At 32.4% G+C, this 72,089-nt stretch overlaps 3 protein-coding genes, 4 long non-coding RNA genes and 2 other non-coding genes across 9 annotated transcripts; 7 read left to right on the forward strand and 2 right to left on the reverse strand.

Annotated features, from left to right (window-relative positions):
- Nucleotides 1-293: 293 nt before the first annotated feature.
- LOC121232188 (uncharacterized) lies at nt 294-1,545 on the reverse strand. Its single transcript, XR_005930459.1, has 2 exons — nt 1,151-1,545; nt 294-802 (listed from the first exon to the last, which is right to left on the reverse strand). It is a non-coding gene; the product is annotated as an uncharacterized lncRNA (long non-coding RNA).
- A 7,486-nt stretch (nt 1,546-9,031) lies between these two features.
- Nucleotides 9,032-10,305, forward strand: LOC107912985 (zinc finger protein ZAT5). Its single transcript, XM_016841379.2, has one exon. The coding sequence runs from the start codon at nt 9,177-9,179 to the stop codon at nt 10,047-10,049; it is 873 nt and encodes a 290-aa protein (XP_016696868.2). The 5' UTR covers nt 9,032-9,176; the 3' UTR covers nt 10,050-10,305.
- Nucleotides 10,306-14,962: 4,657 nt separating this feature from the next.
- Nucleotides 14,963-15,035, forward strand: TRNAV-UAC (transfer RNA valine (anticodon UAC)). The gene has a single exon. It is a non-coding gene; the product is annotated as a tRNA-Val (tRNA).
- Nucleotides 15,036-29,909: 14,874 nt separating this feature from the next.
- Nucleotides 29,910-29,982, forward strand: TRNAV-UAC (transfer RNA valine (anticodon UAC)). The gene has a single exon. It is a non-coding gene; the product is annotated as a tRNA-Val (tRNA).
- Nucleotides 29,983-32,644: 2,662 nt separating this feature from the next.
- Nucleotides 32,645-33,323, forward strand: LOC121232189 (uncharacterized). Its single transcript, XR_005930460.1, has 2 exons — nt 32,645-32,821; nt 33,097-33,323. It is a non-coding gene; the product is annotated as an uncharacterized lncRNA (long non-coding RNA).
- Nucleotides 33,324-44,399: 11,076 nt separating this feature from the next.
- LOC121232190 (uncharacterized) lies at nt 44,400-45,652 on the forward strand. The gene is made up of 2 exons (XR_005930461.1): nt 44,400-45,268; nt 45,363-45,652. It is a non-coding gene; the product is annotated as an uncharacterized lncRNA (long non-coding RNA).
- Nucleotides 45,653-57,461: 11,809 nt separating this feature from the next.
- Nucleotides 57,462-58,433, forward strand: LOC107912984 (uncharacterized). The gene is made up of 2 exons (XR_001688381.2): nt 57,462-57,820; nt 58,083-58,433. It is a non-coding gene; the product is annotated as an uncharacterized lncRNA (long non-coding RNA).
- Nucleotides 58,434-58,713: 280 nt separating this feature from the next.
- LOC107912983 (pheophorbide a oxygenase, chloroplastic) lies at nt 58,714-62,079 on the reverse strand. Its single transcript, XM_016841378.2, has 7 exons — nt 61,446-62,079; nt 60,970-61,205; nt 60,727-60,853; nt 60,329-60,465; nt 59,784-59,943; nt 59,170-59,448; nt 58,714-59,079 (listed from the first exon to the last, which is right to left on the reverse strand). Exons 1-7 carry the CDS (start codon nt 61,866-61,868, stop codon nt 58,825-58,827), a joined length of 1,617 nt encoding a protein of 538 aa, XP_016696867.1. The 5' UTR covers nt 61,869-62,079; the 3' UTR covers nt 58,714-58,824.
- Nucleotides 62,080-68,996: 6,917 nt separating this feature from the next.
- LOC107912982 (probable transcription factor At2g01370) lies at nt 68,997-69,611 on the forward strand. Its single transcript, XM_016841377.2, has one exon. It carries the CDS (start codon nt 68,997-68,999, stop codon nt 69,609-69,611), a length of 615 nt encoding a protein of 204 aa, XP_016696866.1.
- Nucleotides 69,612-72,089: the final 2,478 nt, after the last annotated feature.

Here is a 72,089-nt window from a genome sequence, read left to right on the forward strand (position 1 = left end):
GGTTACAGCGGAGTAGATTGAAGCTAGTAATCCTATCTCTCTGAAGTTACAGTGGAGCGGATTAAAATAAAGGATCTTATCTCTCTGAAGTTACAGTAGAGTAGATCACATCAGATTGAAGTCAGAGATCTTATCTCCCTGAGATTACAGTGGAACAGACCGAAAAATTTCAGATCTTATCTCTCTGAGGTTACAGTGGAGCAGATTGAAGCCAGAGATCTTATCTCTCTGAAATTACAGCGGAGTAGATTGAAGCTAGTAATCCTATCTCTCTGAAGTTACAGTGGAGCAGATTAAAATAAAGGATCTTATCTCTCTGAAGTTACAGTAGAGTAGATCACATCAGATTGAAGCCAGAGATCTTATCTCCCTGATGTTGCAGTGGAACGGACTGAAAACATAAATTTCGTTCCCTTGCGAAGAAGATTAAAGCTACAAATCAGATCGAAGCAACAAGGCACAGTGGACGGAATGAGGCTACCTGAAGAAGAGAAGTGTCAAAAAAAGTCAAGACTCGGCAAGACCGGGCAAAATTGGCCCTTTTGATGTCTTTGCTCTATTCTCGTTACACGAAAATGAGCAAAGAGGGGCAGCTGTAAAAGTCCATTTTTGCCCGGGCCCATACCAACAAAATAACCCAAATAATAAAACCCAAAACCTAAAATCAACCTAGCCCAACATCCAAGCCCAATCCCAAAACCCTAGACTCCCACTTTCCTCTTCCCATTCTCCCATGTTGTCTGCCACCAGCACCACTCCCACTCTCCCATGCTGTCTGCCACCACCATGCCTTTTGCCGCACCTGCAAACAAGCAAAGGAAAAGGACAAAAAATGGAGCAATAAACATTAACAGAATATTGTATTTTTGGCTATAAAAGCCACAAGCAAAATCGGACCAGGGAGGGGGGAAAAAAAAGAGAAACAAAAAAAGGAGGGGGACTTTTGTAACAAAAATAGAAGATTCGGCTTTTGAAAAAATTGAAAGAAATAAAAAATGGGGCTTTAGAAGGTGATTCACCTTGTTTTTTTTTCGTTTTCTTTATTTTCGTTCTATTTCGGTTTTTCTATAGTATTTCTTTCTCTTTTTTATTATCATTCAATCAACACACATATATATAAGATAAAAAATAAAAGTAAAAAGGAGTTTACCTGTTTCCGGCGGCGGTGGAAAGAGGAAGAACCGAAAGGTCTCTTTCGATTTTGGCCATTTTCGCCGGGATTTCGGCTTTTCTAACCCCAGATCTGGACTCTATTCGCAAAAAGGAGAAAAAGTGAGCTTTTTTTGGTTTTCCGGCCACCGCGAACGGCGGCGTCGTCGCCGGCGTCCGGTGACCGGTGCGGTGGTCGATGGCCGGCAAAGGGGGCTCTTCCTCTCTTTTTACGGACACAAGAACAATAAAAACATAAACTTTGAATCGGAGAAGTAATTTTCGTTTCTTTATTTTTGTGTGTTTTTACATCTAGTTTGATTTCTTTTTATTTCTTTCTACTTACGAAAATAAAAACAAAAGAAATAAGGAGAGGAGAAACTCACCAGAGTTGGCCGTGACCGTGCTGCCGGGGTTTTTCTTCCATCGTCGGCCGTCGGTCTTGGTGGCGTGGTGGCACTCAAGGTGTTAAGAAACCCAAGTGTTGGGTGTTTAAAAAAATGGTGGTTTGAAGAAGGCAGAGCCTTTTTCCTCTAGCAAATTCAAAAAGTGAAAGAATAAAAATATAAAACATTTTTGGTCTTTTTTTCAATCATGAACGGCACATTAGTGGGGAATCTTGCACATGCTTGTCCTTAATGGGTAATTTATGCATTTAGTCCCTCCATCTTGCGTTGAAATGCAATCAAACCTTTTATTTTTTTCGATTTGGGCCGCGAGTTTTGTTTCTGTTTCAATCAGGTCCTTTGACCATGTATGGTCCTTTGCGCTGAAACGTTGCACTCTAGGACTAGGGAATATTTCTCTTTTCAGTCCTTCCCTTTTCGCGCGCCTCACATTTTAATCCTTTACTCTATTTCATTTTTGATTTCAGCCCTGAGATTTCGTTTCCGTTTTGATTTAGTCCTATTATTATTATTATTATTATTATTATTATTATTATTATTATTATTACCTATTTGTTTATATTTATTTTATTTAAATTTTCGGCACATATATACATATACATGCGTATATTTTTGTGATATACATACATTGTTTTTATAACATATATACTTATATAGTTTATATATTTTACAACTTATGTACATATCTATATATCTATATATATATTTTCATTTTCCTAAATATATACATATTTATATATAATCTTTATAGTTTAAAATATACTTTTTTTATAAATCCGTATATACACACATATTACTATTAATTTATATACATACATATCCTTTTATTTTATAAGTATATATATTTTTATATGCACGTACATACATATTTTTGTATATCTTAATTTACATAAATATATATATACATTTTCAATATATTTTTTTACATGTATCAAAATTAACGTATTTATTCGTATACATACGTATATTTTCATTATTTTTAAACTTTAATTTGTACATACATACTTTCTTTTATTTTTCAACATATATATATACTTACTTTTATATGTATTTTATTATTTTCATATTCCATAGTTTTATACACCCATATATATGTACATATTTTTATATATACACATTTATCGTTTCTTTTATATATTAAAATATACTTTATACATTTTGTTAATTTATATATATACATATTTTAGTTTATGTCTATATATATCTTTTTATATTTAATTGTATTTGTTACTTATTTATTTCATTTTCGTTATTATTTTGAATGAATGTTTTAATTTATTTGTTTATATATATTGTTATTTTATATGATTGTAGGTATGACTTCTATTTATTTTATATTGTTGCTATTGCTCGTATTATTTTTTATTTTTATGTGTATTATGATTTTACCACGTATAACAACAATGTAATTTGCTTTCACATTTTTTACTACGATTTTCATGTTTTATTTTACTCGATATAACAAAATTTGTTTTAAAATATTTCGTATTTAGATTCGAAAGGATCGTACTCTAACTTACTGGGTTTCGATTTTCATAATAAATCTAAATACACGAATCTTTTCAAACTCAAGTTTTTAAACGATCTCGGGAATTAAGAAAAGATCATGCCCTAACTTACTGGGTCTGATTTATTTCTAAAACCAAGATAATAAAATATCTTTTAAATAAGCATTTTTCATCCGCGTATCGGGAATTTGAGACATTGTGTCCTAACTTACTGGATATGATTCTCTTTCTCGAATAACGTGAAATATCCCCTTTTTCCTGAAAATTTTCAACGTTTTAATACAAGGGTCGTATTTTTAAAATTCTTCAAGGTTCTCAATTTTTGACATTAAGACATTAAGTAATCAACTAGGTACCAATTTTGGGCGTATCGAGGGTGCTAATCCTTCCTCGTGCGTAACCGACTCCCGAACCCGTTTTTCTGAATTTCGTGGACCAAACTTGTTGTTTTAATAAAATCAAACCGTTTATTAAAAACAACCCCTCTTCGAGGTGATCCAATCGCACCTCATAAAAAAAAGAGGATTGGTGGCGACTCCCGTTTCTTTTTTTCAAAACCCAAGTCAACCCCATTTTTCATCCTAAAAAATGGTGTCAACACTTATCTTGATAATAGCCCTTAAATCCTTGTTGGCTTTGAAGAAATCGGAGCTTAAATAAGGATTGTGAGGTCTAGGAATGGTAGAACTTTCAGATTCATGGACGAGTAGGGTCGATTAGCCTTCGTGCGACGATCGTCTGCAGAAAACGGAGGCAAAACGACGGTTGAAGGATGCTTTAAGTTCTGCCGAATGAAGAAGAGAGAGAGGCTTTAGATTTTTTCTTTATTTTGATTTGTTTTTAGGTGATAAATGTTAGTTTTAGGGTTTTTTTAACTTCATTTTATGCAGAACAATAAACGGCGCCGTTCATGGGAAAGTAGATCCACGCATTGACCCACTCTATAGCCCGGATCCGCGTTTTTGACCTTGAATGGTCAATTTTCGCGCGAGGTCCTTTTACCTTGTTGATCTATTCAATCGCGCCTTATTCGTTTTGCCTTGTTTTTTAATTTGGCCCTTTGATTTGTGCTTGCTTTCACTTTAGTCCAAAACACAGTGCTGCGTTTTGAGCTCGGGAAGATTTTCAATTCTATTCCCTATATGTTCACGCGCGTTGCACTTTGGCCCTTATTTCTTCTTAATGGTTTATTTTATTTATTAATTATACCTTTTAATTTGATTTTATTTCAATTAGGTGCTTATTTCAATTTACATAATTTATTATTTTTCATTCATTGAGCATTTATCTTTTAAATTTTATTTGTATGCCATTGAACTTACTTCAATAAGTTTACGGCATTCTTAATTATAAAATTATTATTTTAAAATTTTCTTTTGGCATCATATCATTTTAAATTTTGGTATAATCTTTAATTTAAATTACCTATATATTAATGTATATATATATATCAAAATTAGCATTATTTTATCAACATTATTAATTTTATGTTATTTTAATTTCTTTTAAATATGTTTATTTGTATTTTTTAACAATTTATTATGTATATAATTCTTAAGAACATATTTTATTATTTCTTTGTTAGTTAAGATTCTTTCATATACATATAGTCTTATTGTATATTGGCTTGTTCATCTTTCATGTATATTGTTTATCCTTTGTTATGGTATTATATCTTCATTATATATTTTTATTGATTTTTATTATTGTATGAATATTAACAACGTAAAATATAGGTTTTGTTTTTAGAATATTCTTGCATGTTATTAGCTCCAAATTACTTCTTCCACAATATTTATTTTCATATTCATTCACATATTCTTAATTTTGTTTTATATATGTGCATCCTTTTAAATCCAATCATGTGTTGATTCATTTTGTAAGTTATCATATATTTAATAGTTTTCAAATTATTTCCAAATTGTTTTGTGTACTATGTGTCACATTAGTTTTCATGTTATTTCATGTATTATTGTTTTATATTGATTATTAGCCTTTTGCACTATTATTTAAATTATGTTAGTTTGTTCTTTTGTTTACTTGTATAATATTTCGTACAGTAATCCGTGTTTGTAACTTTGATTTTTTCTATATTGTTGCATCGTGATTCAAATTTCAATATTTTGGTTGATATTAATTGTTTCGTTGTTTTTGAGGAAATTTTCAATTTTCCTTGTCATTCAAAAATTCTGAAATAAGGCAATATCTAATATTTGAGGAATTCGAAAAATCGTGCTCAATCGTACTGGGTATGACTTTCCCGGTGAACCAAATATTTGGATACCCTTTTATAATTTCAATGTATGAAGTGTTCAAAAAGTCAAAAATTAATCGCATCATAAAGGTATAAGGGATTGTATCCAATCGTACTGGGTATGAAACCACATATCTTTGAAACGAGAGATTTTTTTACCGTTAATTTGAGCTATTCAAACATTTTTAAAAAAAGAATCATATTTCAGAAAATCTTTTCTTTAAAAAAAACTTTTGATATAAGGACAACATCGAATCAATTTGGTACCAACTTCTGGGCGTAATGAGGGTGCTAACCCTTCCTCATGCGTAACTGACTCTCGAACCCACTTTTTGATTTTTCATGAATAGAGCATTTTAGTAGGTGGCCCAATCACACCTAAATCAAGAGATTGGTGGCGACTCCACATTTTCATTTTTAAAAGTTGATCCCCATTGCTTTCCAAATAAAAAAAGGGTTTCGACAAGCCGCACATCTATTAAGATTTTATACTAGAGAATCAAGTTAAGTACGTATCGAGATAGATTGAAATTAGATTTTCAATTCAATTCGAGTTCCTTTAAATAGATTATTGGATCTTCAAAACAATTTGACCATAAGAAGATTGATCTCTGCCAAAGTAACAAATGTTGAAGACCTTTTAAAGTGACTATTTTAGAGGAATGAGATAATGTGATTGTGATTGATTATAACTCAATAAAGTCAGCATTTAGGCTGTTGTATTCGACTCAACAAAGTTTGTATAGTTCGTTTTATTTTGGTCATTTTTCATGTACCTAAAATTACTTTGCTAAATGTTACAAGTGGCCAAGTTTATGTGTAAAAAAATTGTGATGTTCTGAAATAATTAATATTTATGCATATAAATGAAAGTGTCAATGGTTAGAAGTTGTATGTTGAACATTCTAATATGATGAATGGTTGAATTGGAGTCCAAAGATTAATAATTATGCATTTGTTAGGTTCTTAGAAAGGCTTGTATAGGTACCAAGTTGAGTATTGTTGGAAAATACGGGTCATGCCATAACGAGGGCAAGTTAGAGAGTCACGTCGCGATAATGTGTACTTGAGGTTTTGACGAGCACAAGTTAGAGAGTTGTGTCGCGATGAGGAACCATCGAAGTCGTGATGTCAGTCCAAAATTTTGAAATCTTTACAATTCGGTCCTATTTTGACCTTAGATTAATAAAAAGTTTTTGTAAGCTAATATAAGACCCGAAAATGATTATTAAAATGCATGATTTACTCATATTTGAATGTACAATGGTGTCGAATTGAGTTTTATTGATCATAGTTGCTTTGCTAACGAATATAGCATCTTATAGCTCGGACCGGATGATGGAGTCAAATAATAGGGTGTTACAAACTCTTTCGACTCTAACTACCCTCCAGCTACTCGACCTAGGCCTCAAAGATCTCTTGAAATCGGATGCCTCGCCTCTTTTTGGACTCTATGGCTGCACATCAACAGTGACTCTTCCTATAACCTGATAGGTGGAGCAGCGATTGTCCAAGGATCTAATTGTTCACAATTGTTCTCTATAAAAGGTTTCAAAGCTACCAACCAATTACAGGCCAGAACCTTTATCCGACGATCAAATTCTGTTGATCTTCGAAACTCATAATGTCTCGTCATAGGTTTGTTGGGAAGGATCCAAAATGGATAAACATTATCCTTGGTCATAGTAATGTTGGATGGAACTTTTTCAGGCGTATAATGACATTCGGCACCTCCTCAACTTTATCTTAATCTATCAAGAGAACACTGACAACCCGCAACTAAGAAAGAAAGCTAGATAATGTGCTGCTTGCGCATACAGGATATTCATTAGCCTCTCTTGGCCATAATATCTTGCTCTTTCTTGTTATGTATCGAAAAAATAAAAATAAAAATGTTTTTTGGTATTAGACCATAGACTTAGTTTACATCCTAATTATTAGTTAATTGTTTGTAAATTGCCAAACTGGTGAATTGAATTAAATTAGTGTAAATGATGCATGAATTGTTGAGGAGGAAAGCTTCGTTGGAAACAGTGGATTTAGCTAAGTTTCTTTGTCCATCAATTGAATTTGTGAATAAATTAAGCAGGGTTTAATCATTGTGAATTTGAGAATCTTTTTAGATAATTAGCCATCTTCCTACCTTACTACACTCAACCTTACTTTTCCAAGCTTTTCTTTTTTCCTCTTTTTGTCTTTTTGCTATTAAATTACGACTGTTAATTTATTATATGAATGGAGATTACTTAATTTTCATTAAAATTTTGGCGTACTGTGACACACAAAATTTAAAAATTTTATTGATTTTTTATCGAGAGAAATTAATTCTTTCAGTGATGTGTGATTATTTCTTTTAATAATGTCATATTCAAGATTTAAATTTGTATTCTCTTTTTGAAAGTATGATATATCTTACCAGAAAAAAAAAACATATATGAGTAATGATTGAATGAAAAAAGTATTTTGATTTTATGAGTAATGGGATTTTTTTTTCTTTTCTTTTGTAGAATATTGGTGTAATAACTTTATAAATAAGATTACATTGCTGGCGTTTCATTGAAGCTAATTTGTTTAACTAACATGGCAGGTTTGGCAAACTCAGAAGCATTTCCCCCAATAAATGAAGTTGCTATTTCAGCTATACGTTCCTTGTTAAATAATAAATCAGTTCATGTTAATGAAGTAGTAGGATTGAGGTTATGAAATTCGAGTTTTACTTTTTATGAACTTATATTTATTTTTTATATTAAAAAATATTGATAAATTATATAAATATCATGGGCAAATATTATATATAGCTTTAATTTAAAAAAATAAAAATAAAAATACCCCTACTTGAAGCAAAATCATAATAAGCCTGAAAATATAGGAAAGAAATTAAGAAAAAAAAAAGTAATTTGCTTTAGGAAGACATGGAGTGAATGAGTGTACCATCCCATGCTTTTAACGTGCAATTCCCCTCTTTCCTTTCGGTATATATATATAAACCGAGATGTTGAATTTTAAAGGTAAATGTATGAATGAATTTAATTATTTTTTAATTTAGAAAATGAGTTAATTGGACTACCTCATAATTTCACATAATATATGGTTGGGATATTCGTGACTTTGCCTGCCAAACTGTGTGCGAGAAAAGTAAAAGTGAGTGTGTGTGTGTGTGAAACTGACTCTTAACGTTAACACCAACTCAATTGAACTGTCCTCTCTCTCTCTCTCTCTCTCTCTCTCTCTCTCTCTCTCTCTTCCCCACCTAATTCTCAACTCTAATCTTTAACTACACCATAAATTTAGTTTAATTAATGCTTATTTTAGTCATTTTCTCCTAAATGCTTCTCACCATTTTCAACCATATTTATTCCTCCATTTCCATTTTCCTTGTAATTAGTAAAATCTTAACTTGATTTTAATTGATTAAATTAACGTCACTTTTAATATCAAGATTACGATCTTAATACTTAAAACATAATTTATTTTTAATTAGACATTTTAATCTTTATTTATTTATTTATTTTAAATTGGAGTATAAATTTTAATTAGGATGATGAACACTCTTAATTTATATTTTTTACCACAACCATTGTTTCTACTAATGGTAACACCTATGAAAGTTGAAAGCAAAAGTAAGAGGATAGGCGGCATCTATAGGAAGCTAATATATTACAAGTATAGACTAATATAATAATACAAACACCAACAACAACCCTTATTATCCTTCACTATATAAGACTCCCCTCACTCTCTCCTTCATTTCTTATCTCTCTACCTCTGTTACTGCTTTCCTCGGTTAGGTCACTTGCTTCCAATTTTCTTTTATTCTTTTTAACCCTTTATACACTGTTATTGGCCGGTGCGGGTGTGATGGATGTGCAAGCTCATCAAGAGGAATTTGTGGGGTCTAATGATCATCAAGCCTTGGTCATCAAAGGCAAACGTACGAAGCGCCAAAGGCCGTCGTCCCCGTTCGGTGTCACGGTGACTTGTAGCTCCTCAAGTGCTTCTATTGGTGGTGGAGGAGTGGCGGAGGAGTACAACTCCATTTCCTCTCCGACGACGTCGGGTGAGATTCATGAGAGCACTGAGGAGGAAGAAGATATGGCCAATTGCTTAATCATGTTGGCCCAAAGTGATGGTCCCAGGAAGAGGATGGATGAAGGGAAATTCAAGGTTGGTAGCCGAAAGTTGTCTGAGATTGCTACCACCACTAATAAGGCTGGTTTTTTTGTTTACGAGTGTAAAACTTGTAACCGATCTTTCCCTTCCTTTCAAGCACTGGGAGGCCATAGGGCAAGCCACAAGAAGCCCAAGGCCACCATGGCTGAAGACAAAAAACCACTCGTTTTAGCAGTTAAAGATGATAAACATGTGGATCAAGAACTCCAATCGGAAACTCCCCTTCTTGCTTTACAAGTAAGCAACAACAACAGTAAGGGTTGTCAAGTGAACAAGGGTAATAAGATTCACGAGTGTTCAATCTGTGGGTCGGAATTCTCGTCGGGTCAAGCCCTTGGAGGTCACATGAGACGGCACAGGGCAGCAGCTGCCACCACCGCAAGCAATCAAGTTGTGGTGAGCGTTGGCAATGGCGATGGCATTAAACCCAGAAATATTCTATCTTTGGATCTTAATCTTCCTGCACCAGAAGATGATCTAAGGGATTCCAAGTTCCAATTCGGAGCACCCAAACAGGCTATTGTTTTCTCCACACCAGCTTTGGTAGATTGCCATTACTAACCCACCACCCCCCCCCCAAAAAAAAAAAACAGTATATGGATCAATCAATGTGAATTATAATTGATATTGTTTCAATCCAATATTATTTACAGTTTTATTATTCTTTGAATTGTTGGTGCCTTTTTTTTGGGGGGTTAGAGTCCTGAATTTTGATGATCTACTTGTTGAAGTTGAATACTTTGAGTAAGTAAGTGGTTAGTGTTCATGGTTGCCTTTCATTCACGAAAAGTGAGTGATTGGGGCATCTTTTATTTCATTTTCTTTTATTTTGCTTTTATAATTTACTTAATTATTTAAAAAAAACTATTTATAATATTATTACCAATTAATAAAAATCCAAATGCCGATGTTAACTGATTATCCAAGGTTTGGCGGCATCAACACCACAACCAAAAGTCCCGGATTAGGTTATCTTCACTTTGTGAGTTTTTTTTTTTTTTACGGGTGAGTTAGAATAAAAGCTATATATATATTTCCCCCCCTTTAATTCCACACACTCTCACTACACCACAAAGAATAAATGGATAGCAAAGGTGAGTTGGAGACTGGCCAAGCCATCTGTATCTCTACGTTTTTCCTATAAAATGGATTATTTTAATTGTCCTATCTTTTGGTTTAGCTTTAAGCCTGCTATTCGTTACACCTAATTAACCAAACTGCATTATCGCTTACTTTGCAAGTCACTTAATGGGAAAAAAACAGTAACCCATAGTTGACATCATGAAATTTATAAATTATGGCAATCTAAAGAAACCCACTTCAAATATAGATGGAAAATTTGATTAGTAAGGGAGGGTTTAGTGACTGACTTAAGGAGGGGGGAGGTGTAAATGGAGTTTGTTCAGTGCACGTTTTGGTGAATATCAGTAAAGGCAAAGCATGTGGGCAGGCACTTGCGTGAGATGTCCAAATACAAAGAGAGAGAGATCATCATTGACATTTGCACATGTACTTGCCTTGTCTTCTAACCTCCCAATATTCTCCTCTTTATTTTTCCATAACCGACGTGCTTATAACTCTCCTTAACTCTATTTATGCTTACTTTTTATTTAATTAATTAAAAAGAATTGGACCCAAAATTAAATCTTGGTTTATCAAGAAATTAAATAAATATACATTGAATTTGAAAGATTCCTATTCATTGCCCACTCAATTGCTCAAAGGATAACTAAAACAATAAGTTTTGTGCTGAGAGAAAATGTCATACTACCATCAATAATATTGCTTTCTTTTATTGCTTCTTAACTAATGAATCTTATCCAAATTATTTTCAGCCAAGTACTTTTGTACATGTTGTAAATACCACTCCAAATGTTTAAATACTAACACTTGTATAAAATATTTCCTAACACGGCCTTTATTTTTGGTGCAAATATGGAATCCAACTTACGAATTCAAATTCGAGATGGTACGCAATATCAATTCAAATTTGTAAGTACTAACACCTTTTGTTAATATAAGCTCTTCTTGTTTGTTAGTAGTGATATGGCAACGTGATTATCATCATGGAATATATTAGGGATATGCATGGTGAGATCTATGCTGTTATTAAGTACGAAATTATTATGTCTAGGTAAATCTCAGTATGTCTTGAAGAAAATGTTCACTGTTGGGGATCGACCCAATTAAGCAACAAACAAGTAAAAATAGTAGAAGAAATTGAGAATTTAAACACACAAATTTAATGTGGAAAAATCCCTCCAAAGAGGATAAAAAACGATGGGCATTGATAATTTTACTATAATGGCAAAAGAACAAAGAGTACAAAAGATGGAGATAAAACTAAACCCCGAAACCCGAAAAAAAAATAACCTTCAAAATATAAACACAAAATTCTTCAAAAGTGTTATGAGTTCTAATATATAATAGGTGTATTTTCTAAGGTTGTAAAAGAGCCTATTTATAGGCTAAATTCATAGATAAAATAAATTGTGCTAACAAATACTAAATATATTATACTAATACATACTAAATCTTCTAGAAAAGAAATATATTTTGTTTAACTTAACTTGCAAGCAATCTCTTATTTGACTAAAATATGAGGGATACTGAACATTCACATTGAAAAGCAAGTGGCGAGAAAATGATGAGCAAGTAACTTAATTAAAAGGGATGTTCTTCTATTAGTAGGTGGTCTCTCGATGAATGGCTAAACTGAAAAGTTGAGCAGCTAAAAATGGTCCAATGTATAAGAGGTTGAGAGGTACCTGATGTCTTTTGAAAGTGTCACGTATCTAATTCAAATAAAAATATAACATTTTATTTTATTATTAAAAGTTTAGTTAACAATTTCTAAATTTTTTAATCACATATCTTAATTGTTATTATTTGGTGAAAAAGGCTTTCAAAAGAAAAATCATTTTTTAGAAATTATTATATAAAGTAATTGAATTCTTAAGCATCCAACTTATAAATAATTAATAAAGATTCAACTTGAATACATCATAAATAATCCAACATTTAATTAATGTGAGATAACTATAGTTTAATATGTCCATCATGCATAAACATTGAAGAAGAGCGTATAAATAAAATAAGTAACAAATTACCGATTAAACCACACTAACATGAATATAAAACACAAACAATTTTAAATTTAATCCAAATGAGATAATATCGCTATTATAATCCCAATAGGTATGGTGTTAGTTTATCGGTTCATCGAATTGAATTAGTATTAATTAAATTAAATTAATTTTTTAATTTTTTAATCGTTAATCGAATTGAAATTATTTTAAAAAAATTAATCAAATTTAAATATTTTAGTTAATTCGATTGGTTAACCGAAATATATATATTGTTGAAACAAGTATAAAACACATATAAAATAAATAAATTTATAATATTCATTTGACCTGATTAACCGAATTAACTTAACTAGTAATAGCCAAATACATATAATATATACTATTATTTATTAAGTTCGGTTAATTCAGTTAATTACCTGATTTCAAACTGAATTAACCGTTAATCGAAATTCTAAAAAAATTTTAACCGACCTTCGACCGAAGTTTGAACACCCTTAACAATAATAGGAAGTAATTAGGAGCGTAGCTAGGGGCTGGCAGGCTCCTTAAAATAGAAAGTTGTTCATTTAGGTCTTTTAAAAATTTTAAAATTTTAAACTAGTAAAGATAAAATTATACTTTAACCTCTCTAAAAATAATAAAATTTTAATTTAATTCTTTAAAAGTTATAAAGATATAGGCTATTAAAAATTACAATTTAATTTCGGCCCCTCTAAAAAAATTTTTAACTTCACCTCTGTAAGTAATGATGAAGTTAAGATGCTAGTAGGAATTTCGATCTATCCAAAATAGAAATTTAATTTTTAGTTCTTTTATAACTTATAGAATTTTAAATTAGTATATAATAAAATTATACTTAAATCTATTAAAATAATAAAAATTTAAATTAAATTTTTAAAATTATAAAAATATAAATTATTGAAATGATAAACTTAAAAAAAATTAACTTGGGTAGGGAGGGAATATTTTTTTTGTTTTTTTATGAGCTTTGTTGATATTATCTAACAAGGTGACAAGTGGAGAGTTGATGACATAGAATATGGAAATGGCGTGGCCTCCAATTTCATTGCTGGATGGCTATGTTAATCTGTTGGCATTCACAGCTTTGCACTGCTTGTGTGTGTGTTGAAGTGGTCAAGTCATTGTGTTCACTGAAAGTGACCAAAAGACTTCAAAGGCGTTGGGTAACTATGACAACTAATAAGCTTAGGTGTGGTTTTGGTATTTGCCGGCTATTCTCTTTTATTAATTGACAACACTAAACAAACGTCACTTGGTTCTTACTTAAAGTCTCCATGAACTTGGGTTTGAGTCCAAAATACTAAAACCTAATCCATTACCTATGTTTACTTCACTTTTCACATTATAATGACTATAATAAATCATGGGTTAGATTGGATTATACCTTTTTTTTTTGTGAGATGTTCGCCTACCTAATGTGCTTCATATATATTTATATAGGTCTTATTAGTATGTATATTGTTTAAGTTGTGAATTAGTACACGTAATTTAATTTGGTTATTTTTAGTTTAAAATTTTAGTTTTAATTAAATGATAAATATTAAATTTATTATGTTATGTTATGTTATTTTTTAAATTTGATATGTCAAATACATTATCACATATGTACTGTTATGTTTGTTTGTTATTTTCACATATTACTTACAAAAAATTAGTTAATAGATTTAACGACTTTCGTTTGCATTATGATTAAAATTTTGAAATTAAAAAATACATAGCCATTAATAATGATTCGATTGGTGGACGTGGATTAAATCTACAACTTTACACATAATATAAGACTAATGACATAATTTAACCAAACAAATTTCATTGTTATAATTGGAGATCAGGACTAAAATTTTAAAATTCGAAAAGTATAGTGACTAAAATTGATCAAATTAAAGTACAAGTAATAAATTTACAATTTACACAAAGTATAAGGTTTAGTAACTAGATTTGACCATTTATATATGGTTTAGTTAGGTTTTCTTCAATGGCCACGGTAGTTGCCAAATGAAAAGTATGTGTTGATATATATATACACACACACATGGACATTAACATGCAATTAAAGTATGAGTGTTGCTTTTTCAAGTTAAATTTTGTGAACAAAATCAGTTCCCCTTTTGTTGATTTACTTGCATGGGTGAAAAAAGTGATGACTCATGAGGCGTTTTGACTTGACATCTTATAATAAATGTAAAGGTAGGAAGAGTGTTGGTGTGAGACTATGACGGTTTCCAAATGTTTACATGCCAACCAGTGAAGAAAACATAACTAATGAAATATAAAGTAAAACTGTGGTTCATCCCATCATCGGATGGCCATTTTGGCGTTGTGATAATTTATACATAAGAAAAACACAGAAATTGGTCGTCGAATGTTGCTGTGGTGTAGTGGTTATCACGTCAGTCTTACACACTGAAGGTCCCCAGTTCGATCCTGGGCAGCAACAATTAAGTTTATTTTTTACCCCCTCTCTTTACGTAAATATATACACATACATGCAGTTTTTTAAAGAACACAGTGAAACCTAGGATCACTACCTGAATATCACCTCCACCATTTACACCATGGCATATTGGTGTGTTAGTACAAAAGCAGCATCCTCATTAGTTTTTTTTTTTCACAAGTAGTCGCCGTTATGAAACTAAAGGAGAGCTGACATTGAAAGAGGGATTGGTCTCTGGTTCTCTCTCCACGTTATTGGTACTATTGTTGATTTCTATTTTTAGAAAAAAAATCGAATTAAATTAAATTAAAACAAAGTCGAAAATAATACAACACATTAAATAAGAGAGAACACTTCTAAACCCAAGTTCATAACTTACTCTATATACTCTATTCTATACATTCTACTCCTATTCGACAAAAGATTAAAATCTACTTCAATAATGAATCTTAACATAATAGGTAAAATTTATAAACTTATAATACGAATTCAACGGTAAAGCCGCCCTCGTTAAAATAATGAGTTGCTTTATTCGCCTCCCTTTTAGTCCAAAGAAAAGATAAATTAGTGAAACAAGATTGAAGGAAGAGGCAGTCGTCGACAAGAACCCAAAACTTCGACAATTTTCTATTAGTACTCTGCAAAGCCTTCATCGCCATAAGACAATCCGATTCCACAATCAAATTATCCAAATGCTGCCCACGAAGCCATTTCAATGCTTTGCTAACTGCATAAATCTCAACGGTTTAAGGCTCCAAAATCGTATCAACAAACCCTGATAATCCTCGGATAAACTGACCATCATGATCCCTAAGAACTGTTGTAAAAGACGTACAATCTGCGTTAGAAAAAGTAGCAGCATCAACATTACATTTCAGAACGCTGAGCTCTGGACGACTCCAACTAGCCCGAAAATCATTAACAACATTTGGTGCACCCTCCGTCCTCTCAACCCAATGCTGCAGAAAATTATCCGCCGTTTGAATCATATGGGTCGGAGAAGCAGCAGTACCCTTCCAAATAAAAAGATTACGATGAAACCATACACTCCAGAGCACAATAATGTTACTTTGAGCAGTCACTATATCAATGCCATTTATCATTTTGGTAAGGAAATGTTGCAAATTTGATGCTAAAGACATACAACCAACTTGCTTCCAAACGGCTTGAGTCGAAGAGCAAGACATAACCACATGATCCAAAGATTCAACATTACCACATTACGCACAGGCATCATCAATGTTAATGCCTTTACCATGTAATTTCACCTTAGTCGAGACAAAGTTGTTCATACACAGCCAAACGAAATCTTTACTTTTGGCGGAACATGGCTATTCTAGGGCTTCAAACATGGGTCATCTTCCCTATTATGGGTCAAAATTAGTATAAAGGTCAACTGCCAAACAATATCCCGATTTGACCGAATAATAATTGATCCCAAAGACATACAACCAACTTGCTTCCAAACAGCCTGAGTCGGAGAGCAAGACATAACCACATGATCCAAAGATTCAACATTACCACATCACGCACAGGCATCATCAATATTAATGCCTTTACCATGTAATTTCACCTTAGTCGAGACAAAGTTCTTCATACACCGCCAAACGAAATCTTTAACCTTTGGCGGAACACGGCTAGTCTATAGCTTCAAACATCGGTCATCTTCCCTATTATGGGTCAAAATTAGTATAAAGGTCAACTGCCAAACAGTATCCCGATTTGACCGAATAATAACCATCAGTAGTCCAATGCCAAATTAAACTATCCGACGGACAAACAAGATCAATTGTAACTTTAGACACTCGTTGCAAATTGTAACACCCTCATACACGATCTAATCACCGAGTTTAGGTACCAGAATGTTATATTCGTTGTCGGAGCAATTTCAAAGAAATTAAATTAAATACATGACTTTATTCAAGCTAATGAGATCAATTGACATTTATAGTTTTAAAAGCTCACATATCATTAACATATAGTTTTAATCATAACTTCTCATAACACAAATTATATCACTATCTTTGAGTTACAATTTATAATATACTTTTCATCACTACTACTTAAATAAAATTCACACATTAAACACTCAATTTAGTACATACCTTAACTTATTACTTTGAAATATCAATTAACCTTTTTTTAACAAGAACTTCCTTTTTCCTTACTTCCCTTTCTATTTCTTTCTCACTTCCATCACTTCCCTTCCTTTCTTTTCTATTTTCATCACTTGCATTTCCATTTCTTGCTTCTAAAATGATATTCTAACTCTCTAGTGTCTCTATTTCGTTTTTTCTTTTGAGTGGCTATGGAAACTTTCAAGGAATTTAGGAGAAATAGTGAATTTTCTAAGGGACAAAAAATGTAAGAAACTGAAAACTTCCTCTTCATATATATACATAGTAATCTGATAAGCATAAAAGATGAAAGAAAATTCTATATTTTTCTATAAAAATATCTCATTAATTTAGTTAATTAAAATATTAAAATATTTTATAAAATAATAAAATATTCAACCAATCATAATTTAACATTTTTCTTCCTTAATTATTGCACCATATATTTATCTAATTTAGGTAATGCCATTTTAGCCTTCATTTTTTTTCAAAATTCTATCCTTGAATCACTACTCACTTTTGGTAAAATTGCAATTTAGTCTATTATATTTTCCACTTATTTAGTTCGGTCCTTACATACTAATTTCATGTCATAAGAAATTAGGTTATTTTCAATTTTTTCCTTCAATTTTTTTGTGTTTACACTTCAACCCTTCAAATTTTGAATAATCATACTTGAATCCCCAAAGCTTTTCACATCTTTATGTTTTAGTCCCTAGCTCAAATTAATATATCACAACATTCTTTTTATTTCAATTTTCCCTGACATCACTCAACCTTCTCTTTTATCACTTTTAATTTCCTTACTTCACTTTATCAAGAAATCAACTGTACACAATCTTGATTTATTATTAATTTTATGGTATAACAATTTTAGGGGTGTTAAACAAATCGTGAGTGTAACACCCCGATACCCAACCCATTCGTCGAGTCTAAGTTACAGGATGTCACATTCGTTGCCAGAGCAACTACGATCAATTACATTCAATTTATACCATTAAACATTCATTTATGAGTATTATAAACACATGATACGATACATAATCATTTCCTAATCTTATACGAGCTTACAAAAGCTCTAATGCTAACCAGAGGTCGAATTAGGATCAAATTGTAATGATTTCAAAGTATCAAGTTAACGTTACGACTTCGAGGGTTCCTCATCGTGATGCAACTCACTGATTAGGCTCCTCGCTACATTGAGTATATGCCGTCGCAACGTAACTCTCTAATTGGTCTTGTCTCGACGTTAAGAGTACGTTGTTACAATGTGTCTCACTATTTCCAATAAGACCAACTTGGTACGAGTTTGAGATGCCTGAAATAACACGTAAACATTCCAAATACAACCAATTCAATAACATACTAATTGTATTCATGCCAAAATGATACTTCAAGATAACACCAATCAACCAATTTCCAAAATCGACCGTTTATGATACAAAACTGGAATAAACCCCAAGTACATGTTATATACTAATCAAAAGAGAACTTTAAAAACTTTTTCGAGTCAGGGATTTCTTCTTGGATGCTGGTACTTCTCGTATTCTCTAGGATCACTTAAACCTACGCAAAAAGAAAAAAACCATACGTTGAGTGATAGGGCTTAGTGGTACTTTCATGATCCAAGTTAGTATAACACAAACATTAATATCATTATCTAATACAGTTGCATATACTTGTACATTTCATGTTTAACTAAACCATGGCCATATTTATAATCCATTTCCATTATATCTTCACACATATAACATACAGATAACATTGATAAGCTAATTCATTAATCAATTCAAACTGAGCTTATAACTAAATACAAAAACCACATGCCAATTAATATCATATTCACTTAACATCTTTTACCTTGGTAGCTTATCATTCAATCACTTTTCTAGAGTCGTTTGAGATATTCACAAACATTTCAGCCTTTTAGGCTCGTTTTCAATAATTTTTTCAGTAGAAATTCAAATGAGGCCATATCATTAAACCATTTCATTTGACAATATTTGTAACAGTCAGAATTTCAGTAGTGCCAAAAACGGTGGTTTCGAAAATCCATTCTCTGATAGTCGAGTCCATAAATATTATTAAATAATATTTACGAGATTATTATAATGTTATACTGGATTTTGACCTAATAAATTACTAATTGGACAATTAGTTAAAGTACAAGTAGTTCGACCCTAAAGTCAGTGGTCTTGAAAAATGAGGTATTAAGACCACGTTTTAGCAAATCGAGCTCGTAACTATTTTTATTAAATATTTATGGAGTTTTTATATAAGTGATTTGAATTTTGATCCAAAAATGTTAGTGATTGGATGGTTAATTAAGATATAAGGAATAAATTGTAAAAATTATAAAAACTGTAAAAGTTAATCGTTATTGATTTTTATTAATTAGAAAGGTCTAAAATGTGGTTGTTTGAGGGTTTATGTGGCAATTAACCACTTTAAAATAAGTGAGATGATTAGTGCTTGTATGTTATTAAGATATGTGTTAAATAAATAAAGTCAACTTAAAAACAAAAACAATGCCATCTTTATCGCTTTTTTCTTCCACGATTGAAAATGAGAGAATAGCCATTGTTGAAAGCTTTCCGCTATTTGGCCAAGCTCTACTCCTTGCATATTGGAGGTTAATTAAGAAAAAGAAGAAATTATGGATTAGTCCCTGATACTTTATGATTTCTATTCTTCTATATAAGTTCATATGGAACTTACTATGTTATTTTATATTATGTTTGAATTGTATGATTATATTTATTTATATACATATGAAATAATAATGACTTATGCAATCAAAATGACTAAATTGGAAAATATGATATTTGTGATAAATATGAATGAATACGTAGTATCGAATGGATGTGAAATTTGTAATACGAATGAATGATATATATATACATGGTGATGTTATATTGTTTAAAAGGTATGTATATATTGTTTTGGTATCAAGTGGACTAAATCGATGATATGTGAAATATTAGATAAATGTGAATAGATAATTTGTATGGAATGAATTGGAAATTGTTATAAGTTTGGAAGATGAGTATAAGATGATGTTATATGGTTCAAAATGTGTATGAATTGCTATTTGGAATATGAAAGTGTGTATATGGTTACAGGGTTTGTAATGATATAGAAGAAGGAAAACGGGTGTTTGATCAGGAGTTAATACGATAGCTTGAGATCTAGCATATGTTGCGGATTTTCTGAAGCTAGTGTTAGCAGCGTCGTACCAAGCTAGTGTTAGCAATCCTACTTAGAAGCTAGTGTTAGCAACCTAAATACATCAGCTTGTATGAACAAATGTGTGTTGTGATCAGGGATTAATTCGATGACTTGAGATTCAACATATGTTGTGGATTCTCTGGAGCTAGTGTTAGCAGCATTTAACCAAGCTAATGTTAGCAGCTCTTATTCAAAGCTAGTGTCTAATTGCCTTCAAATTTAATTATACAGCATCATAACATATCTTCATGTATTTGAATAACTAGTTTTGATTGTTCGTTAGTGTGAGGATGGAACGATGTACTAAAATTTCATTTTGTACCCGAAACTTTGTGTAATTTACCCTAAAATTTTGAGGTAAATCTTGGGTCTCGGTAAAAAATAATAGATAATGGCACAACATGCAATCTGAAAATCTCAGAGTTGTATAGTTTAGCTAACTTCTCGAGGGAGTAATATGTCCTAACAAGAATAAAATGTGTTGACTTAATATGTCTACTATTACCTAGATTGCATCTTTCATTTTCAGAGTTCAATGTAATCTCGATACGAAACCCATTGTAACTCGTTCCCATTTTCATTTCGAAATCATCACAAGCTATAACAAATTTGACTGAACTTGATATTCAGCTTTGACATGCTGGCATACTAGACACTTTGCCACGTATTCAGAAATTTCTCTTTTCATTTTCAACCACCAATATAACTATTCCAAATTGTTACACATTTTGTTACTGCCCGGATGTATGGAATAGGCACTAATCTAAGCTTTGCCTAAAATGTCTCGTTTCAGATCTAAATCTTTCGACACATAAACGGTTTCAAAAGCATAGATTCTTGTTATCATCAATACTAAACTCAAAAGTTTGATCGCTTTCAACAAGCTTCCGTTTTACTTGCAACTCTGAATCATCTTTCTATATTTCTTAATTCCCTGAAGGAATAACCTGTTTAGCTCTTAATTCAGCTAAAATAGAATAGCCATGTTCTAGAATTAAATGCGCATTCATTGACTTTAGAGCAAATAAAGACTTTGTACTCAAAGAATCAGCTTCAACATTAGTTTTACTCAGGCGATAATTGATAATCAACTCGTAATCTTTTAACAACTTGAGTCATCTTCGGTGTCTTAGATTTAACTCTTTCTAGGTCAACAAATAATTCAAGTTTTTGTGATCTGTGAAAATATAGCATTTCTCCCCGTATAAATAATGTCGCCAAATCTTCAAAGAAAAAAACCACTGCGGCTAACTCTAAATTGTGCATAAGGTAATTCTTCTCGTGTGACTTAAGTTATCGAGAAACATAAGCAATTAACTTTCCCTCTTGCATCAGTACGCAACCCAAACCATTAAGTGAAGTATTGTTGAATATAACAAATTCTTTCCCCAATTCGAGCTGAATCAATACCGAAGCTTTCATCAACATAGCTTTCAATTGTTCAAAATTCCATTGGCATTTAATTGACCAAACAAAACTAACATTTTTCGCAACAATTTCATTAGTGGTAAAGCTATCATCGAGAAACTTTTAATGAATTGTTTATAATACCCAACCAACCTCAGAAAACTATACACCTCTACGACATTTTTTGGAGGTTTTCTAGTTTACAACCGTTGAGGTTTTGTTCGGATCAATATGGATACCATCAGCCAAAATCACATGACCCAAGAATTCCACTTCTCAAAACCAGAATTCACATTTATTGAATTTTACGTCCAACTATTTCTCTCACAATGTCTGCAACACAGTTCTCAGATGTTGATCATGTTCAGTTTCATTCCTCAAGTAAATTAGAATGTCGTCAAGAAACACAACAATTTTTTTTTTCAGATATAGTTGAAATATTCAATTCACCACGTCCATAAAAGTGTCTAGATGTTAGTTAGTCCAAATGGCATCACCAAAAATTCATAATGTCTATATCGAGTTTGGAAAGCAGTATTCGGTACATTTGACTCTTTAACTCTGAGCCAATAATAACATGATATAATATTAATCTTTGAAAACAAAATAGCTCTTTTCAACTAAGCAAACAAGTCGTCAATACGAGGCAACATATACTTGTTCTTTATGGTCACTTCATTTAGTTGTCGATAATCAATTTACAATCTCATAGTTCCATCTTTCTTTTTCACAAACAGAACTGGAGCACCTCTAGGCGACACACTCAGTCGAATAAATCTCTGGTCTAATAATTCTTGCAAATGTGCCTTTAATTCTTTCAATTTCATCTGTGTCACTTAATATGGTGCAATAGAGATTAGAGCAGTCCCTTGAGCCACTTCAATAACAAATTCAACTTCTCTGAGGTGGTAAACCCAAAAATTCTTCAGGAAACACATTAGTGAATTCATTAACTATCGAAACTTGTTCTATCTTTGATTCTAGTACTTTGCTATTTAAAATGTAAGTTAGATATGTTTCACAACCCTTTCTGATCAATTTTCTAGCAGATATAACTGATATGATATTGGTAGAATAATCGAATCTGTCAACCTCAACATTTATCCATTCACCATCCTGACATCTCACTACAATTAGTTTCTATCTACAGTTGACAACATCATCGTACAGTGCTTACCAGTCTATACCGAGAATAATGTCAAACTCATCAAACGACAACATCATATTAGTAGGAAATTCACGGCCCCGAATTTGCAGTGGGCAACTTTTCCATCTTTGGCTTTGAAGATACGACTTGGAAGGGATTCTGGCTAAGAAATGAACCTCTCAACCTGATTACCAAGCATATATTAAAATAATAAAGGTCACAAGATCTGAAACCTCTAAATTTTTTCAGAACATAAAGCTTATCCTAAGAGACCCAATGAATTCTATTATCAACATTACCACTCGAGCCCTACCAATAAGAATTCATCATCTTTTGCAGAGTGTAACAAGTGTTAATAAGAAATAGAAAAAACACTCAAGCAAAAGGAAGGTAAAGATTAGACAACTGTCTTGATAATAACTTCTTTTCCTGATTTTGACAACAAATGATTCATCCATCTATGAGCATGCTAGCTAAGCCTATCCCTCAGGAATGAAAACACTATTTTCTTGATAAATAAGAGGAGGAAGGCTCATGTAATACCCATGATTTAGAAGGGTAAAAACACCCAACAGCTTTTGCACCAATAATCTTTCTAAAGCTTTGTATTAACACTAAACATAATTTCTGATTTTTGAAAATTGATACCTTGCCCTAAAGCTTGCCTATAAACATCAAGAATATGCATCACGATCATACATTCAAAATTAGTGGCCCAGAAAAATAGAAAATTGTTTTCAACAAACAGCTGTAGGACTCCAACGATAAACCGAAATACCATGCAAGTCTCCTCTCAGCTTAGCTTCACAAAACAAAAAACTCAACCTTTCAGTGCATAAAATAAATAAATAAATAAGGAGATAACAGGCCACCCTGTAGAAGACCCTACCAGGAAATTTGGGCCAGCCTCTGTCCCATTAAACATAACAGGATAATTAACCAAAGTAAAGCACAGCATAACCCAATCAACCCATTAACTAGAAAACCATTTTAAGCAGTACAAATTTAAGAAAGCTTCAATCAACTCATTCATAAGCTTTACGAATGTTAATCTTAAGAGCTACTTCACCCACTTGTTCACGCCTCTTAATTTCCATATGATGAATTAACTCAAAAGCAACAAGAATATTATAAGTCTACTAGGAACAAACCCAAATTGCGACAGAAAAATAATAACTGGCAAAATCCACTTCAACTGGTTCACAAGGACTTTGGCAACAATCTTACAAAGAACGTTGCATAATGCAATAGGCCTCAAATCTTTCATGCTATCATGTTGGTCCTTCTTAGGAATCATAAAAATATTAGTATTATTCAAAGAAGCAAGAAACGTACAAGAATCTAACCAATAACAGAAATAATTGCCCAACACTTCTTAAAAAAAGTTGGGTTCATACCATCTAGACCCAAGGATTTATCGGGATGCATGCTCATAATTGCATCCCAAAATTCATCTATACAAAACAGAACGTTAAGAGTAGTATTATAACTATAAAAAGTAGTAGCCAAAAAAGCGAAAAAAGCATAACTATAAAAAGTAGAAGCAGTAGAATTCGGAAAGAAAAAAAGCTTTTGGAAATACCTTAAAACAATATCAGACATACTATTAGCACCAAAAGACAATTGATCACTTTCATCTCAAAGCCCATAAATATAATTTGCCTTTCGCCTCTTAGTTGCCTTTCGCCTCTTAGAAGCATGAGCATGAAAAAATCTAGAATTAGCTTCACTATATTTATACAAAAAATTCTTAGAACATTGCCGCCAATAAACCGCTATTTGTGCCAATAAAGAAATTAAATTTGATCTCTATTGAACTATCTCAGTCACGTGAGGGTACCTAACACGCCAACGATTAATACAATCCTCCAACTTCATTATGCGTGAAGTAAAATTAGTACCAGCTTGTCGCCTCAAATCCATTAAATTCAAACCATAAGATTTTATTTTCGATGCAATTTCCAAAGCCAAATGATCTACCCAACTTACATTCACCACATCCATAAAACCATCTTTAGAAATTCAATAATCTTCGAAGAGAAAATGAAAAGGACAACGCAACAACATATAGGAACTAATCAACATTAGCAAACGCTCCATGACCAAAGCATCTGTTTCGTGCCCTCTTTCCCAAGTGAAGCCAAAACTCGACAAAGCAATTTTAGTCAGTTGGCAGTCAATAAGGCGTTCCAAAAAACCATCAAACCAATTCGCCAGATAATCCCCACCGACATACTTGTCATCAGGAGACTAAAAATTATTAAAATCTCCCAAGAAGACCTAAGGAAAATATTGATGACTAGCCAAAAGATGCAACAACTGCCTACTATCACACTCTCTAAATGCTTTAGGAAAACCATAAAAACCAGTAAGATACTAATGAATATGGCCAGAATTATCAGTAATTAAATCGATGTAATTAGAAGAATAACCAATAGCTGAAACATTATCAACATAACTCCATAAAAAAGCAAGACCATCACTATGTCCAATTCTATCAACATTAAAATAATGATCATACTGCAAAGCCACACGAAGCTCTTCAATTTTATTAGAATGCACTAGCATTTCAGACAAGAAAATTAAAATTGGGCTTATTAGAAAAGACAATCTCTTTTAAAGACAAAACTGCTCTCGGGTTGCCTAAACCCTAACAATTCTAAGCAATACAATTCAACAATTGTTGATTGAATATCAGAAACACCCGACCCATCCATTCGAATATTCTGATCAGCCCCAGCAACTGTTTTTTCGTTTCTTCAATGTCTAAACAGCACATTCTTTAAGGCCAATTTCATCACCACTAAAAGTATAGCCCGTAATAGCATCAAAATGAGCAGTAGCCAGCCCATCATTGACCAAGTTAGAAGCACTCCATGCAGTAAAAGCAGCAGATTTTACACCATTAATAGAGGGATCAATAGTCGGATTTTTGGGAAAGAAATGCACCTATTTTACAATTTCCCCAAAATTCCAACCGCCATACGTGAAATCCGGACCAAAATTATGGAAAGAATTTGGTCAATTGTTCCGACGCTATTGAGCTGAAGAATTCATGTTTTGCTGGCGGACCTCTGCTCTTATTTCCTCCGGCCACTCTCACACCGCTTGCCCCTTCAGATAGTCCAAAAAACGATGACAACTTGTTTCACGATGTCCAACTCGACCACACAAATAACAAACCACTGGGATTCTTTCATAAATAAACGCAACCTCAAAATATTCATCACCTTGCTTCTAGATTTTCTTTTTCCTCATCAACAATTCTTGAATATCAAGGCGAAGCCAAATTCGCATAAAATTACGATGACCATTAGCATCAGATTCGAGGAATTCACCCATAACATTTCCTAGACTTTTCGCCAAACTCTCTGAAGCAAAACCCGTGGGCAAGTCGTGAACCTGGACCAAAAAATCAACACTGAAAAACTCAACTTTCTCTGGATCTTCCCCTTTTTCAAGCTTATGAATGAACAAAATACAGTTGTTAAACGACCAGGGACCTCCAGATATCATTTTATCATTGATCTAGTTTATGCTGGCTCCTTGAATGAGTCTCCAAATCGACAACAGTGTTCACTTCATAGCCACGAAGTGGATACCTCGCTACCTACAATACCCAAATCATAATCAATATCATCCACTTGAAACTTATCTGCCCCTATTTCCAACTCTACATCCACCTTCTCTTGTATGGATAAACGTTTAAATTTAGGATCCATATTCACTCGCACCACACAGCAAATCAAAATCACTAAACAAAATAAATGGACAAGCATGAAAGTATATTGCACAATCGACAGAAAAGCCATGCACAAACGCACGACTAACTTGTAGCAAAGGAAGAGAGAAAACGAGGGCAAGACCTTTTTATTTAAAAAATATATTTTCATATTAATCTATCGTAATTTGTAGTTAGTATGTGAAAGTTTCGCATTAGGCCACAAAAAAACCTATTTGAAAGCCATATAAGAATAATTTCGTAACAGATTTAAAAAACAAATTATAAAATTGCTTCCATTCTATAAATACTAAATTATGACACTGTGAAAATTTTATTATAGAATATATTTATAAAAATATATGAGCAATTAGAAAAGTTGAAGCTTATGTTAACGGGTGAGCAAAATTGGATTTTATTTGAAAAAAATTTAAATTTCGAGTTAATCGAATTGAGTTATTTAAGTCAACTCAAATAAGTAATTCAAGTTTTGAGTTCTAGTTGAGTTAAATTTTACAATTTGAATAATTCGAATAACAAATTAGCATAAACACCTGATTGGTTTCTAATTTTGAAAATGAACAAATTGGTCACTCAACCAAAATTCAAAAAAAAAATTCAAAAAAATTTAAAATTCAAAATATTTATAAAAAAATTTCTAAAATTTATTTTTTTGTATTCTAAAAATATATAAAGAAAGTTAAATTTTCTAAAATAATAATTTTGGGACCTAAATAAGTTAATTAATGATTCAAGTTCATCGTACTAAATCTTTTTTTTTTCTTTGAAAAAATTTCAAATATATATGGTTTCAAATTTATGTGTTCTAACATGGAATTAGTTATACTGTAACAAGATTTTAATTTAACTCGAATAATTTCACTTGATTTGATTTGATTCGATTTAATTCGATTCAACTCGGATCGAATTTTATTTCACTTGACTCAATTCGAAAAAATTTAAAGTCGAGTTAGGATGATAAACTAAGACTCATCAACTCAATATATTTTCATTCGATTTGACTCGATTCAAATCGAACCTGGTAATATGTTAATTTGCATGACATTTATGTTTAATTCGGTTTATTTCTGAATTGATCCATGCTAAATTACTGATTTTATATTTTAATCTTGTCAGGGATGTAATTGGGACGCTAAGACACAAAAATGAGCAGAAAAAGATTAAATTGAAACATAATCAATGAAATGAGGCCGAATTAAAAATGTGGAGAAAGCCAAAGACTCATCAAATTTTTTTTTCTTTGTAAAAGCCAAAAAAAAAAATCTACCTTTATTTTATGTTTCTATTTACATTTCTTTGTTCTTTTAAAATTGGTTTAATTGGTTTCCAAGTATCTTTCTGTCCCTTTCCTCACCATTATCATTAAATCACCTTCCAAAATCTACAAAGCATGAATAAGTTCATGCTTCACTAAATTCCATCTTAGCTTTAGGCTGATATTCTTTTCGGTTGGGAATCATGAGATATGTATTCGTGCTAAAAATCATTCCAATCGGTATTCACATTTTTCCTAAGTATTGGGATTGACAACTCATCCCTTAAAGTTAACTCGATTTCAAGTCAAAAAGTGCACGTTGGGTTGTAGTCGTGTTTGCTGACAGTTGGAGAGACCAGTTGGCCGTGCTGTATTTGGTTCTCTGAGAACAAATCAAGGAAGAAGTGATCGGGTTTAAACGACCCATGCGGTTGAGGCCGTTAATTCGAGTTAGGTTCTTCAAAGCACAAGGCTGTCGAAATCTTGAAACGGGAACATGTGTATCTCAGTTAGATAATCGATAAGGGCTGGTTTGCATGTCATATTGGGACCAACTACGAGAGGAAGAATTGGTAGTTAGGACGTTCTTAACTGCTATAACCAGCTTATCGTTTGGGGGAGAAGATTAATTTTCGAGAATCAATTCTTAATCTGGAATCTACCAAGTCTAGGGCTAAGGCTTTTTATCTCTATTTACAAAAATCTAAATTTATTTCCCAATTTAAATTTATTTCCAATATTAATTAATTATTTATTTACGTTGTTTCGATTATTTACTTTCTAAACATTTTTCAAAACCTCCTGATTTATTTGTTTATTTTCTTTACAGGTCCGTTTGGAGTCGTGGGCACGACTTTTGCCACGACTTTCGGCAGGACAAAAATTCTTATCATAAGTTAAATGCGGAAGTTGATTATAACATCCAATCCTTATGGACTCGACCCTACTACCACTCTTTACAACTATTTAAAGTTATTTTTGTAGGAATTATTTTTAGTGGTTTCGTCGCACATAAGAACCCTCACCCCTAATGTGTTAATTTAAATTTATTTTCATAGACTTTGTATAAAACATAAAGAGAAAAAAGCTCCTTAAAATAATATTGTTAAAATTAGATTGAACCAACTTGTTGGATCAAGGACCAACAAGTGTACTAATCCAAATACGAGATATTAAATTGGATTTTGAGTGAACAGCTGAGAACCAAAATCAATTGAACCGATTAAAAAATTAATTAAACCATATATATTGAATATTTGAGGTAATTGATAAAATTTTGGCTCAATAAATTATTTTTAGACAAATTGTCAACCCAAAAGAAACCCAATAACCCAATATGAATCAAAATAATTAAAAAATATTTTTAAAAAATATGAATCAAAATAATTAAAAAATATTTTTAAAAAATATATAAATTAAAATTATTGGGTACATGAAAATCTTAAATTTTAATTTATTATACAAATTTTTTCTAAGATGTGTATACTTATCTAAAAATAAAATATTCAAATACATATATAATCATTCATCTTGCATTTAATCTTATTAAAATAAAATTCAAAGATGTATTAATATCAACTAAAATGTAAAAGATATATAATTTCAAAAATTAAAAAAATATATAAATGTTGATTATTATTTTCTGTTAAAAATGATATAATATAAAGATAATGTTAATATTCAATTACGATTTAAGAATGATAATGGTAATGTTTAATTGATTTTTATTTTTATTGTTGTTATTTATGTGTTTATAATTTTTTTCTAAATTTTTTTCTTATTTTTTAGGGTTTTTTTTTTCAATTTTGATATTTTTTTGAATTTTGAATTTTTATTTTTCAATTTTTAACGAATGAAGAAAAGATAACTAACGAAATATATGACATTGAAAGTAAAAAGTGTGGCTCATCCCATCACGAGATGGCCATTTTGGCGATGTGATAAATTATTTATACAAAACAAACACATTTAGAAATTGAATGTTGCTGTGGTGTAGTGGTTATCACGTCAGTCTTACACACTGAAGGTCCCCAGTTCGATCCTGGGCAGCAACACTTGTTTAAAATTTTTGGTATTCTTTAAAGAAGACATAGTGAAACCACGGATCACTACCTGAATCACCTCCACCCTTTACACCATGGCATATTGCTGTGTTAGTACACAGGCAACATCAGCATTAGCTTTTTTTTTTTCCACATGTGAAGTCGTTACCGCTATCAAAATAAAAGAGAGCTGACATTAAAAGAGGGAATTAGCCTCTAGTTCTCTCTATACGTTATTGGTACCATTGTTGATTCTTTTTATAAGAAAAACTTAAGTTAAATTAAATTAAATTAAAACAAAGTCGAAAACAACACAACGCATCAAATAAGGGAGAATATTACTAAACCCAAGCCAATAAACTTACCCCAACACTCTGTCTATGTATTTCACCCATATTCAAGGAAAGATTAATATTTGCCTCTAAAATGGATCTTAACATAATACGTAAATTCATAAACTCATAATACAAATCTAATGACAAAGCCGCTCTCATTAAACAACGAGTTGCTTTATTCGCCTCCCTTTTAGTCCAGAAATTCTAAAAATCGAGTTAGAATGATAAAATGGAACTTGCCAACTCAAGTAATTCGAAATTCTTTCATTCGATTTGATTGAACGCTCACCTCTACCAGGAAAGCCCCTATACTTAGGGGTGAATTGCATTTCCACTCCTCTACTGAAAAATGAGCAAATTAACCTTTATATATTTCGAAATGTGCAAATTAGCCTCTCTGTTAAATTTTATTTGTTAAATGATGACGTGGAGTGTTAAGTGTAGCGACGTAAAAAAAAATTTGGTTTGGGGTCGCTAATTGTGGCAATTTATTGAGAACTTGAAAACTGAAGTTTGATTTTTTTTTGAAACATAAACTGAAAAACAGAAATAAAGAGGGGAGTCGCCACCGATCCTTTTTATAGGTATGATCGGACACCTAATAAATTTATTTTTTTTAAAAAGAAGGCCAAGTTTAGGTCTACGTTAAAATCAGAGAAAAAGTAGGGCTCGGGAGTCAGTTACGCGCGAGGAAGGTATGAGCACCCTCGCGACGCCTAAAATTGGTATCTTTTAAACATGTGCTGTCTTAATTTTCAAAAATGCTAGTTCAATTTAAATTCCAATTGTGATCCAATTTAAAAGACGAGAACTTTCAATTTTTGATTTTTGAGAAGGATATACCGTTTTAACACGAGCCGACAAATTCCATCCAACATAGCAATGAAATTTACGACTTAACGTTAAATCAGTGTATTGCCTCGATTAGTAATTAAAACATAAAAAATATTCATGAAATAAGAATTTGAAATAAATCAAATATGCAAACAATGACATTTTCAAATGAAAATATTAACATAATACTAGAGCAGTAGCAAAACAATAATAATATTTAAAAGGGAAATAAAAACCAAACATAAATAAATATAAAGTACATTTAGTAATAATAATATAAGGTAATATATACATAAGATAATATGCAAAAATATAATATATGACATATATACATGATGTATGAAAATATAATGCCTAATAGACATATATATGCAATATTACTAAATATATACATACTAGATATAAATACACATAGTGTAATTGAACATATACAATAATATTAGGAATACTATGGACAAGGAAAATACATTTATACTAATAATAGTAAAAGATATATATACACCAAATAATAATATAATAAGTAGCAATAGGGAAAATAATAAATACAAAATCAATAATGCAACATACACAAATAATACAAATAAGAAAGGTATATACATACGGATTATAAAATAAATGTATTAAAATTAATAATAAATACAATATGGGTAAAAATAAATATATACATGATATATACATAATGTGGTACTAAGAAAATATATATATATAAATAATAGTATTAGAAATCATATAGTATAGAGATATATAACTGATAATATTAAAATATATACATAATATTATATATAAAGTATTCATATAATATATATTAAAAAAATTGACATTAATACGTATTAAAAATATATACGGGGGGTAAGCGGCATTCACTAATAAATATAATAATAACCATGTAATACAATACCAAAAGACAAATATAATAAAATGATATTAAAATAAAGGTATTAAAACAGTAATATATATATATGTATACATCTAACAAGGATATATAATAATAATAATAATAATAATATTGAAACACAAAAGCCATTATAATAAAAATATTAAAATAAAGTAATAGAAACATTACTACATATATATATACATACATGAAGATATACACTAATGTACAATAATAATAATAATAATAATAAATAATATTAATAATATGAAAATAACAAGGATATTTAGATAAAAAACGAAAAACAAAACGAAAACAGGACTAAAATTAAACTAAAAACAAAGTTGTGGGGCAGATTTGAAAAGAAAATAAGGAGGAGAGGACCAGATTGCAATATGCGCGCAACATGGGAGGACCGAAAACAGAAATATCCCCAATCATTAAGATGCAGTGCTTGGTACGAGGCTAAATTGAAAACCTCAGAGAATTAGGTGGCCAAATTGCAAAATCATAGGAAAAAGGTAACTAAAGCACTAAATTGCAAAGCACTGAAGAGGTTGAGGGACCAGGGGGACAAATATCCCTAAAAGCAGAAACATACAAATCATAGTTAATGGCGCCGTTTCCTTTTGACTTTTCAATTTTTTATTTTAAAACCATTTAACATTTATATATTTTTTTCTGAAAAACTGCTCTCAAACCCCCCCTTTTTATCTCTTCCTCCTTTCTTCAGTTAAGGTTTCAACACCCATCATCGTCGGCGTTCACCGTGCCGAACGGAGATGGGAGCGGCCACGGGGTAGATCCGGTAAGACTCTTTTCTTCCTTGATTCTTTTTCGTTTTAAAGTAAGTTAATGAAAAAAAAAATAAAACAAAGCAAAGATAAACAGAAAGATTGAGATAACAGAGGAAAAAAATTGAAGTTCACCTTCTAAGCTTTTCTTTTTTCTTTTGTTTTTGATACAAACTTTTTGTACATCCTCCTCCTTTTTCATTTGTTGTTTGGGTGGCTTTTATATGGCCTAATTTTTACATACTTTATTATTATTTTCTATTCTTGCTTCTGTTTTGCTTGTTTTCAGGGCATGGGCATGGACGGTGGGGTGTGTGATGGTGCTGGTGGCAGACAGCATGGGAGAGTGGGAAGAGGCAAGTGGGAGTTTAGGGTTTTGGGATTGGGCTTGGATGTTGGGCTAGGTTAATTTTAGGTTTTGGGTTTGAGGATGGGTTAAATGGTTTAATGGGCCTGGGTATTTTGTAAACGGGCCAAAATTGGCCTACAACATTAAGTTAAATAGTTAATTACTAATTTGGTCCCCAAACTATAGATAAATTATCATTTTTCTTTTTTTAAAAAAATTTCTTAAAAATAATTCTAAAATCTTAAAAATAATTAAAAATATTAAAAATATTTTAAAATAATTTTAAAAATAAAAATTTAAAACATATATGTAAAAAAATATAAATGTTTTACAAGAAAAGCCTTAAAATTTTTTTATCAAACTTTTGAGTCAAAACCCCAAAATCATCATCTTTTACAAGACTTTCTTCCCTATTTTACAAAACCCAAACAAATCAAAAAGATTCCCTATACTTGATTGAAGCCATAAATAAATAAATACTTGATTGAAGCAAAAAATGTAACATTTATATTTTAACTCGGGGTTAGGTACAGTGATGGATCAGATCAAGAATTAGTGTAAATTTTTTTTATATAATAAATAGGAATTTTGAGTATTAAATTAGGAATTATTTAGATCCAATAAGAAATTAGAAAGTACTCCTTAGGTAGGAAAATTTTAAATAGATACATTGACTTAATTGAAAGAATAAAGAACTTGTTGTGGCCAAAGTAAGAAAAATAATAAGTTAGGAGATATATAGTAGTAGAGGAAAGGAAGGAATGATCAAGAAGAAATCTAACCAATGTATTGTATGTGTCACTTTAGGAAAAATGAAAGATTAGGAAGGACAAAGTGGTAAATAGCCAAGTAAATATTTATTAGGTGTAATGATGATGGGTAAAAGTATAAAGATTAATGGCTTAAGAACTTATTAGAAATTTGACCATTTTAATTAAAAATATGAGATATTTTAGTAAAATGGTGTAGAAAGTGAGAGAAAAGATGAAAAGTTATCATCTTTTTCATTCCCAAACCGTCACTTCTTTTTTCCCCCAACTTCCATCCAACTTTTCTTTTATTTCCCTTTATATCCTTCCTCCATTATTGAATCATTTAAGCTTTAAACCTTCCTTTTTCTTTGAAATTTCTTTAGTAAAAATTAAAAAGAAGGCTAGTGAACATCTTAATCTCATGAGAAAACTTCCCTGGATGGATTAGAAGAGATGATGAATTATCATGTCATACATATTTATTTTCATTAACTAGTATAGGAAATTTATATGATTTTAGTTTTAACTTATAAATGATATATGTTTTATATGAAACTGAAGACAAAGAAAAGAAGGGAGAGGATAAAATTGAAGGAAAAGAAAATGAGAAGGCCAAGGAGTGAAGGAAAAAGAAAATACATTATAATCTCAACCTTTTTGTTGTAAGTACTACAAGATTTTTTTTAAATTATTTTTATTTAAATGCTTATCTAGTAATATGGAATTACTTAGAATAGAAATGTAGAATATATATTTATATTTGTAAATAGATAATAAAAAGATGATTAGATTATGAAATTATGAAATATGTAAAGAAAATTATAGGTGGAGAATATGAAATGGTATATTTGTTTGAGCACTAAGCAATGATGTTGTGGTAAAAGTATATGTGTGAAAATGGTGTGATATTTGTGATTTGTAAAATGGGGACTAAATTGTAGATGATGGAGAAATGTGAAATATTTTTCGAAATACTTATATAAAGTATTTAAATGTATGAAATTTAACTTTTATGCCCAAGTAGACAAAATTAGAACTACTAGGATATTAGTGGCATGCCATTAAGGGACCTTAGCACGCTCTCCGATTATTAGCACCTTAGTACTCTCCGTTTAGCACATTCGTGCTCTCTGTATAGCACTTTAGTGCTCTCTGTTCAATAGTGCATAATAATGCACCTCTGTATTTTTTCATATATCCTGTGTATTCTACAAAGTCTACTCTAGGCTAAGAATATGAGTTGTGAATAAAAGTGAATCATCAATGTGTTGAGGTAAGTTTGATAACTTACAAAAGGTAAGTTAAATTTTATTAAAGTAAGGTATAATTGAAGAAATTTGTATGTGTGTAAATATGTATTAATTGAATAAGTTTAAAAAAATTATGTTATGATTCATAGTGATTACCAAGCCTTCACCGCCTTAATGCGTTTATGTTAACGCATAAGTACAATTAGACTCGAAGAGATAGAATTGGGCTAGGAGATCTCTCATCTCATCACATCCCCAAGAGCTCCAAGAATAGGTATTATATTTTGAGTTAAAATGGCATGTACATAGGTAGACTAAATGTGTTCCCAAGTGTTAGGGACTAAAATACAAACTCTTGAAACTCTATCTATTTTGGTTTTACTTGAAGTATTTTGATTCTATATGAAATGAATTATTGAAGTTATAAGTATGTTTGCAAATATGGTTTGTTAATGTGATAATTATGATCAATTTGGAGTTGTTTTAAGTAGTTTAAATGCATCTTGAATTAGGCTTAAGTGTTGAGTTGAATCCTATATATCGCAGGGGATTTTAGTGAACTTTTAAACTGATTTTTGCCAAATTTTACCCAAGGTATTGATACCAAAGGTATAGGTATGGATACCTAGGCTTTGAAATACAAAATTGCCAAAACAAAATGTGGTTTTGGTATCGTTTTTAACATCGCTATCAATATTGAAGGCTAGGTATCGATACCTTCATCAAAATTTGAATTTTTGGAGTTTTAGAATGTCATTTTGGTATTGATTTTGTGCAGTGGAATAGATTTTTTTAAAAGGTATCGATACCTTTTGTTTTGGTATCGATACTTTTCCTCTGTTTTGAGTAGAAACAGTGTTAAAATCATTTCCAAACATAATCTAACATCCAATAATGACCCCACACATTTATATTAATAATTTTTGGGTTAAATAAGTTAAAATACTATGTATAAATGTTTAAATTAAATAGTGTCTAGCCAAAACCATTTTGGCACCAAATGTAATAGCCTTATACCGGGTCTGTACGATCGGACAGGGTATAGAAGTGTTACAAAAAAAATTCAACTAAAAGTTTTGATTACTCACTTTCAAATTTCTCATGTTTTGGTTAATGTTCAGTTTCATTCTTTATCACCCATGCTGCCAACTAAAAGGTACATAAAAATTTATTTAATGTTTACTTTATCCTACTTTAGTGAATATTCATTTTCGTATCTTTTGATTGTGTGTAACCACCATTACAAAATTTTGATTACTCATTTTCGCATCCTTTAGCTATTACAAGCTTTCTCATTTGAAGATCTTATTGTTTGTTACCCTAAAGGCTAGTTTGGCAATACCTTTGAAAAGTACTTTTGAAAAGTGCTGTGGAAAAGTGCTTTTGAAAAGTACTTTTGAAGTTTGGTTTAAAATTTGAGTGTTTAGCATTGCTGTCAAAAAGTGCTTTTGTCAATTTTAGACATGTTATTATCAAGTAACAAATATGCATTTAAATAATATTTAAATTAGTTAATATTATTATATTTTAGTAAAAATATAAAAAAATTATTATAACTTGTTGTTAATATTTTAATATATGAAATATAAATTTTAAATACTTTTAAGCAATAAATATTAATTATTTATAAAATTTAATTAGAATATATAAATTATATTTTAAATATTTAGATATAACCATTAAATATTTGTAATTAGTATTTTAAAAAATATTTTTTTATTTTTAATTAATGATATAACACATTTGTAATTAAGCACCGAGGAAAAAAAAGGAAAGTACTATGGTATTGGAGGGGAGATGTACCACCCAAAACCCGGCCCAGACGTTATGACCGGATCCGACATGTCACATCGAAGCGTTCAAAACATTTTATATTGTTGATCCAGAAAAACTTACTTAATGTTTTAAAAGATAATTTCATTATAGGTTAAAGTGAATGGAAGCTGTGCACCAGGTAGGAAACCGGAAAAGAGGTGGTGAGTCCATCGGACTGCTTAAGTACCAAGCTCCCTTCGGATCCAATCCTAGACATGCATACCGCCATTGCCACACCTTAACGTCATGGATATTTCTAGGAAACCGATTTGATTAAGTCATTTTTAGGAAAAGTGATTAATTTTGGAAAATACTTTCATTGCGGAAGCTTTGCTTGTTGTCGTGTTATTTTGAAATCAATTGTTGTTTTTGAAAACGCGCCCTAAAGCTATCCAATTTCAACAGTTAAAATAAGTAATACCTATCTTAGTACTACATATTAAGACCATCAAAAATAATTAAGCGGCCTTATTACAACTTAAAACCCAAATCATAAAAATAAAAGAAAAGATGTCCAATTCACCGGAAGAAAACAGGAATTTGCAGAACGTGTGGCCACTCCGAATTCCCTCACAGCTCCAAGCCCACTATGGTTTGGGTTTACCTACGTGGATGAAAAATAAGGGGTGAGTTTGGGAAAACTCAGTGTGTAAAATAACCCAACCATAGTCTAAATCAGCTCAAACCACAGAAACAGAATAAGTTTGCCTTAGCTCAGAACAAAAATTCAGAACAAAACCCATAGGCCCATAACAGAACAGAACAGATATTACATGTTTATGCAGAAACCCAACCATATCCAACCGAATACACCCCCGTACCAACCTTACACCGTGTGGGGAGACAACTCGACCCACCCAACCGCTACACACTACAGAATTTGCAGCATGGCTGCCAGAACAGATAATGTGACAAAGTCACCAGATACAAATAATGCAGAGCCACCAGAAAATATATATGTGGCAGAGCCACCAGATCAGATATTTATGGCATAGCCACCAGGACGCTTCCTCCATAATATAACCCATGTCCCCATGTAACAGAAATAATATGTCATGGCATACGTATACAGAAACAAAACATCATACTTTTCAGAAAAAAATAACCCTAGGGATATAACGGTAATTTTGCATACATAGGGGTGTTCAAGTAATTTCACTATTCTTAAGGTTTTCATACATAACATAGCCATTTACGTACGATCAGAAACACTTACCGCGTTTTCTTACCAACTTGGGCCCGTTGGCCCATTATTCCGTTTTTGGCCCATTAAGCCTAAAAATATCGAAATGCACGGAATTGCGCACTCTGCAGTCTTATCACTTTAATTTACCATATACATCAAACTATTAATCTCATGAGCATTCACACACTCGCAAGATCTCAAAATACCAGCTTTTCGGCATTTCGGCTTTTCGGCTTGTGTCGATCTAGTCTATAAGAGGGTGTTAGTTACACACCTGTTTGCGACGATATGCTGACGAGATCCACACACGAACCGCCTACAATTGGATTACTAACACGTTAATCTAACTATTCAAATACGAACTACGTATTAACCCCTTACAATATTCGGCCAACCACACCTACAGATCAGAATAAGCTTATAAGAAATCAATAAGCAACTCATTAACAAATTTTTGTCAGTGTTTACCACATAATCATAATTTCACTGCAAGCTGTCTTCCTGAGCAACAGTCACTAAATCATTTATAACTGGAGCTACGAAACTCCAAATCAAGTGCCGTTAATTTTCCCTGAAAATAGACTCATATATATTCTATCCATAAAATTTTCAGAATTTTTGGTTTAGCCAATCAATACCAGATTTTTCTCAAAGTTTCCCATGTTTCACTGTTTGACTAATCTGACCACTCTTCATTACGAATCAAATTTCTCATTGTACAGAATTCAAAATATGTTCTTGTTTATTTCATTAGAAACTAGACTCAATAAGCTTTAATTACATAATTTATTCTGCTTCTAATTCATCTCCCACAATTTATGGTGATTTTCCAAAGTCACGTTACTGCTGCTGTCCCAAGCAGATTTATTACCAAATCACTCTTTCACACATACCTTGCATGCATGTTATTTAAACATGTATATCACCAATCAATCATCACATATCTATGATTTTACTTAAGTATAATCTCCATTTCATCATTTTAAAGCACAACATGTTAGCCGATTTTTCCCTTTAGCATCTAAGGCACATGCATGCTCATTTGTTTGGCTCAACTTCACTTATCTTCTATTTTTCATCAAAAGAACATGAAACAACAACCATTTCCTTCATTTTAATTCATGACTAAATGCTCACAACACAACTAAAAACCAAAATATACTTCAAGAGTTAAGGTAGAATCAAGAAGAACTCATGAACCTCAAAATAGAAGCAAGGTACCAAGAACTTACCTTCAATTTTCCTCCTCCTAGTGACCGAATACTCAAGAGCTTTCTCCTCTCCTTTCTCTTCTCTAACTTTCGGCTATGATGAACAAAGATGGACAAAACTTTGTTCTTTTCATCCTTTTGTTATTTTATTACCCAACATTTTATGACACAAAATTACCTATATTATTTATGCCATACCTATGCCATAATGTTAATAAAAAAAAATGCCCATAATGCTTATCATGCCCATCATGGAACATTTACCTAACACATTATCAATTTTTTATCAATTTGTACCATAAATTATGGATATCAAGTGCACATATTGTCTTCAACAACATGATGGCCGGCCACTTCTTGTAAAATGGGAGGTTTGACATGCAAATCCTCCTATTTTGCACTATTATTTATTTGGCCACTACAAATTAGCCTATAGCATTTTCAAACATTTTCATATAGGTCATATTTCATAATTTCACTCACAAATGACAAAATCAAAGCATGAAATTTTGCCAACATTCACAGAATTCCCGAAAATTGGGGCGTTACAGAAAAAGTAATTAAGCACTAAAAGTGCTTTTAGGAGAGGAAAAACTAAAAATTTTAGCTTCTCTTTTTCAGACGTGTTTTTTAAAAGCACTTCTGAAAAGCAAAAAATTTCAACCAAAAGCAGCTTGTTTAGCACAGCTTTTCTTCCAGAAGTGTTTTTGGAGCCAGAAGTATTTTTTTTAAAACATTACAGAACAAACCCTAAGAAGCTTTAATTTTAAGTTACTAAGTTTAACAATTTCTAGGTTTTGAATTTTTAATATAAATTTCTAGGTTAACAAGGACATCATAGTTTTTGAAATTTTAGAAAATAATGTTTTAAATTTATGAGAAGAAATAAAAGATAAAAAGTGAAATTTTAATTTAAAATAAAACCTCAAAGTCATTAATACATCTCTAAAGGTGGAGAAACAATTAAAGGAGCTCTTTGTCTTCTTCCTCTTCTTCGTCACCAAAGAGAGATGCAAAATCGAAAGATTTTATTTACTGTCAAAGTATTGTTTCTTTGGTTTAATTGTATTTCAACAGTAATAGAACCATGATTTTATTGAAATGTGTGCTTTTAAAATTATACTGAAGAGCGTCTTCAATATATAAAATTAGTGTCTCATTGCATTAAATAGTTCTCATCAAATCAAGAATTTTATTGAAATTGAAAATGTTTCCCCATTATTGAAAAATGAGTGAATTTCTAAAAAATGTCATTTTTTTTAAATTACTAGATTAGACTTATTCTTCTTTTTCTTTTTAAAATTTACGACATTAGGTAGAAATAAAGAAAACCCTTCCAGTTGGAAGCGTTTTCAACGAATTTATAGCTGGAAGCATTTTCAATGTATTGACAGAAAAGCGCTTCCAACTAAAAGCGCTTTCTGCTCCCAATATTTTATTTTATTTGGTGCCACCTTTTGTGAAAATAAAACTTACAAAGCATGTCTTTATATAAACTTTAAGCCTCATTTCTCTTTTTTTTTTAAGTGATGTAGGGGATATGGGTCTATATAACTCATAATCCATTTGCAATTTATTCCTTGACAATGTGAAATTGCTTATTTTTTTAACTGACAACATAAAATTAAAGCCTACACTTAATTCTTAAAAATTAAAGACAAAACTTTGTACAACATTAAAGTCTAACAAAATATATTTTGTTATCTTTAAATGTTATCATTTTGCTTGATATTGTTCAGATTATAATTTGAGGAGGTTGATCATTAGACAACTAATTATTTATCTTTAAACTATTTTTTGGGGTTATTCGGGTAAATAATTCATGCTATTTATTTTATATTTATTTTATTTCCTTTTATTTTTTAATCATGAAAATTTTATACATTCGTATCGTATTTGTGTTCTTTTTCATTTTATAATAATGTATTAATTATATTTAAAAATATTATTTACACTTGCAAATTGTTTATCTTTTTTTTTACAAATAAGAAAAAAAATAAAAATATTCTCATAATAAAATAATTTTTTGTAAATATGTAAAATTATTTAAGTAATTTTCTTGATTGATTTAGTTCTTTTCTTTTATGTTTTATAGGAAAAGAGGTAAAGTTGTTTCATGTTTGAATCTAAAATTGTGTGTTAATAGAAGACTAAATAATAATACAAATTCTTTGTCACCGAATTATTTATTAACTAATGTACTTTTTACTTTTAGAAATATAGAGAAATGCAAAAATAATATCAATATTTAACATATTTAAAAATAAAAACTAAAATATGCGTCACTATATTATCTCTATTAATTTTTACACTTTAATATCTATATATAAAATCTTATGTGTTACTATATGTGTAAGTTTGTCTTTCTTTTTTTATTGGACTTTTTTTACAACGATAATATTTGTATAAGAGTTTATAATGTTTTATTTTGTTAGATTTTAATGTTGTACAAAGTTTGTTTTTAAATTTTAAAAATTAAGTATAGCATTTAATCTTATGTTGTTAGTTAAAAGAGTAAACAATCCTACATTGTTTAGGAACAAACTGCCAATGAATTACGAGTCTATATAAACTTATATCTCACATTGCTTAAAAAAAAAAGAGAAATGAGACTTGAGATCTATATAAAGACTTCTTTTGTAAGTTTTATGTTCACAAAGGAGTGGCACCAAAAAAACAAAAAGATATTAGGAGCAGAAAACGCTTAAAGCTAGAAGTGTTTTTCTATCAATACACTGCTTCCACGTACAAATCCACTGAAAACGCTTCCTTTAAAAAATAGCATTTTTCAAAAATTTGCTCTTGAAAAAGAGCTCAATTTTCTAAAAATAAAAAAATAAAAACATCATGATTCACTAAAAAAGAGTTTCTTTAAATTTAAGGTTTGACTTTAATAAATTTGGATTTGGTTTTGTTTTAAAGGAAATCTGACTTTGATTTCTTAAGAAAAAAAAGATAACAAATAATAATAATAATAATAAATCGATAGCACATTGTTTTAAAAAATAATATTTTTTAAAAATATTTTTACTCTAATTTTTAAGATTTAAAAAAATTAGAATATGATTAAATTTTTTTAAAAGTATCAAAATAAAATTTTAGTTGTAGTTCAGGTGCTAAATTAGTAATTGATCATTTAAATTAACTTGCGATAACATTAGTGAATATTATGTAACTTTTGAAAGTTGGATGAACGAAATGTAATTTTAAACAAAATTTAGGGACAATCGGTATAGTTTACCCTAAATATTTTGTGTTTTATCCCAACTTTTTAGAGTTCCTTTTGTAAGTGACTTAAAAGAGTGTACTATTTTTCTTATTTTAATATGTCACATGGGTTAGTCATTGGGTTATAAAGGGTTAAAAATGGTTTTTTAAAGATATTTTTCAAAATTTTAGAGTTAGGACTAAATTGATAGATTTTATAAATGTTGAGAGTCAAATTTATTAAATTTTTTAGAACTAGAACTAAAATGAAAAATTTTGTAAACATTGAACGCTAATTTTTTTGAATTTTTTAACATAATTTTTAATAATTTTAATAGTTTATATTTATTTTTAAAATTTTTGTGTAGTTTTTAGTATTATTGTTAAGAAAAAAATAAAAAAATAAAAAAGATATTTTGCTATAATTTAGGGACCAAATTAACAATTAACCATTTAAATTAATGTTTCATGTCGTCATTTGATTGGTAAAATTTAATAAAGAGGTTAATTTGCACGTTTCGAAATATATAAAGACTAATTTACTAATTTTTCAATAGAAAAACCGAAATGCAATCCACCCTTACAAATAAAGACTTCTCTAATACTTTTACTGCAAATTATGAATCAAGAGATGTTATTAACATATAAATTATTCTTTAAATTTAATCATAACAGTAAACTTGTAAAATATCATATGACAAAAAATAACAAGTAATATGATAAGCACATAACCAAACTTGTCAATATCGACTTAAAACGATATATATATATATATAAACCTTACATATGATTATCCTAGAATTATAAATCTATAAAATTGTTTTTAATATATAACATTGAATACGTATCTAAAAAATAAAAAATAACTTATTAAGAAATTCTCATATATATTCGCCTGATTTGAAAATATTAAAGGAATTTACTTTTTCTTTTTCAATTTTTCAATCTTAGCCTATCATACGTTAGAATTAGGATAAAAACTAGAAAGGATTATCATGAGGTTTTTACCATTAAATTGAGACTTGATAACCATTAAAATATATTGTTGAAATCCTAAATTAAGCATTTTTAGCAAATGAGATAACTTTTAATTATTGTTCATGTTTAGATTTGCTAGTAGAGTTGGACGATTCACCTGGTTGTATGTAAAGTGGAGAGTTACCTTGTTGGGTGTTTAGGCAATGGAAGTTGGAGGGGGAAGGAAAGAAGAAAAAGAAGAAAAGATTCTCCCCTTTTAGGTTAAAGCAAAAGGTTTTTATATCTTTAGTTACAATCAAGTGTTATATCTCCTTTAATAGATTAGGAATAAGTAGTCTACCACCATAGGTCTAGGTAATATGGTGATTGAACATACTTTCAATCACTTTGAATAAGGCATGACAGTTGAGATTAAGAGTAACAATTAATGAGTGAGATTCACATGAACTCATAGGGATGTGTTTGAGAAGTGGGACTCTCACGAGGAATAGTTAAAAATATAAGTCTTTTAAGGTGAATTAAATTTTATCACACTAAAGATATAAATAAAAGAAAAAAAATATTAAAATAATATTTAAAAAATATTTAATAATTAAAAGTAGAGTGATAAAGTAATCATAAATGTAGGCTTGGGTTAAATCTCTATACATTGCAAATTGAGAAAGATGTCGTTATCCTGAAAGCGAATAGAAAACTCTTAACCACATACTTCTTTAAAAGTTAGTTTTGACATTTATTATTATTTGACAAGTAAATCTAGGATTTTATTCATTTAAGAGGCTAAGCCCAAGACGTTCCTTACAAATCTTAAGAAATAAACAAACAACTTAAAAAACCCAAAAAAACTCTTAAATCAGCCTAAACTTAAAAGCCCACTTCAAAAATAAAACCAAAGACTGAGCAAACCTTAGCTCAGCCTCCTCTCTGCTCGTCTTCTACCCAGCTTACCAAAACTAGTCGCGCATTTCCAAGAAAAGATTTAAGCGTCGACTATTATCTTTTAAATGCATCTACTCCTACAGTTGGCAAGATTCTCGATTTCTTCTTTCTTCCCTATGACAGTTCCAGATCTTTGGCATCTTTTACTGCCGGTGTTATCACCGTTCTAAGCGATTGTCCTTCCATGTAGGTAGTTATGTTAAGCTTTAAAGCTTCTTGCGCTATTGCATGCGCCGTTTCGTTCCCTTTTCTTCCTATCCGTCTAAATCTACATTTGTTGAAATTTTTGCTAAGAGTTTTGTTATCGATAATGTATGGGCTTAACATTGATTTATCATTTTCATTTCTCTGTATTTTTTTAATGATGCTGAGGGCGTCTCCTTCCACCACCACCCTTTGGTAACTCAGATCCAAGCCCATTCTTACCGCTTGTACGCAGGCCAAAGCCTTTGCTGCAAACGTCGTAGGGATTCGATTATTGACTTCCAATCTACAGTAAAGTATCTTTCCTTCTGAGTCCCTACAAACAATGCCTATTCCATATTTAAATATTTGTTTGTCAAAGGCCCCATCAAAGTTTATTTTGATTTCATCTGGTTCAAGTGGTCTCCACCGTTCTACTATCCTTTGACCTGGTAATTTGTGGTTTACCTCTTCCCATTCCCTCATATATTTGTAAATAAGAAAAACTGTGTCCTCTACTGATTGCTTCTCCTTGACCAAATTGCCCAAATGCTACAAAAAATAGTCTTATTCTATATTCTTGTCGTATTGGTAAGTAACTCTCTTATACACTGTTGATATCTAACTTCCTCGTTCCTTCGTGCATTTTGGATCCCTAACTCTTTCCATATGTTTTTTACTGCAGCGCAATCCCTGAAGGCATGTTCCGTCGATTATGTATATGTTCTGCAGCAAGGGCATATAGCTGTATTGCAAATCCTCTTATAGTGTAGACTGCCCATAGTTGGAATGTATCCATTGTACATCCGCCAGTTTGTAATCTTTAATTTTCCTGGCAAGTTTGTTTGCTATATTTTTTTATAGAAAAGTTTACCAATGTTTGTATCATTATTTGTAACACTATCTAGGTTAGGTTCCTCTTTTGTTAACCATCTGTAACCGCTCATCACTGTATATTCTCCTGATGGTTCACCACTCCAAATTCTAGAGTCGTCTTGTTGGTGTTGTGCCAAAGGAATTCTAAGTATTACAGCAGCCTCCTCGCTTCCAAATAAGTTGGTTCCTAGCTCTATGGTTCCTAACTGATTCTTTAATTCTATATTCCTCCAATCTAGGAACCCCAAGCATCTTGCCAGGTTGATATGCGGTCTCCCCTTCCCACCCTCCAAGCCATCCCCTCTCTTAGTAGTTTCTTTTTTGTTCTACGCTCCTCTAGGTATATGAAGGGTAATTTCCTAGTTCTGCCTGCAAAAATTCATTGTTGGGAAAATATTTAGCTTTTAAAGCTCTTGTTAATAACGAATTTGCGTACTCCATTAATTTCCAACATTGTTTCACAAGAAGGGCAATATTAAATTTGGCAAGATTCCTAAACCCCATTCCACCTTTGTCTTTATGTTTGCAAAGCTTATCCCAACTACACCAGTGAATACCCCTTTTTTCCTTCCTGTTTTTGCCACCAAAATCGGCTAATTTCTTACTCCATTTCTTGACATAATGAAATCGGCAATAAAAAAACATGACATCACGTAAGTTGGTATAGATTGACGAATACTTTTAATAAAGACTTCCTTACTGCCTTGGGATAATGTTTTAATGCACCAATTGTTCACTCGTTCAACGATTCTGTCTTTTAAATTTTGAAACGTCTTTTGTTTCTGCCTCCCCACAATACTGGCATCCCAAATATCTTTAGACGTTCATTGCCCTTCTTACACGTAAAACTTGGGTCACCAAATCCTTTGCTTGTGTCGAACAGTTTGAGCTAAACAACATTGTCGATTTATCCAAGTTGATGCTCTGCCTAGATTTCTTTTCATACTTAATTAGAATATTTATTAGCTCGTTTGCTTCCCTTTCTGTTGCTTCTCCAAAAAGTATGTAGTCATCAACAAATAATGAGTTATCGCTAGCCCACTCCTACTTGCCTTTATGCCTCTTATTCTTTTTTCATTCTTCGCCATCCTCATCAAGGTAGAGAGACGCTCTCCGCAAATAAGAAATAAATATAGGCTCAGCGGGTTGCCTTATTTGAGGCCCCCTTATTGGCTTGAATCTTTCCCCACTTCTCCATTAATGCAAATTGAATAAGAGACGGAGGAGATACATTTTATAATAAACTCTACTCATGTACTCGCGAAGTCAAATCTTATCATTATCTCTTTTAAAAACCCCCATTCAACCCTATCATAAGTCTTGTTCATATTCAATTTAAGTACAAAAGATTCATTAATTACTAATCTTTTTTGTTTTCATATATGTAGGATTTCATAGGCCAATAAAACATTATCAGTAATTATTCTTCCTGGGATAAAAGCACTTTAAGTTTCGTCAATGCAACTATTTAAGATTTGACTAAATCTATTAGCCATTGATTTTGATATAATTTTATAAAGAACCAAATATAAGCTTATGGTCTAAAATATTTTAAACTGGTTGGACACAACTTTTTCAGAATTAAGACAATCAAGGTTAAGTTATATAGTTTCCAACAGGTTACCTCATTTTAAAATGCTGTGACAATATTCCCCCACTTCTTTCCCTAATATATGCCAGAATTTATGGAAGAAAATTGCAAGAAAATCGTCTTCTCTCACCGCTTTCACGAGCGCCATGTCTTTGAGGGCGTTTATAATTTCTTCGATCTTGTACCCTTCTGTCAGTTCTCGATTCATATCTTTTTTGATATATTTATTTACTCCATCCCACACCCCTTCCAATATCTCTCCTCCTCATGTGGTGAATAGTTCTGAAAAATAATTTTCTGCAATATTCATCATCTCATCTTTTTCCAATGTGAGCGAGCCATCTTCTTTTTTTAGTTCTTTTATTTGATTTCTCCTTTTTCTATGAAAGGCATATCTTTGTTCCCAATAAAGTTCTTCTTTATCCATTTCCAAGTTTAATTCCACCTTCAATCCCAATAGGTCACCTATCACTTCATCTGATCGCTCCTCATCCATAAGATTATACATTCTTTTCTCCAAGCTTTTCCTTTTTCCTACCTCATTATTCTTCAAACGTTTAGCCCATTGTAACAATCCTTTTCCAAGATCTTGTTGGGTATGGGTCCCACTATGTGGGAAACCCATATTTTCTGGCACAAATGTTTTGCCTTCCTTTTTCTTTTGTTTTTTTGTCAAAAGCCAATTCTTTTTGGCTTATTAACAGGGAATGGGCAGAAATTTTTCGGCAGAGAGAGAGAGCTAAAGAAAAACAGAGAGAAAGAAAAAAAATCAGTTTTTCAAGCTTGGTGCAGCAGTGATCAACTTCTCGATCGAAGGTCCATCCGTGGTTCGATTGAGCTGATTTTTGGACAGCAGCTAGGTGATAAGGTGTTCTTGACTTTGTACGGTCGGATTTTTCATCCGAGTCTTGTAGCGTCGGAAATACCCATTTTTCAGCAGCTACGTTTTTGGTGATGTTCTCTCATTTTTCTCTCTTTTGCTAAAGATTACATGTTGTTAGCCTTGTCGGAGTTGAATGCTTGTTGTAGGCTTGATATTGTGATCTTGTAGTTGAACATTTGATGATAGTGGAGCTCTTTATCGGACTCTAAAGTCCCGTGGTTTTTACCCTTAATTTAGAGGGGTTTTCCACGTAAAAATATCGGTGTCTCTATTTATTTTTGTTGTGGTTGCATTAGTTGATTTGTGGTTGATTAAGGTTGCTAGAGAACATATCTTGTGCTATTGTGCTTGCCATAATTTTTACAGGAGTTATAAGGAGAGAAAGAACACCGGTTGTGCTTTCGCTTTGTTTCGGTTGTTCGGTTTCTTCCCAACAAACTGGTACCAGAGCTTGGTTATTGTGTCAGATAATTATGGAAATTAATACGAGCAAGATGATTATGTTGAATGGCACAAATTATCAACTTTGGCGGAATAAAATGAAGGACTTGTTGTTTGTGAAGGCTTTGCATCTTCCGGTCTTTACTACTCAAAAACCCGATTCGAAAAGTGATGAAGAATGGGAATTTGAGCATCAACAAGTGTGTGGCTTTATTCGGCAATTTGTTGAAGAAAATGTTTACAATCACATTGATCAGGAGACACATGCTCGAACATTGTGGGAGAAGCTTGAAAGCTTGTATGCTTCGAGGTCGGGCAATAACAAGTTATTTTTGCTGAAGAAAATGATGGCGCTGAAATATAAAGAAGGAATGTCTATAGCTGACCATGTTAGTGAATTTCAGAGTATGATGAATCAGTTGCTTGGTATGGGTGTCAAATTTGATGACGAGATTTTAGGACTTTGGTTGCTTGCTACTCTACCAGACTCTTGGGAGACCTTTCGAGTCTCACTCATTAATTCTGCCCCACAGGGTATTATTACTTTGGATTTGGCTAAGAGTGGTGTGTTGAATGAAGAGGTTAGAAGAAGATCTCAGGGTTCTACATCACAGTCCGAGGTGTTGGTTATCGAGAATAGGGGGAGAAACAGAGACAAAGATGGAAAGGGTAGAGATAAAAGCCGAAGCAAGTCAAGATCGAGATACAAGAATCTTGAGTGTCATCATTGTGGTAAGAAAGGTCATATCAAGAAATATTGCTTCAAGTGGAAGAAAGAGAACAAAGGTGGTGGTGATAAACACGACCGGAATGACGATAAAAAAATCCGAGCGTGTTGCTACTGTTACTCGTGAAGATTTGTTAGTTATTTGTGATGAGAATTTGGTCAACCTAGCATGCGACGAGACTAGTTGGGTGATTGATACTGGTGCATCACTTCATGTCACGTCGAGGAAGGAATTCTTCACATCTTATACTCCTGGTGATTTTGGGGTATTGAAGATGGGTAATGATGGTTTGGTTTCGGTTATTGGTATGGGAGATGTTAGCTTGGTAAGTAACAATGGAACAAAGTTAACTCTCAAGGATGTCAGACATGCACCGGATGTCCGTTTGAATTTGATTTCTGCAGGAAAGCTTGATGATGAGGGATTCTGTAACACCTTCAGTGAAGGGCAGTGGAAGCTGACTAAAGGCTCATTGGTTGTGGCTCGAGGAAAGAAGAGCTCAAATTTGTACTTGATGCAAGCTTTGACTTCTCGAGAGACGGTGAATGTGACACTGAATGACAACTCAAGTGAGTTGTGGCATAAACGACTCAGTCACATGAGTGAGAAGGGGCTTAACTGTTTAGCGAAGAAGAATCAACTTTCAGGTTTAAAGAATGCTACACTGAAGAATTGTGCTCATTGTCTAGCAGGAAAGCAGAAAAGAGTTTCATTTAGAAGCCATCCTCCTCATAGGAAATCAGAGTTGCTAGAGTTGGTCCATTCAGATGTTTGTGGTCCGATAAAAGTAAGATCACATGGTGGTGCACTTTACTTTGTGACTTTCATTGATGATTGTTCAAGAAAGCTATGGGTTTACACTTTGAAGTCTAAAAATCAAGTCTTTGAGGTGTTTAAACAGTTTCAAGCATCAGTTGAAAGGGAAACTGGGAAGAAGTTGAAGTGCATTCGTACTGATAATGGTGGCGAGTACACAGGGTCGTTTCATGAGTATTGTCTGCGACAGGGAATCAGACATCAGAGAACACCACCAAAGACTCCACAGTTAAATGGGTTAGCTGAAAGAATGAACCGAACATTGATTGAGAGAGTCAGATGTTTGTTGTCAGATGCAAAGTTACCAAGATCGTTTTGGGCTGAAGCTTTGAATACAGTGACACATGTGATAAATCTGTCTCCTTGTGTTCCTTTGAAAGGTGATGTGCCAGATAGAGTTTGGTTTGGTAAAGACGTGTCATATGATCACCTACGTGTGTTCGGTTGTAAAGCATTTGTTCATGTTCCAAAGGATGAAAGATCCAAGTTGGATGCCAAGGCTCGACAATGCATTTTTATTGGTTATGGTCTAGATGGTGAGTTTGGTTATAGACTCTATGATCCAGTTCAGAAGAAACTCGTGAGAAGCAGAGATGTTGTCTTCATTGAGGATCAGACCATTGATGACATTGATAAGACGGAGAAAGTGGATTCACAAGGTAGTGGTGACTTGATCGATGTGAATCCGGTTCCCCTAGACTCTTCACCAGATCCTATCCAGGATGTTGTGCATGGTGATGTTAGTGGTGACCATCAGACTATAGGTGACTTTGATACTCCCATGGATGATGTTGTGAATGATCAACAACAAGCACCTATAGCTCCACCAGCAGTTCCACTTCGAAGGTCTTCCAGAGATCGACGATCTTCTGTCAGGTATTCTCCTGATGAATATGTTCTTTTGACTGACGGGGGAGAACCTGAATGTTATGAAGAGGCTATGGAGAGTGAATGCAAAGATCAGTGGGTTGAAGCGATGAAAGACGAACTTCAATCCTTGCATGAGAACCATACTTTTGAATTGGTGAAACTGCCTAAAGGCAAAAGAGCTTTGAAGAATCGGTGGGTTTACAGGTTGAAGCAAGAAGAGAAGTCTTCATCTCCACGATACAAAGCTAGATTGGTCGTCAAGGGTTATACTCAGAAAAAGGGGGTTGATTTTGAAGAAATATTTTCTCCGGTTGTGAAGATGTCCTCTATCAGAACTATACTGAGTTTGGTAGCTTGTTATGACCTAGAGGTTGAACAAATGGATGTGAAAACTGCTTTTCTTCATGGTGACTTGGAAGAAGAGCTTTACATGGAGCAGCCAGAGGGTTTTGTTGCACAAGGGAAAGAGGACTATGTGTGCAGATTGAAGAAGAGCTTGTATGGTTTGAAGCAAGCTCCAAGGCAATGGTACAAGAAGTTTGAGTCTGTTATGGGGGAGCAAGGCTACAAGAAGACTACTTCTGATCATTGTGTGTTTGTTAAGAGATTCTCTGGTGATGATTTTATTATTCTTTTGCTCTATGTTGATGATATGCTTATTGTTGGTCAGAATGCTTCTAGAATTGAGAAGTTGAAACAGGAGTTGAGTAAATCCTTTGCAATGAAGGATTTGGGGCCAGCAAAGCAAATTCTTGGCATAAGACTGACACGTGATAGAAAGGCCAAGAAATTATGGTTATCACAAGAGAGGTACATTGAGAAAGTACTTCAAAGGTTTAGTATGGACAAAGCTAAAGCGGTGAATACTCCATTTGCTATGCACTTCAGATTGAGTGTTAAGCATAGTCCTTCCACAGAAAAGGAGAAGGAAGAGATGCAGAAAATTCCTTACTCTTCAGCCGTGGGTAGTTTGATGTACGCAATGGTTTGCACGAGACCAGACTTGGCTTATGCCGTTGGTACAGTTAGTCGGTTTCTTTCTAATCCAGGCAGAGAGCATTGGAATGCAGTGAAGTGGATTATGAGATATCTTCGTGGCACTTCCAACATGAAACTTTGTTTCGGCAATGAGAAACCTGTTCTTGTTGGGTATACAGATTCAGACATGGCCGGAGACATTGACTCGAGGAGATCTACTTCAGGTTACTTAATCACTTATGCAGGGGGAGCTGTGGCATGGCAATCGAGACTGCAAAAGTGTGTTGCATTGTCCACCACCGAATCAGAGTTCATTGCAGCAACCGAAGCGTGTAAGGAGATGCTTTGGATGAAGAAGTTTGTGCATGAGCTTGGTTTTACTCAGGAGAAGTATGTCCTGTACTGTGATAGCCAGAGTGCTATTCATCTTGGTAAGAACTCAACTTTTCATGCTAGATCTAAGCATATTGATGTGAGGTACCATTGGATACGAGATGTTCTTGAAGCTAAGCTGTTAGAGCTTGAGAAGATACACACTAATGATAATGGTGCTGATATGTTGACGAAGGCCTTACCAAGAGGAAAGTTTGAAGCATGTTGTTTGACCTCCGGCATGGAGGCATTCCCCACATAGTTGGAGGGGGAGATTTGTTGGGTATGGGTCCCACTATGTGGGAAACCCATATTTTCTGGCACAAATGTTTTGCCTTCCTTTTTCTTTTGTTTTTTTGTCAAAAGCCAATTCTTTTTGGCTTATTAACAGGGAATGGGCAGAAATTTTTCGGCAGAGAGAGAGAGCTAAAGAAAAACAGAGAGAAAGAGAGAAAGAAAAAAAATCAGTTTTTCAAGCTTGGTGCAGCAGTGATCAACTTCTCGATCGAAGGTCCATCCGTGGTTCGATTGAGCTGATTTTTGGACAGCAGCTAGGTGATAAGGTGTTCTTGACTTTGTACGGTCGGATTTTTCATCCGAGTCTTGTAGCGTCGGAAATACCCATTTTTCAGCAGCTACGTTTTTGGTGATGTTCTCTCATTTTTCTCTCTTTTGCTAAAGATTACATGTTGTTAGCCTTGTCGGAGTTGAATGCTTGTTGTAGGCTTGATATTGTGATCTTGTAGTTGAACATTTGATGATAGTGGAGCTCTTTATCGGACTCTAAAGTCCCGTGGTTTTTACCCTTAATTTAGAGGGGTTTTCCACGTAAAAATATCGGTGTCTCTATTTATTTTTGTTGTGGTTGCATTAGTTGATTTGTGGTTGATTAAGGTTGCTAGAGAACATATCTTGTGCTATTGTGCTTGCCATAATTTTTACAGGAGTTATAAGGAGAGAAAGAACACCGGTTGTGCTTTCGCTTTGTTTCGGTTGTTCGGTTTCTTCCCAACAGATCTATCAATCTTTGTGGAACATCCCCGTTGCTTTATCCCCAAAGACACCTAATCTCTTCTTCACACGTGTTTTCCAACAACCACTATTGCTTAAATCTAAAGTTTTCGGCTCTAAACACCAGATCGTCTAACTTTGTCTCTATTACTAAGGGACAATGATTTGAGAAAGAATGTCCAAACTTTGTAATTAGGCCACATTGTCCACCATTCCATATTTGCTATATATCTATCAAGACTCTCTCTAATATTGTTCTCTGCAAAATTTCCTCTTTCTCATGTGAACCACACCCTTATGAATCCCAAGTCTTCTAGTTGACAAGTTTTTAATGTTTCTCTAAAATCCTGTATACGTCCTTCCCTCTTAGCCCCCCCCCATTTTTTCTCGAATTAAGTATAATATCTCATTGAAATCTCCCCACTAACCATGCCAAGCTATGATCTTGACCTAGTGATTTTAATAAGCTCCAACTCTCCTTTTTTTTGCTAACTTCTGGTGATCCATAGAATCCAGTGAACCTCCATCTTTTGATACTGGAATCTTCATCTATTTCCACATCAATACGATTATTCAAAAAAATTCGTAATGTTACATTCATCCCTTCCTTCCAACCCATATTGAGCCCTCCTCTTGTACCTTCTACTGACACGCCAATCCGTTCTTCCGTTCTGAAAACCACATTGTCTTCAAACACGTTCCATCCTTTTGTTGTTCAGTTTTGTCTCCATAATGAAGACTACTTGGGGTTTATTAGCTTTCAACACATGCTAAAGCCTTCTACGCACCTAAGGGCTCCCCAACCCCCGGACATTTCAACTAAGGATTTTCATTACTATCGGTTAGCCTGCCCTTGCCAGTCTTGATTGGTGACTTGCACATTCATACTTCATCATGCTTTCTAGAGATTCTGAATTACCAATCTCCTCTTTGATAAACCCTTAGTCTTTTCTTCCCATCACTTCCTTCTATTGGCATATCTTCTTCCTCTTCCATCCTTTGTCTTCCTGTAGATCCTTCCTTATTCTCATCCTCAGCTCTCTATCCTTCATTCAGCTTTCCTTTCAAATTGAATCCTAATATTGGACTTATGTATTGTCCTCTCTGAAATTGCTTCTGTCTTTGAACCCCACCCTTTGCTTCCCCCATTTGTGCTTTCCCCCTTTCTCTTCCTCTAATAAAACCCCCATCTTCCCTCAACCAAGCACTAGTGGTGGTAACAACCCTCCTCCCTGGTGCCCTCAACGATAGCTCCCATCCCAACTCCATCTCTTGACAATCTGTTGTTATTCTGATAGGGCAAAAATATCTCCATGACCGAGTTTTTCACAAAGAAAACAGAAAATAGCCAATTTCTCATATTGAAATCGTGCATAAAATTGTTTTCCCGACAAAATTATTAACTTCTTCTTTCTTTTTTAAAGAGACTCTTACATCCAATTGAACCCGTATTCTCATATACCCACGAAATCCCTTGTTGATTTGTTTTGTATCATTTTCGACAAAAGTACCAAGGAATACTCAAACTATTTTGCAAGTTCTTCAGAAATCATTCTTGTTGGTATATCATGAATTTGAACCTAAAAGAATGAATAAATCAAAGGTACTTTCATTGGATTCTCGTCTGCCATTAATCTATGGAAAACTAATAGGTGGTTGTTAAAGGTCTATGGTGCTCCATTCATGACTATGTTGATATCGACCTCATGAAAGGATATGAACAAGAATCGCTTCTCTCCTAGACCTAAGATCACCATCCCACTGATTGGATGCCATAAATTAGCCAATGTATTTTTCACGGCTAGAAAATTAACTGCACTTGTTGTCAGAAAGCACCCCCACCAAGCAAAATTCTTAATTCAATTTGTCTTCTTTTCCCCTTCCACCCTCCAACCCTCCTCTTCCTCATTGTTAAGACATAGCCCCGCCATATCGTTCTCCATTAATTCAGTTTTGATGTTCAATTCAAACCCTAATTTCCTAGATTTTGAAGGCGGTTTAAAGAAGAAACAAAACAGAAACAACAAAAAAGATCGATCGAAAAAGCTAAGTTCGCATGATCAAGATTTGATAAAAACTTTTTATCAATTGAATACGTGAAAACCAAAGACGAAGCTTATTTGTTATTATTTGTTATTTATTTCAACATTTATATATAAAAAATAAAAATAATTTGTCTGAAACCTTTTTTTTTAACGGGAATCGACCTTGAAAAGCGAAAATGAAGTTGTCACCGATCTTTATTTGGTGTGATCGGATCACCTTTGTTTTAATAAAACAATTTTAGTTTAACGGCATTTTGGTCTACGAAATTCAAGAGAATAAGTTCAGGAGTCGGTTACGTGCGAGGAAGGATCAGCACCCTCGACACCCCCAAAATTGGTATCGAACTGATTAGTTAGTGTCTTAATGTCGAAAATTGAAAATCGAGAATGGATTTGAAATACGATCCCTTTTTATTAACATCGATTTTAAAATTCTTGAATTAGCTCAAAACGATTGTTAAAGATTTCCTTATCTCGAGATATCGGAGTATCACATCTCGTAAGTTAGGACACAATACCATGAATTCCGGAGCGCAAGGTCGTCTTTAATTTAAATTGGAATCCCGTGTGTTTTAAAACTCAAAAGGATATTTGACTATTTAGAATCAACAAGAAAACCAAAACCCTGTAAGTTAGGGCACAATTCCTCGATGTTCCAAAACGCAAAATATTGCATTATTTAGAAAATTTTCTTTTTGAAATATAGCGAATATCATGTTTAATAAAGTACGTTATTCGTTTAGATTAAAAAATAAAACAATTTATTGGATGAATGTAACGAGGCTTGATTCATAGGGCGATAATATGAAATAAAAATATAGTGCGACATGGAAAGATAATACATGAATAAAAATATTACACGAGTGAATGACAATAATATGGAAATACAAGTAAACGAATCATAGTACATGCAATGGCAATAATCTCACAACATGCATCATTTAAATACTAACATTAATAATTAAAGACCAATGAATTAAATAATATATATAACAATTTTAAAAAAAATGATAAAGCAAATTAAAATAAATAAAATGTAAAACAAATTTTAAAATGATAACAAATGAATTTGAAATAAATAATGTGAAAAAGAAATTTAATATCAACAATGTACAAAATAATTTAAAAATAGAGTATATGTAAAAGAAATTTTAAAATAGGTAATATACAAGACATCAAAGAAATAACTAGTATATATACAAAAAAATAGATATAACAATTTGAAATTCAAAATATATAAAAAAATTTAAAGTAAATAATAAAACATTTTAAAATGAATAATACATAAAGCGAGTTTAAAATAAATAATGTAAAAGAATTTTAAAATCTATATTACACAAAGCAAATTAAAAAAGGATTCATATGAGTGATTTTAAAATAGGAAATATATATATACATACACAAAAGTGTAAAATAAATAATATATATATAAAAAATAATAAAACTATTTTTAAATAAATAAAAAGAGTTTAGCTTAAGATAACAATTTAAACAAGTAATAAAACAATTATACATGAAAAAAGCAAGCTTAGAAATATATAAAGCAATTCGAAGTATATAATATATGAAATAATTTAGAATAATACATCCAAAATAATCTAAAACAGTTTATCATATAAAAAATAGATAAAATAGTTTAAAATAAATAAATGAAATAAATAAATAAAATATCAAAGAGTCCAAATTTACGTGAAAAAGGGTTAGATTGTAGATAAAATGAAACTTTAGGGTCCGAATTCGAATAAAATAAATGCAAGTATATAGAAAGGACTAAATCAAAATCTAAATAAAATTAAAAGGGGAAATTTGAAATAAAAAAAAGGGCAAAAGACGGATTTGAAACGCGCTTGAAAACTAAGGGACCGATTGGGAAAATATTCCCAGCCCTTATACGCTTGTTTTACCCGTTTGCCTCTTCAAATGGTCTGAGGACCAAATTGGAACAGAGGTAAAATTATGCGGTTAAATTTAAAAATAAAAGAAAAATAAAAAGGATTAAATTTAAATAATCAGAAATGACGGAGGACCGCGCATAAATAGCCCATTTACTGAAAACGCGCGGATTCCCCTAAGGTGGGTCGGGTCTCGCGGGTTAGAGGCCCAAAACGATGTCGTTTTGGCCTCTGAACCCAATCACCAAAACAGCGCCATTTGCTTCTTGTTACTTAAGTCAAAATATTTTTTAAAAAAATCATTTTTACTGCTCTTTAAAAAAAAACTTTTAAACACTCCCCCCTCTCTTATTTCTTCTCTGCTAGGGTTAGGAAACCCATCATTGCCGCCATCGCCGAACTACCGCTCCTCCACCTTGCACGGTGGTCGGAGGGATGCAAAACGGTCCCTTTAGGCTCGTTTTGACCGGATCTAGAGGCCTATCCTCTTATTTGCAACAAAAACCGAATAAAAGAGGACTATTTGGTCCTTTTACTTAGCCGACGCAGCCGTCAAAGCCAAAGCCAAACCTTAAACGGTCTTGGGGCCCTCGGCGTAGGTGAATCGCCCTCGACGACGGATGAGCGTGAGGCTACTTAGGTAAGTTTTTCTTTTCCTCTTTTATTTGAAAGATTTGTGTTATAAAAATAAAATAAATAAAATAAAAGAAGCAAAAAAATGAAAATAGATGGTGAAAAGATTAACCTTTCGAAACTTTTGTTCTATTTTTTGATTGATAGTGTGTGTAATACAATATTTTTACGTTTGAGGCTTCTTATAGCCGAATATAAAAAATTTAATCTATATTTGCTACTGTTCGGCTCTGCTCTTTCCTGTTCTCCCTTCTTTGTCATGTTTGCAGGTCTATGGAGGGTCAACGAAGGAAAACCTTGCTATTTCAGTGCAAGGAAACAGCCATCGGGCGGAGGGTACACTGACGGAGGCACGTGGGGTGCGGGGCGACCGAGGCTACGGTGCTAGAGTGGATAGAAACCCTAGGGTTTTTTGAAAATTTTTTATATTTTGGGCCAATCGGGCCTTGTAATGTTGGGCTCGAGATTTTGAGTTGTGTTTTGGGTCTTAATTGGGCTGATGGTATAGGTTAGGTATTGAGTCTTGTAATTGAATTGTAAATATTTTAGGCCCGGGCAAAATTTGAGTCCTACATAAGTCACAACTTTATTAAAAATCAATTTTTATGTAATTTCACTAATCACCATTACAAGTCTTTCCATCAACGAAGCTTTTGTTCAAATATGACATTGGATGAATTACGAGAAATGACAGAAAATAAATGCCCCATTAAAATCCAAGATTGTTTTCCAAGCTACGTGATGTAATCCCATTTTCCTTTTAACTATAAACTGAAAACAGCGGGAAATTTAGAAAAATAAATAAATTGCTGGCATTTGCTAATTGAAAAAGACAGCAGATTTTAGTTTATACAAAATGATATTTAGTTTAAAAAAAATAAGGAAAAAAAAAAAGAAGTATAAGTCCAAAATTTGTATTACATTTTAAAATCTTACTGTAATCTCTTTCAATATATATACACTGTAAACTTCTAACTACTTGGACAAGTATGGCTAAAGTGAAAACTTGTTCTAATCGATTTCAGCGTGTACATAATCAACAAAAACGAAGTTCTTTTCCAGTTCATGCAATGTATATGCCAAACCTGCAGAAACCACTCCAAGTAGTGCTAAAACTACTCGGAATTGCATGTCGGATGGAATGCTGGCTGTTGCGCAAAATGCAACCGTTGCACCCATTAGGATCTTTTGCCATGTTTGAAATGATTTGTATGCTTGTTTGCATGATGAACATTTGAGCGTATGCTGCTCGAATCTATCTAACATCTGCAGATGATGATTAAAAGTTCATGAACATGTTTGAATAGAAGCTGTTAAGGGGACAGGGGATATTAGTAAATTTTAAGTTTAGCGTACCTGGCGTTTTGATAATACTGTGGATGGTAGAGGTTGTTGGCCGACCGAGGTGAGCCATTCAGGTTGACTATTGCCGTGACGTCTTAGCCAATTTCGAAATGCCAAGACGAAGCGATCAGCTTGCGTGGGTGTGAATGTGAGCTTTGTGTACTGCTTGTTTATGTCCTCAGAACTCTCCATGGACTTTGAAAGAAAGATCTTTTCTTGTCCTTGAAGAACAATCATGTCTCCATCATAGACCTTGTTCGAAGTCCAATGCTCGAACCATCTAGGAACCACCTGACATGAGAAGCAGGGAATGATTTAACTTAAAGAATTTATACAGAAATGAAGCAAAACTTGGGTGCCAAAATCGAGGCTTTTCCCTTAACATGAAACTTTGATTAGGAACATGGATGCTAATTAAAGCAAGCATATCACAGAAAACGTGGAAAAATAAAATAGTTCGTGATGAATAAACCTTACAAGAAGTTCTAACAGAACGCATATAGAAAACAAGAAAGGCTAGCGCTATTTGCAACATCATAAAGAGAGATATATGATTAAAGATCCTCATTTTACTGCAATATCAGACACGAAAATATGCATTAGAAGCACAATGAAATAGTACTCACCTGCCACCAGGCAGACCCAGGCACTGTAAACTGGAAGAAGTTTCGAGCACTACAAACGATTGATCGAGTCTTCCCTGGAGCCATTGGTACATTGAACGAACATATCCATATCTTCCATTTCTGCTCACCAACTATAGGAAGTTTCGTGTCTATCTCTATTCTGCAGAGCATCGTAGTACAAGTACCATAAAATTGGAAGATCCATAAAATTTTGAAAGACATTAATACAAAAGACAACAATTTATTAACTGATCTAAGCTGCATTTGGCTCTTTATGCATGTAACAAGATGAAAGGGAGACCGAAAAGGATATTCTTGAAGGAGAAAAATAATGATATGAAACTATTTGGACTGATAAGAGAGGATGGTGGTGGATAGGGATGATTGGAGGATGAGGATTCATGTAACCGACTTAAATGTTTCTATGTATTGTTTCTTGTAGCAGACTACAAATATAGTGTGGGATTAAGGCTTGTTGGTCCATTTGTAAAAGCAGTTTAAGATGCACTGAAATTTTAAATCTTAAACAAGGATGACAGACTTACTTATTTATATAATAACATGGTGCTATAAACTTAGAACTGATCTTGGGATTATCATCATTTGATCCACCAAAGCCCCAAGGACCACTAGACTCCACCTTAAACGGAAGAGGTTTAGCTCGGTCTCTCCTCCCTGTAACCTATGTTGACAAAATACAAGATTTATCAGCAATAAAATGAATTATATTTTGATGCTTGTATTTATTTCGAAAACTAAGAGTAGGGATTGAAAAGCATTGTTAAAGCCCCAATTGAAAACTTAAAATTTATAAGGTTCATCTTAAAAGTTGCTTGACTTGAAAAGTAATGGATTCTTCAAGCGATCAGTATACCATGATGGATCTTTGGATATCATCTAAACCATGTATGTAAACTAAATCTAATAAAGCTTGTAAAAGTACCTTGTGATGAGCAAAATCAATATGGGAAGGATCAGAGACATTCTCCATGAGGGTATCATAACCATAGAACAGATCACGCTGAATATTAACGGTTGCAAACTCCGGTTTTTTAAAGTCATCAGGTAACCTAAAAACGTAGCAATGATGTTTCATCAAGATATATTATACTATATCATCTGGTTTAGTACTTAACCTAGAAGTTTGAACAACAAACATATACTAAAATTAGATGCAATGAATTACATTGGGGGCTTGGTGGCACTAGCTCTTTCCTGCCCATTCTCGTCCGGCCAAACGAAAAGCAATCCTTGAGACACCATTGTAGGAAACACAGTAGCACAGGCTCTTGGAGACTGAACAGCACGAGCTTCAGGACCTTGAGATGCAGCCTGAGGAATCCTAGTGCATGATCCACATCCATCAAAAGACCATCCATGATATGAACATTGCAAGTGCCCATTTTCATCTAGTCGCCCTTCCTACAAAGTTGCAAAGATACCAATCAAAACCCAGAATTCAGTAACCCATTTTTTTTCATTTGGTAGCAGATACAAATAGCCAAATTTAAGGGGCAACCAAATTTGAACTTTAGCTTATGCACTGAACAGAGTGACATGTTTAATGAAGGTTCAATAGGGCAAACAAAAAAAAGTAAATGCTGCAAAATATATTCACTAGAGCTTACAGGGTTTAAGAATAGAGAGAAATAAGGCACATACAGATAAAGGAGCAAGCCTATGGGGACACTTATCATCAAAAGCAACCCATTGATTCTTTGATTTATCAAACCAAAGCACTAAATCACGACCCAGAAGCTGAAATGGGGTTGGTAAAGTTGGGTCCAAATCTTCAACCAAAGAAACCGGGTACCAATGATCTTTCCACGAGAACTTAGCATCTGAACCCTCTTCACTAAACTCATCGCTAACTCTATACTCTTCGTCTTGTTTCTGATCCGGTGAGGGTGCTACTGCTGATGATGGAGTTGCCACGTGGAGAGGTTTAAGCCTTGTGATTCTTCTTGGAGCGAGGTTGTTCTTGGTTGGAGATATAAAAGCATGGGGTTTGCTTGTTTGTGAGGACGCAATAAAAGAAGAGGCTATACGAGTAGTAGAAACAGTGGTAGCTAGAAACACCGCCATTTTTTAATTATCTATGCTGATCTTTTTTTCTCTACATACAAAATTCTTTAATTTCCTTTTGATTCTCTTTAAAGAAAGAAAAAGAAGAAGGAGAAACACTTGCGTGCAAGTTTTCTATTTCTGATAGACAGCGAAAGGAAGGTCTGAAACTATAGAACTCGCTCGGCCCCGGAAAATGTATCCTCTGTCTATTGCCTATTATTATTGAATTACCTAATTCTCATCCGACCACTAAAATAATGACACGTAACAGACATTTTTGGATGACGCGGTACCGACCACACAACTATGTTTGTGTATATTAGACACGTGTGTAATTAAGCTGCCATAATGAAAGTAAAATATATAAAAAGTAAGTTATTGGATTCGGGTCAGTAAAATATTAAAAAGAAATACACGGGTTTTTTATTTAAATAATACAAAAAATAAAATTAATAACTAAAATAGTATGTTTATAAGATTATTTACTAAAATGATATAGTTTTTATTGATGCTGCATGTGAGATTGGCGTCACCGGGCTGCAATAGCCAATAGGCGGCACTGGACTGAAATATAATAGTTTAAAGTATTTAGGGATTTATGATGTAATTTTTCCATTTTAGTATGGCTGCTGAAAAGAAAGGGTAAAAGGGTGCCGCCTAACCGAGTCGCGACACCAAATTTTAAATAGGGCCAATTGCCTTTTAAGCCCTCCTTATTTATTATTTTATTTTTATTTCTTTTCAACTCACTATATTGTGTTTAAACAAACTCTTAATCTATTTTTGTAGTTAAATAAGCCCTTAACTTATGATTTTTTTTCTCATAAAATCCCTTTTATTTTAATATTAAATTATATATTTTGAATTTCAAGCTCTTATCTTAATTTTTTGTTGATGCAATAAAAATTATATACAATTTTAACATCAACATAAAACCAAAAAAGTAATAAAAAATTTCGAAAAAGTAGTTAAGAATATCATATATATAAGCACTCTCAAGAAATTTAAAATTTTTATTTTTTATTTAATAAATTATTCTCATCAAATTCAAATCAACATAAGATGTGAATTAGTTTATATTTTTTTAAATAGCTTTACTTTGGGTAAAATATATTTACTTTAAAATTAAAATATAGGGCTTTTATGAGTAAAAACCATAAGTTAAGGGCTTATTTAACTACAAAAATGGGTTAAGAGTTTGTTTAAACACATTATAGTGAGTTGAAGGAGAATAAAAAGAAAATAATAAATAATGAGAGCTTAAAAGACAATTAGTCCTATTTAAAGTTTGGTGTCGCCACTCTGTTAGGCGGCACTCTTTCCCTTCCTTTTCAACAGCCATACTAAAATGAAAAAATTCATCACAAGTCCCTAAATACTTTAGACCATTACATTTCAGTCCAGTGCCGCCTATTGCAGTCCGGTGACGCCAATCTGACAGGCGGCACCAATAAAAACTATACCATTTTGATAAATAATCTTATGGACATACTATTTTAATTATTAATTTTATTTTTTATATTATTTAGAATAAAAACACGAAATACACTAACACTATTTTTGGGCCTAACAACACACATATTAAAATATACAAGTGTTCAAGCTTCTTTTATTTTAAAATAATTTGTAAAAGAAAATTCAATATTCTAAATTCACCTCTCTCAATATTTTTTTTTACCTAACAACGCATATTTATCTTCTTAACCAGATTGATATTTTTAGTTAATCAATTTATTGAGTTAGTTCTTAATAATTTTTATAATTTATTTTTAAAAAAAAAACCTACATGGAGAACTTGGACAACCATTCTTTTACATTGTAATTTATCATATTTTGTTCTATTTCATGTTTTACATAAAACTTTAAGTTTAATAATAATGATTTAATGTTGGTTGAGCTTTACCTCTATTGGCATCATTGTTATTGTGGAAACGAGGAGGATGTAGATTCAAATATTGATGCGTCGCGAAACTAACTAAAAATTTGACTAAGACAACTGTACCTATAGCTACGGTGAGTAAAGATATTGTTCCCACAAAAACTAAAAGTGCTACTAATTAATATCTTTCTATTATTTAATCTAATAATTTAGTGATTGATTAAAACTAAAATTAACTAAATTAATTAACTAGCGAACACGATAAAAAAACAAATCACGAAAGTAATCGATAAACAACCAATAAGCAAAACAATACACAGGAAAAAATTCACCTAGATTTTATCTGTCACTATCAATTTAAATTACGCAATTTCTTTAGTTAGTATCTTGATCCGTAGAAATCTCTAAATTATACTAATATCTCTTTCGAGCATAAGAACAGCTGACTTTAGGTTGATTAATTGAAATTTATTTATAATTAAAATCCCTATTATCGCATTAACTCGTGTTACGGATTCCTCTATTAGATTTGACTCTAATCTGATATATTTATGTTATCTTATTTCTAAGATTGCATGCAACTCCACTCAATTATACAAGATGTACTCTTAAACAGGTTATTCAACTACTGATTTAAGCACATCAAATAATGATTAATAGTCTAAAAATATCAAACCAAGAATTAAACACACGTAATTGAGAACAAGAAACTAAGTATTTATTGCGTAAAATCAAAATCAAAACAACTGAGTCCATCATAAGGTTCATCTCCTCTACGTATTTAGAAAATTAGTTCATGCCTGAAAATAAAAGCATCCAAAATACAGTATAATCGAAAAAAACCTAGAAACTCATGATGGCTTCTTAAGAAATCAACGGGAAATCTTCAATCTTGACGGAAATTTGCTTCAAAGTCAGCTTCAATGGTGTTTTTCGAGTTGTTTTCTTAAATATTCTATAACGACTCCCTTCTATCTTCTTATTTCTGTCATATATACGTCTTAGAATGCTCGGAAAGCCTAAAAATCGTGATTTTTTGTTGTTCGGTGCATAATTTTATGAAATCGGCATAGCTATGTGGAATAGTCCAAACCGTGTGGCTCCTGTAGCTTGCTCTAACGCTATGGTTTTCACTACTTTTGCTTCCAAGTGCTCTATTAAGCATTAAAATATGAATATAAAGGATTAGGAGTATAAAATCCACAATTAACATCGAATAATCACCCAAAATCGCATTAGGAATGAGGTTAAAACATGTTACTTTTAGCACTTATCAAATATGTTTAAACGTCTTTTTTCTTTGATTTAAGGATCATGGAAGGAATATGGATACAAGTATGCATTGTATAAGAAAATAATTATTTAATAAAATTAAACTTAAATTTATTTATAAATATTAGTTAAATTCCGAGATGGAAAAACTAGTATAATATAATACGAGAAGTTACTAGGAATTATTATACCCCACATAGCAACGTGAAAACTAGCCAGAGAGATTCGTGAGCAACCCTCCACCTTGTACTGTCTAAATGGTCACTTAGTGACCGACTATCCCCTATGGAAGGAACTGTCCATCTTTGATCATTGATCAAGTCCTCTGTTAAGTCATTCCTTATTAATGGGTGCACTCTCCATACAAGGCGATCACCCAAAAATCATCACCTCTCTTAAAAATACCCCCAAAGCACAATATAGAAAAGGGTTTCTCTCCTTTCCTTCCAACAAAGCCTAAAAAGCCAAGCCATCATCCTCTCCCCTCAATTCTCTCTTTCACTCTCCTACTTTTCTGGCTCTCGACCCCAACATGGGTGAATTGGCCTTCCTTGTTGTGACAGCCTAATTTTCAGTGGTGTCGGAACAGTGATTCGAGATCACTAAATCCGACAAATGAGTAGGAAATATTATTAATTTAGTGAGTATAAGTTAAATGTGAAGTTAGGAAAAATTTTGAAATAGTGAAATGTACAAAAAAAAATATATTAAAATAATTAGAATTGAAAACGAGGTATCGAGACCTCGGGAATTTTAAATCGAGCCATAAATATTTTTATAAATATTTATGGAGTGTTAATAAGTTAGTATTAAAGTTTCGTCAAGAAATTTTAAAGTACTGATAGCTAATTGAACAAACAGGACTAAATTGTATCAAATGCAAAATTGTGGGAAATGATTAAATAGCTTAAATGATAAAAGAAAGAGGGTTTAAAAGGCAAATAGACCCAAGGTCTATTTTGCTGGACGGCAAGAGCATGAAATCACCAAGAAAATAAGGGCAAAATTGCAAAATTGCAAAATTTACTTAATAAAGCTAGGACTAAAGTGGAATTATCTAGATTTCTCTTTATTTTTCTGCATTCTCATCAGAAAAAACACCATGGAAGAGTTCCCTTAAGCTGGTTTTTCATATTTTTACTGCAAGTAAGTTAAATTCTTGATTATTTCTTGAAATTTTTGTGTTTTTGTGACTTTTATAACTAGGTCCATTTGTTGAATTCATTAGTTCTTGATTCTATGAAAGAAATTGAAAGTTTCTCTGAATATGTGCTCGAAGTATATGATGATTTGACATAGAATTAGAGTTTTAAATTGTTTATATGCTGATTTTATTAGAATTGAATAGAAAGTGAATGTTTGGGACCTAAATTGTAAAAGAGTTTGAGGTTAGAGTTTTATGTGGAAATTCTGAATTTTAATAGTTATGAAATAACTTATAATGTCTAAGAAAAGTATTAATTGAGAAAATTAGTTTAATTGAGGGGTTAATTAAGTAAGGACTGAATTGTATGAACTGTGAAATTTGGGGCAAAATGAAAATCAACATTTTACACTAAAACAGTTTTGGACAGCAGCAATAGTCTAACTTTGAAAAATCTCCAAAAATTTTATAAATCTAATTAGAGGATGAATAAAATATGAAATTAAAGCTTATTGAGTCTAGTTTCTTATAGAAGAAACGGTGTAAGCAATAGAATTGTAAATCATGAGATATAATAAGTTTTGTGAGACAATATCAGAATGATTTCGGGTTCCCCTGTTCTAATTTTGGAAAATCATAAAAAATTGGAGAAAAATAATTAAGGGATTAAATTTATATGTTTAAAATCCTTAAAGAGTCTATTTTCAATAGAAATAAGCGGGAACATCATTCGAATCTCGTACGATGAGATAATTAATTCTTAGTGAAGAAGGGTCGGAACTGTCAGACAGCAGAACAGGGGCAACTTTAAAGAATAAACTGTACTTATTGGGTAAACCAAAAATTCTTAAAATTTTATGGTCATAAGATAAGTAAGTCTAGTTTCAGGAAAAATTAGCGGATCTTAATTTTGAGTTCTGTAGCTTAAGATATAAATAATTTAGTGACTATGACGCAAATGGACAGTTTTGAATATACATAAGTAAATAGTGAAATTATTGATAATGTTACTTGTTCCATGTTATATAAATTAAGGATGTGGAATGGAGAGGAGGAGGAGGAAAATATGTATGAATATTCAGCTAGCATGGCTAATTTGTATGTTTTAGGCTCATGGACTAAATTGAATAAAAGTAAAATTTTATGGGCAATTTTGTAAAAAAAATGTTAGAAATGACTAATTTGCATGAAATAAATTATTTTATTATTTAAATTACAAAATTGAATGAAATTATTAATTTAGCTCAATATCAGGGAAAAACATGTTTTAAGGATTAAATTGAAAAGTGTTGAAATTATGGAAAATTATGATATTTTATAGAATTCATAGGTTGTTATCAATTTGTGTGAGAATAACGGCTGGAAATAAGGATTAAATTGAAATAATTTTATTTTATTTTAACCTAAGGATGAAATCATCATTAATTAAAAGTTTAGGGGTAAAATGATAATTTTGTTTAGAGCATTAGTTGAATGTATTATAACATGAAATAAAAGAAAACGACGATCAAATTTCTTTATAAAGATCCGGATGACTTGAACACGAGATTTGAACGTGGAAAAGAAAAGATATCGGATTAATAAAATATCTGATAAATGAATCGGTAACTCCGATAATGCTCCTTAACTCTATTCCGGTGACGGATCCGGGTTAGGGGCGTTACACTTGTCACCGTCCTCTCCTCTTTTTCCAACCCCATTGATATCCTGCATCAACCTTTGCAAGTTAATAGGAAGAAAAATATTCCACAAAAAGCTTGGTGAGTTAATTTAACTTGTCCATTACAGACAATGTAAACAGAAGGTGAGAGAGTGCATATGTTTCACATTCAGCAGTTGTGACAAGCCATCACTCATCATGGTGCAGAAAATAAAGTGAAAATGTAGGTCAGCCCCCATTTAAAAAGCATTGATTGTTAATGGACAACACTGCTGAAATGAGCCCAACACCACGCTACTTATTCAACCCAAAATCTTGAGTTGCAGTTGCTTCTGTTTTCTTCCATTTTGTATTGCAAATGATAAAAGCGGAAGGAATAGAAAGAAAACAACTTAAAATCACTCCATCCTAGTCTACCTTTGTTAAGCCTAACCTCATCACCAAAGCATGAAAGTCTTTCACAAATCAACAAAAACCAACACAATTTTTTGCTTTTTTAAGGAAAGATTTAAGAGAGTGATGAAATATTGAAGCCACTCTCAATGATTACAGAAACCATGATATTGGGCTCTTACGTGTGTTTAAACACCCAAATTAAATGGGGTGGACCAAGGTGGACGCCTTCTCCTCACCCCGATTGGCTTTTACCCATTATTGATTTTTCTAGCTCAATGTAAAATTCTCTTCAATATTTAATTCAATTTGATGCTTAGACAAAACAATCCAATGATTAATTGTCACATGTAATACTTAATTGGGACAAATATAAAGTTCAAAAATCAAATCGAATATTAAAATCAAACTGAAAAAACTCAAGGAATAAATAAAGTTAAATACCAAATTGAAAACGAAAGTCAAAATCAGGTAGTAAATAGTATATTAATCCTTTTTTAAGTTACTGTTTACCCAAAAATAAAATATTAAATTGTTGTTAGAGGGAGGGATTTCGGTTGAATGGCATAAGAAATTAGATTGTGGTTTCACCCATTCATCAACTCAGAAAAGGATTGGCGTAGGTTCATTTCTAGGGATATTCAATTTCTAGGAATTTTTCCATTTAATTAAATGATATAGTACGAGTAGGAAATTAGTTTCAGAGTCCCCCCCCCATCCATTCCAATTTCATTAGGTTTTCATTTTTAACAATAGAAAAGGAACTGTCAATCCTCTGTAGATCTAACACACTGAGCAATGTCAACTACCCCTCCTTCCACCGCTCCAAACGGCCGATCCAGGGTTTTCAGCGAATCAGACGAAATCCAGATCCTCAAATGTTTAATCAGAGCCACCAAATCCATTCCTCCGCCCATCACCACCGTGGGTACCTCTACCATCAACCGCATCATCAAGCGTCTCGACCACAGGTTCACCGTCTCCCAGATCACCGACAAGATCCGCAGGCTCAGAGACAAGCACCACAACCATGCAAGGAACAGAGCCCTGGTAAGGAACCATCACGACCGGCGAATATTCAAGCTTTCCAAAAGAATTTGGGGCAAGAAAGCAACACCCAGAAAGAAGAATAACAAGTCAGAAGATCAAGGGGCTATTGAAGTGGGAGGTGATGGGGTCGAGAAATTGGACAAGTTTCCATACCTGGTGGCTGAATTTTCCAAGGTTTTGCCCGAAAATGAAGTGTGGAAACAGAAGATGAAGAGAGTGGGAGAGGAGAAGTTGAGGAAGATGGATCAAGAATGGGTGATGTTGAAGGTTGAAGAAGCTAAATTGGTGGCTAAGAAGGCTGAATTAATACAGCTGCAGATTATGGAGGTAATGGGGGGGAATGGGTCCGCAAATGGGGTTTAATTACTTTCTGACTCTTTCTAGTTGGGTTATGTTTTTATAATTATAATACTTGAATTTTGATGCTTGGTCGGGTATGGAGGATTGAAGTGCACAGGGAGGAACAAGTTTGGGGTTTAACAATGTTTCCTTGTGAGGACCCCATTAATCCAAAATGTTGTAAATGAAGTTGAAGAGTATGATTTCCGGATTTTCATTTCAATCAGTGATACAAATGCTGGATGCCATTTTCATTTTACCTAGTTTTTTGTGTTTAAGCAGGTAGCTGCATTTTTTCTCAAGTGAAATTTTGTACACTCTGTAGCTTGTGAGTTTCTTTTGTTAGACTCTTTTTAGATGGTGCTGGTGTTACTGTTTTTAGGGCACATAAACAGTTCTTAATTATCTTTTTCCTTCTTTCTACGAAATGGGAAAGAGTTGGTCAATTTGAGTTCCTTTTGGGTACAAAAGAACCTTTCAAGGAGGCAGAGATAGGGGTGTTCAGTCGGTTAACCGACCCGAAATTCTTGTAACCAAATTAACCGACCTCTCAAATTTTTTAACCGTTAACCGAACCGAATTTTTTTAAAAATAATTAACCGAACCGAATTTTTTTCGGTTAATAAGGTCGGTTAACCGAATTAACCGAAAAATATGTGTTATTCATTTTTGGTTAAAAATTACCCGAATTACCCGAATTATCCGACTTACCCGAATTACCCGAATTACCCGAATTACTCGAATTACCCGAAAATTACCCAAATTACCCGAATTACCCGAAAATTACCCGAAAATTACCCGAATTACCTGAATTAAATCACTACATAATTAAAAACATTACATAAATCTTTGAATCACTACATAATTAAAAATATTACATAAGTCTTTGAATCACTATATAATTAAAAATATTACACAAGTCTTGAATTAAAACATAATTGAAATGTATGTTTTTAACATTATCCATTTATATCCATTTCATCTTTCCAAAATATATTCATTTCATCTCTCCAAAATATCTCCATTTGCATTAAACCTAAAAAAAACCATGAGCAAAAATTTAGCATATAATAGAAATATACGCATTTAAAAAAAACTCAAATAATATAAACAAACGAATGGTATGTTATGGTATTTTGAGTTTAATTTCTACCATACATTTATATTTTATATAAAACATAAAAAATAGAAATATTCTCAAAAAAAATATTTTTTACACTAATTTAATCAAATTCTTTATATATAATTATCCTTCCATATATAAATATATACCATTAAGTTTAAAATTATTTAAGATATTAATTGGTAAAATATTAAAAAAATGCTATATTGTAGATCAAACAATTCTAATGCTTTTTGGCCTTCTGTTTTTCAATTTCTAAAAATGAATAGCATAGTCATAGACGTTGTCACTAAATCAAATAGAAATGACGCAAAGACTTTGAATTATTTAAATTCCAAATTGGTGGTTTTTTAATTAGATATTTTTTATAACAAAAAATAATAATTATTAATTACGAAATAATATTAAGATCAGAATTAGACAATAGATAATGTCTATTTAACTGTATCTAGTCAACAACTATTAAAAGAATTTCATTAAAAACTCGAATAGCAATAGAAAAGCTTTTTATTAGTTCAATCGAAATACAAACAGCACAATTCGCCATGAAAAGAACAAGCTAAATTGAAGTTGGAAATGGGTAATGATGAAAATTATAATATTAGTAAAAAATTTCCTATGGCCCTGATATTATAATGATGAAAAAAGGCCCAAGAAGAAATGGTCATGACTCTATTCATTATTCAATCCACCACAGAAAAACTGAAAAAGCAATTCTATATATTTCATTTCATTGCTCACTGCCTCACTCCCCATGATTTCAATTTTCATGTACGTTTACCATTTTTATTGTTTAGGGTTTTTTTTTTTTACATAGCTGCTTGTAAAATCTAATATATATATTAAAATTTCATATGTACAAAAGAAGACAGCAAGTCAGCAACCATGGATAGCATTGGTTAAGATGAAGTGAAGAGGTAAGAAGTTAGAAGAAAGCAAACCTGGTACTCGGCGACTTCGGTGACTTGGTGACTCGGCGACTCCCGATTCTACTATTGAGTGTTTGTTGGGTGTTGGGTGTTAAGAGTTAAGACTGAGACTGAGATTTAGGGCTATGGGTGTTGTTGGGACTGTGTTTGTGACAGTGTGAGTGTGAAAGTGAAATTTGGGAAATTTGTGAAATTAGGGAGGAGAGCTGGAGGTGTGTTGTGAATAGGGGTGTTGTTAGGGGTGTTTGCTCACTCTGCTGCTGAGAAATGGACCAAACGGTAATGGTCTAATGGACAGCACACAGCAGGCCAAGTTCTACCCTTCTTGGGCTAGGGCCTATGGCTGTTGAATACTTACATTTGGGCTGTCCTATTCGGCCCAACTCCCTTAAACTGTAAATTCGGTTTACCCGAATTTGTTCGGTTAACCGACCCGTTTCGAACCGATTT

This window comes from Gossypium hirsutum, chromosome A07, assembly GCF_007990345.1.
Source record: "Gossypium hirsutum isolate 1008001.06 chromosome A07, Gossypium_hirsutum_v2.1, whole genome shotgun sequence".
NCBI lineage: Eukaryota > Viridiplantae > Streptophyta > Magnoliopsida > Malvales > Malvaceae > Gossypium > Gossypium hirsutum.

Excerpts from the sequence above, each read along its gene's own strand:
- LOC107912985 (XM_016841379.2), top strand. The coding sequence starts at position 9,177 with ATGGATGTGCAAGCTCATCAAGAGGAATTTGTGGGGTCTAATGATCAT.
- LOC107912983 (XM_016841378.2), bottom strand. The coding sequence starts at position 61,868 with ATGGCGGTGTTTCTAGCTACCACTGTTTCTACTACTCGTATAGCCTCT. Across the intron at positions 59,449-59,783 it reads CTGGGTCTGCCTGGTGGCAG|GTGGTTCCTAGATGGTTCGA; the intron begins GTGAGTACTATT and ends TTCTCATGTCAG. Across the intron at positions 59,080-59,169 it reads CAGTATTATCAAAACGCCAG|ATGTTAGATAGATTCGAGCA; the intron begins GTACGCTAAACT and ends CATCATCTGCAG.
- LOC107912982 (XM_016841377.2), top strand. The coding sequence starts at position 68,997 with ATGTCAACTACCCCTCCTTCCACCGCTCCAAACGGCCGATCCAGGGTT.